This window comes from Protopterus annectens, chromosome 15.part0, assembly GCF_019279795.1.
Source record: "Protopterus annectens isolate FY-2018-M chromosome 15.part0, PAN1.0, whole genome shotgun sequence".
In the NCBI taxonomy this organism is placed as follows: domain Eukaryota; kingdom Metazoa; phylum Chordata; order Ceratodontiformes; family Protopteridae; genus Protopterus; species Protopterus annectens.
The window spans coordinates 392,696,378-392,768,466 of NC_056749.1; positions in this window are offsets into that span (position 1 = coordinate 392,696,378).

The window sequence follows — 72,089 nt, forward strand, 5'->3', positions numbered from 1 at the left end:
AAGAAATATCCAGGGAATTGTTATGGCTAGGCTTGTATAGGCCCTAGGGCCGATAGCCTCGTACCAACCTATGAACTAAAATCAGACTGCAGTGTTTCTTTTTTTTTTACAGCCTTCAAAAATGTAAGTGCCAGTGTTAACAGAAATTCTGCACGTCATCATTAACAATGACAGTGTAAGGAATATGCAGCTGTTTGTATAAGTTTAGGCCTTTACAACGAATAATGTACCTAACAAGACCTCAAAACTGCTTCATTTAAAGTCAATAGAAACCCTCAATATATATTTATTCATTAAATGAACTATTACTAAAGAGGTGGTTTTGGTGATGTTTTGCATTTTAGCTTGTTGCATTGCAAGCATTTGTGTTTTTGTTTATTTATTCTTTTTTCATGTCTGTTTGTAGGTAAGGACAGCTAAATATGTATGCCTGTTTTCTTTAGTTACCCAGGAGCTTTGGTTTTTAAGACATGGTCTTAAAGTGAGTTGTGAGTTGATGGTTAGTTGTATGGGCTCTGTGGTTTATCCTAAGGGTGGAATAAGCGGCCAAGCAGGTGAGCAAAGCTGTTATCTGCTGAAATAATCTAGGTTTTCATGAACAACTGACTCATGACTATAGGGTGGAGTTCATCTACAGCTCATTATCATATTTTGGTCATTTAGACTGTAAGCAGTAAATGGTCCATCTGAACTGTTCACTAGGTTTTCATAGACTCACAAAAAACTTCAGAGTTTATTCTACATTTCTGGTTTTCATATAAAGAAGCATGGATAATAAAAGGTTTCTCCCAGTTAAGGGCTGAAAAAGTTTTTCTTTTCAGGAAGTAGGTGCAACTGGTAACAGCATTATGTCGCTTATACAATTGGACTGTAATTCATTCTTTCATTATTCAATACCTACTTTGCTCAATGCTCAGTGGACATAAGACAGAACAACTATCATATTGATGGTTTAAAATTACAAGAGTTTAGACCAGCATCAAAATACATAAAGTACCTATCATATTAGTTTTATGCAACAAACAAGAACACTGCTATTAATGACAAGAGCTGCAAAACTATTTTAATGAATGCAGCACATTTAAAGTTATTTGATGTTATGTATGCATATCAGTGATGTCATAAGCAAAAAAAAAGTTAAACATGAGTTTATGAGTGCTTTGGGAATTACCACAGATAACTGATGAAAGTTTAGTGTGTGTGTGTGTGTGTGTGTGTGTGTGTGTGTGTGTGTGTGTGTGTGTGTGTGTATATGTATGTATATATATATATATATATATATATATATATATATATATATATATATATATATCACCAAACAACCAATGCAGTTCCAAAAAGAATGTAAACAAAACGTACCCAGATGAAGGAGCTTAAAGATCGTATGTCCAGTATACAGTCTCAGAAAACAAATTCCTAGCCGGTACGGCTAAAATACACTGATCGAATAATTAAACGCTGAATAAAACTCAACTCCAAAAAAACTTGTTGCTAAATCCTTCCTTTTTCAAACGGTCATCTCGACCCAAACAATTTCACATAGCCAAAAGCTGTTTAGCAATCATAAATCCAGTCCGTAAACATCAGGTCAACAAATAGCGAAATATGCGTATTTATTACACAATTAAAATAAGCGCTTTCACGGTGTGTAGCACCGCTTCATCAGATACATACATAATACTAAAAACCAACCTTTTATTCTGTTACAGGATTTTAAAAACTTCATCATTCGTCAATTCAAATGCTACGGTGAGACATCTCACCAATGTTGGAAGAACGCTACTCTTGGCTTGATGTCAGCTGATGATGACATCACTCTGTGCGCCTGAATACGCGCCAGCATCACCATAGCACCAGTCAACAGTCAAACATGCATAGGAAGCAGGCACCTAAGTGCACTGCACTCCAAGATCTTACTACCATACATTAGATGCTCCACTTATCGCCAACTCTATACATGCTTCAACAAGACGCATGCTTATATTTCTTATAATAAAACATGGATCCATCGCCAGTAATACATTATAAATACCTTCTCTCTACTAGAAAGAAACTATTTTCTTTTCTTTTTTTTCTTTTTAACAAATGTTCGCTAGGAACAATTCTGGCACAACATACATAATATTCAAAATATATAATGCTGAACAATGTTCATTTGTTGTTAGCCTTATTCTTAAAAACGGACTTGAACACTTAATAGAATGAGCAAACCCAAACTTTAAAAAATGAAGATGGTCTTAACTGAAATAATGAAATATATGTGTAGCATAATACAAGTGAAGTGAAATATGACATATCTGAAGTTCTAATGTGAGTTCTGCTAAAGGCAGCGGACTATCTAACTATAATCTAATGATGGTCTATATGTGACCCATATGTCATGTCAAAAATTATCAGACACCAGTTTTATACACTATATCTATGCCAATCAATTGATGAATAGGCTAACTGTTAAAAGTATATATACATATGCAGGGACGTTAAAGGTAATAATAGTGATGATAATAATAATAAAAATTCCACGACACTAAATGTGAATATAAAAAGCATATAGATTTGTAAAAAATGTGAATATATAGCTTACATTAGATTCAAAAAAGATGCTAACACATAACAAACCTTAGCAGGATTGAACACATCTGTAATAGCTACTAACCATGCATATGTTTTTCATTATTGAATTTAACACATCCATAATGGATTATATATACTAGTATTCAGATTCCACTTAGTCACCACTTGATGTTTATGAGACTGTTAGCGTAATCTTCTTCCCTTTAGATGCGGTTTAATTGAGACCGTATCGTTTAGTCCTCGACCCCTGTGTGCACCTAACCTCAGGATCCATTGAAGTTCTGCCTGTTCTGTCCTATTATAGATATCACCTTCAATGGATCCTGAGGTTAGGTGCACACAGGGGTCGAGGACTAAACGATACGGTCTCAATTAAACCGCATCTAAAGGGAAGAAGGTTACGCTAACAGTCTCATAAACATCAAGTGGTGACTAAGTGGAATCTGAATACTAGTATATATAATCCATTATGGATGTGTTAAATTCAATAATGAAAAACATATGCATGGTTAGTAGCTATTACAGATGTGTTCAATCCTGCTAAGGTTTGTTATGTGTTAGCATCTTTTTTGAATCTAATGTAAGCTATATATTCACATTTTTTACAAATCTATATGCTTTTTATATTCACATTTAGTGTCGTGGAATTTTTATTATTATTATCATCACTATTATTACCTTTAACGTCCCTGCATATGTATATATACTTTTAACAGTTAGCCTATTCATCAATTGATTGGCATAGATATAGTGTATAAAACTGGTGTCTGATAATTTTTGACATGACATATGGGTCACATATAGACCATCATTAGATTATAGTTAGATAGTCCGCTGCCTTTAGCAGAACTCACATTAGAACTTCAGATATGTCATATTTCACTTCACTTGTATTATGCTACACATATATTTCATTATTTCAGTTAAGACCATCTTCATTTTTTAAAGTTTGGGTTTGCTCATTCTATTAAGTGTTCGAGTCCGTTTTTAAGAATAAGGCTAACAACAAATGAACATTGTTCAGCATTATATATTTTGAATATTATGTATGTTGTGCCAGAATTGTTCCTAGCGAACATTTGTTAAAAAAAAAAGAAAAGAAAATAGTTTCTTTCTAGTAGAGAGAAGGTATTTATAATGTATTACTGGCGATGGATCCATGTTTTATTATAAGAAATATAAGCATGTGTCTTGTTGAAGCATGTATAGAGTTGGCGATAAGTGGAGCATCTAATGTATGGTAGTAAGATCTTGGAGTGCAGTGCACTTAGGTGCCTGCTTCCTATGCATGTTTGACTGTTGACTGGTGCTATGGTGATGCTGGCGCGTATTCAGGCGCACAGAGTGATGTCATCATCAGCTGACATCAAGCCAAGAGTAGCGTTCTTCCAACATTGGTGAGATGTCTCACCGTAGCATTTGAATTGACGAATGATGAAGTTTTTAAAATCCTGTAACAGAATAAAAGGTTGGTTTTTAGTATTATGTATGTATCTGATGAAGCGGTGCTATACACCGTGAAAGCGCTTATTTTAATAGTGTAATAAACACGCATTTTTTCGCCATTTGTTGACCTGATGTTTACGGACTGGATTTATGATTGTTGAACAGTCTTGGCTATGTGAAATTGTTTGGGTCGAAACGACCGCTTGAAAAAGGCAAGATTTAGCAACAAGTTTTTCTGGAGTTGGTTTTATTCAGCGTTTAAATATCCGAACAGTGTATTTAGCCGTACTGGCTAGGAATTTGTTTTCTGAGACTGTATACTGGACACACGATATTTAAGCTCCTTCATCTGGGTACGTTTTGTTTATATATATATATATATATATATAGTGTTACATTATAAGCATTGTAATTTTATGTGGGATAGTGAAACTCAAACCGAAGCCTCTAGTTCTGCATCTTTGCATTCTAGAGCCATAACCATTACTATATATATATATATATATATATATATATATATATATATATATATATATATAATAGATAGATAGATATACATATATATTCAAAAAGTGTTTAGAGAAATGCCTCAACTAAACCCCCACAATTTTTATTTGAGATTGTGAGAGTGTGGGACATTGTGAAACACTGAAATGGAAAGATGGTTCTCTTCTCTCTCATGAGCATTCATTAATCCTGCACTGGATGGCAACTCATTACAATGAAATGAAATATTAACTTGAGGAGACATCTTTACTGAAAAACATGCAGGAGAATTTGTTTGTAAAGCAAATATTAGCAAGTAAAAATAGATACCCTTAACCAGCTTAATTTATTAGTGATTCTATTACTTGTCTGATGCATTTGTATGTGTTTATATATGCATAAATGAGCAAAATGGAATTATCTGAATTTAAAGGTCCTGTGCAGTGGGTATTGGAAATTTCCTTTTCTATTTTGTGCTTATTATTATGACAAATCTGTAGCTCCAGCAGTCATAGGTGCTGGTCTCTTTTGCAGATGTATATCATAATCTCATGCATTGGTCTAGAAATGTCCATTCTGTGCCTGCACACCTTACTTTTTTGACACAAACACAGTTTCAGAACTCTGTGTGTGTATATATATATATATATATATATATATATATATATATATATATATATATACACACACACACACACACACACACACACACACACACACACACACACACACACACACACACACACATATACATATATTTTTTTTTCAATGCCTAAATCATGCTATCACACTGAAATCCTCTAATTGTATCTGTAGTCATCAGACCAATAGAGAAAGCTCCACCAGCGCTATATGTACTACTTGGGAGAGGAACATGATATGGATTTCTTCAGTCAAGCCACCCTTAGAAGAAGGTCAAGAAATATGAGGCCATTATCTCACAGTAATTCCATCCTTGAAAGGTGACCAATGTGAGGAAGAGCAGAGAGGTATCATGTACAATCTTAGATAGGTATCAGAGAAATGTTTGAAAGCAAGTGATCCAGAGGTCAAGCTCTGAATACATTTTATTCTGTCAAAGATGATATCTGTCTGGTTGCTTGTGCATCTCCTACTCTTACTTAACAAGGAAAATAATGTGTGTGTACCTACCATCTGATGAAACTGAAAGAAGAGGTACACCTCCAACTACCACCTTGGGGATACAGTCTGGGGTGATTTAGCCACACTTCTTGCACTGAAGGATCTTGGGCGTGATTGTGAATAAATAGCTCATGCTGACTCTGTAAGTACATAAGTGAGGGCACTGTAGTTGAGTGCAGGAAGTCTACTTTTCTTAACTCCCCAAGAGCTGATGAAGGCTTAGCAGACAGAGTACAAGAGATACCAGTACATTTTCCTTCACAGTGGAGCAAACCTATAGTAAAGTAACAGTGTGTAGAATAGGTTGTGGGACATCTACACACAGGTGTGGTAGCACACCCTGAAGGAACACAGTTTGATGCCTACAGAAGGTACTGTACATCATCTAGCACCACCTCTGGTACCTTCCTCCCTGATTGTTAGGTTACCTTTGATTAACACCCAGCACCTGCCTGCTCTTTGTTCACTGACTCATCCAATAGGTGAGTGGAGGACACTTATGGATATAGGTAAAAGACTGCATGCCTCTTGCTCAGGTTTCCCCTCTTTAAAAGTATTCTGGGATTATTAAGGTAATTTTTTTTTTCAGAAGAGGCAGAGAAATGTGGCCTCTCCCCCACTTCTTTCAGCTCTAGTACGGATAGCCCCTCCGTTTTTCTGGTGTACTCAGGCTGATAAAGTCTCTATGAACTGTGTTGTAGCTTCATTGCCTTCGAACCTCATGACAAACCATCACTGAGCAGATTGTAATGTGGATCCTCTTTTACCAGAATAGGACCCTTTAGGTCAGAAATCCTTTTCAGTTTGTAACCAGGTAAGATGTCCAGAACTTTGGACCATTTTGGTAAAAATGTGTGCTCCTCTGCCACCTTGGGCCTTATGTACCCTAATTATCAGTCTCCCTTCTGTCACTTCCAGCCTTCCATTGCGGACCAGGCACTGGAAAAAATGGGCACAGCTCTCTGATTCTGGAGCCATACAACCCCTGGTAATGACCATTATGCTGACTTCTTCAGGGGCTTTCAAACAGTCCACAATAAAACTGACTGTGCTGATACTGTGGATAAGCTGCAGCTTTATGGACGTGATTTCAGCATGTTACAGTTCAGGCTGTTCACTTAACCACAAGATTTGAACAAGCTACTGGGGATGCACCTCTTTTGGGGTAGGTTCCATTTTAGGCAGACAGGCATCACAGGATTTCACTGAAGATCTGTAAAAGGTGAAGCAGGCAATGAGTACCACAGACTGTATGACTGACATCCTCCACCTTCTTTTTCAGCCAGTCCTACCATTACTGGCTTCTATACCTCTCAACTGCTCCTGATTTTGCCACATATTTTTCCTTGCCCTTTTCAAAATTATTCATTTACTGGTAAATCTTGAGGATAAAATTCAGTCAATAATACTAAATATTACAACTCCATACTTCCTACTGTTCAGAAAATGCATTCTGATGCATAACATCAGTTTATTAACTAAGTGAATTGGACTGATCTAAAAATTGTCTCTAATTTTGGGATTTTGCTCCCCTTATTTACAGCTATATTCAGAAATCTTGAGTAAAGAAGTTGAAAGGTATGCTGAATTCAACTGCAATGTCTGTAAGAGGGAAGCAGTACCACAGTGATCCTTTCTTCCCTGAAGAGCTACTCATGGGATGACACCTTTTCGAGTTTGACCCATCTTGGTTAACCATAGTCAAGGACCACAAAGTTTTGGATGTGGTATTAGATTACCATGTCTTAAGAGTTATTACATCATCACCCCAGCAGAAGATGCACTAAAGAACCATGTGATCTGTGCAGGGATGTGGAAGCAGATCAAGATTCTACTCCTCAATGTCACAACTAAGACTATAGGTTTTATAAATAGACAAAGGACTCCATTCTCGCATCTTCCTTGTTTTAAACAGAGTAGAAGGGTTACAGCCAACCTTTTGCCCCTGCAACTTCAAATAGCATAAGTAGCATGTCAAGTTGTGTATAGTGGTTGTCCAGACATTTGCATCTCTGCTGCTGCAGAATCCTGGATAGTGTTACTGGACATGATAAATGCCTTTTGGTGAATCACCATTAGGGATTAACACAGGACATTCCTTCGGTTCCCAGGTGAACCTCACTGTAAGTGCTAATTTTGCCCCTTGCTTCCCGCACCTAAAGAGTCTTCCAAGGAGTGCATGTGTGCACATTTATATGTCTGCACAAGCATGTAGTTAATGGTCATGTATATTAAGTTAATTTAATAACTCATTTATTTAATTTATTTGCATTTTATATCTTGTCGAATGTTTTTTAGTGTTCCCACATTTACTATTCCAGTTTCATTTCATTATTTTTCCCCCTTCCAGTCATCATAATTAACATTCCCTGCAGACCCAGATGTTCCCAAGTTGCAGCAGGGGCAGAAGTCCATATTATTCTATTAGAGCACCTACTTTTTAAGGTAAAATGACTTACCAGTAACCACAACTTATTTTCCAGTACTGGACGGGGTGAGACTCAGTTGCCTGTTGCTTATTATATATGACTGCCAGATGTTTTATGAACTGCTTCAAGTAATGTGCTGCTCTTTGCATGCACTTTCCACCTGTGCTTCATGATGGTGTTGCACCATTTTACCTCGGGGCCTCCAGTCTTTACAGCTAGCTCCTTCATATTCCACCAAGGGTCTTTCCATGTGTATTGGTCATCTCACATCCCTCCCTCTGAAAAGGATGAACTGGTTTTGGCCTCCTAGTCCAAGCCAGTCCTTTATTAGGTTCTACCAGTCCTGGGCCCACTGTTCAAATCTGGACATCAGACATCACATTCAGGATACCTAGAATTCTGACATCATAGTCAGGACTCCATCACTATGTACTACAGACACCCTTGTCATGACTTTTTTATTTTACTGTAGTAGAATAAAGTCTACAACTCTCCATATTCCAAGGTCAATTTATGACTAGAAAGAACTTTTTATAATATGTTACTCTCACCCCAAAATGTTAACTATGACATAATGATTAAGTTTATTGTCACCTGCATCACTTACCATGTTTGATCACTAAAAGATTAGAAGTCAGCTGTAAAAAATTGTCTTGTTCGAATGGTCTGGTATAAGGTAGACAGAGCACCTTAACAGCTGAAATGGTAGTGGAATTGTTTATCTACACTGAAGATGTAGAATGGATTTTGTTTAATGTTTCAGGTTTCTCTATTGGCCTTTTATTATATTTGCATGAGACTGCTGTTATGTTTATATTTATAAATTACCACACTATTCAGACCTCTCAACTGTCTCTGACATGGAAGAAAGTACCTATTTTCAGACCTGATTGACCCTTACACAGGATGTCCAAATTTTCAGAGGTATGTCCCTATTATTAGCCTTGATTTAACCGTTTACACAATTTTTGTTAAGTACACAGAAAACCACATTGCACGACAAACATACTAGTGGCAACAATAATTTAAAGAAAGTAACACATTTTAAATCTTCTATTTTCTGAAGCAAAAATAAATGACCTTGTGTGGAATAATTTTGCAGTATAGATTTTACATCCGCTCTCTTTGATAATGTGATTATCTTACTCCATCACTTTTGTCACTCTTTGTTTTTTTAAACCTGTTTCTGAATAATACGCTTGAAGGGTTGTGTGCTATTTGGTATTCAGATTTTATGCTAATTAAATGCCGAGATTTTTAGCTGCATATAAATAATTTTATTTAATTTTATTTTATTTATTTATTGATTTATATTTGTTAACCGGGTAGTGTCTGACTGGGTTGAAGAAACCCATTTTCAGTGGAGACTCAGGGAGAAAAGCTCCACAAGAGTACAAATTACTTAAAGTACAAGTATTTAAGAGCAAATCAAGCAAAATGGCACAAGTTTAACACAAGGAATACAGGTCATAGCAAAACTTTACATAGAAAGATAATAAGTGAGGTAAAAAAGTTATATAATGTATACAATATCCCAAGACAAATCGGAAATTTAGAAGTTATGCAAAAGTATACAATGTTCACAAATTAGAAAGATAGTATGCAAGTCATGCAAGAGATGAGCAGTAATAGGAATCTCATGCCAGGGATGAGCAGTAATAGGAATCTCATACTAGGGATGAGCAGTAATAGGAATCTCATGCCAGGGATGAGCAGTAATAGGAATCTCATGCCAGGGATGAGCAGTAACAGGAATCTCATACTAGGGATGAGCAGTAATAGGAATCTCATGCCAGGGATGAGCAGTAATAGGAATCTCATGCCAGGGATGAGCAGTAATAGGAATCTCATACTAGGGATGAGCAGTAATAGGAATCTCATGCCAGGGATGAGCAGTAATAGGAATCTCATGCTAGGGATGAGCAGTAATAGGAATCTCATGCCAGGGATGAGCAGTAATAGGAATCTCATGCCAGGGATGAGCAGTAATAGGAATCTCATACTAGGGATGAGCAGTAATAGGAATCTCATGCCAGGGATGAGCAGTAATAGGAATCTCATGCCAGGGATGAGCAGTAATAGGAATCTCATGCTAGGGATGAGCAGTAATAGGAATCTCATGCCAGGGATGAGGAGTAATAGGAATCTCATGCCAGGGATGAGCAGTAATAGGAATCTCATGCTAGGGATGAGCAGTAATAGGAATCTCATGCCAGGGATGAGCAGTAATAGGAATCTCATGCTAGGGATGAGCAGTAATAGGAATCTCATGCTAGGGATGAGCAGTAACAGGAAGAGAGACTAGCCAAGAGAAATGCAGAGGCAAAGCCAGTTAGTATTAAACAATCTAATTTAAATAATCAAGCAACACATAGCCCTTCTAAACCCACACCACCAACACCCAGATATAGCAACACTAAATCCACATATGCAGAGGCCCTTAACTGTAACCTGCCCAAGCAACAAGGACCTCTGAAGCTGAAACGCAAACAAACACCAATCACAACCAAAGTGTCACATACTTCAAAACACCTGTGTGCCACCCAGCAACAGCCCCTAAGGCAAGACAATGTACCTAACACTTTAGTCATAGGTGACTCTATAGTCCGGCACACTGATGTCCCTCTCACCAGGTTGAACAAGGAGAAAATTACAGTCAGCTGCCTGTCGGGTGCCAGGATCCGCCACATAACGCATGCACTCAAGTCACTCCACAACAAGTACAAATATGACTCTGTCATTGTCCATGTTGGAGTGAATGACTTGAGACGTACCTCCCTGGACTACATGAAAAGAGACATGGAAGAGTTCTCGGATCATGTGGCCCAGGCAGGTATGACCCTAGCCCTGAGTAGCATCCTGCCTTCGCCAGAATGATACCACAATATAAGGACAAAATGATTGACTTCAACAATTGGCTAAACTTCTGGTGTCATTCAAAGGGGATCCAGTATCCGTCTGCCTGGGACGACATGATTGACAGACCACAATGCTTTGCCAGAGATGGTCTGCACCTGTCGCCTTTGAGATTCAGGTTACTGGCTAAGGCTCTTGCCACCCCTATAGTGCATTTTTTAGGCAAAGTTCAAAGAACAAAACCACCACTGTAACAGGTACAAGCATGCAAAATCTGAAGGTAATGCTACTCAATGCTAGAAGTCTAAACCTCAGAATGCACTCTCTTGAGGCACTCTTAAAAATGGAGAACATCGATATCTGTGCAGTAACTGAGACCTGGTTCAAGGCTCCAGAGAGCACCCCTACAATACCAGGCTACAACTCTTACCACACTTTTTGGCCACCAAAGCAGGACCGAAACACTAAAGGTGGAGGAGTGTCAATATTCACCAAGGATATTCATACCACCAGGCTAGTTGCCCAACGTAATGCATCTGAAATTCTCCAGGTGCAACTAACACTAGATAAGACTGCAATCCAAACTGTAGCTTGATACAGATCCCCCACCATACCTCAAGATTGTCACTACACCTTTCTAAACATACTGGAAAATATTAAGATAGAACCAAACACCCTAATACTGGGTGATTTTAACTACCCTGCCATTAACTGGGAAAGCTACTCATGTACCAACACCTTTGCCCAACGGTTCTTGGAATTCATAAATTCCAAATCCCTGGATCAACTAATACATAGTCCCACCAGGGGCTCCAATATCCTAGACCTGGTCATTACCAACATGGGAAATCGATGCTCCACACCTATGGTCACCCCCTCGTTAGTCACGTCTGACCATAAGCTAATCACCCTTAACATCCACATCCCACCCCCACCCCCCAGTAAGGAAACCTCTATAAAAAACTTCTCCAAAGCCAACTTCATGCTACTCAAGTCAGAAGTGACAAACTTCATGACACCCATGCAGACGGGAGCTGACAGTTCAACTGCTGAATCCTACACTAAGGCACTGTACGAGCACATCCACTCATGCATAAATCGTGCCATCCCAAATAGAACCAAGATGCTCTCATCCAAAAAAAGAAGCCAATCTGGTGGTCCCCTGCCATAAACAAACTTTACAACAAAAGGAAGAAACTGTTGCAGAAAAGAGGAAAATCCCAGGATGCAAAAACTTCCTTACCAGCCTCAGTAAGAAACTGAGATCCCTCATAAAATCCTCCAAAGCTAGTTATGAAAATAAAATTGCCAAAGATTCCAAAGACAACAAGGCATTCTATAACTATGACAAGAATCTAAATGGCAATGCTCAGATCTGCTCTGAGCTAAAACAGAATGGCATTAAATATACTGATCCCAAGAATATTGCCAATATCCTGGCAGATCGATTCAGTGCCAACTTCACCCCCCCTCTCACCCCCTAAATGGCCCATCTCAATACCGGAAGATTGCCAAATTCTGGTAATAACGGCCACACAGGTAAAAAACGCACTCTCCAAAGCTAAGAATACAGCATCCATGGGACCAGATGACATCCCGGGCTGTGTACTACATGAACTACAATATGAACTGGCACCTCACCTAAGTGTCATGTCTAATCATAGCCTCACCTCAGGTTTCATGCCCACTGAGTGGCGCACAGCTACAGTTATCCCACTCCACAAGGGGGGATCCACCTTGGATCCCGGAAACTACCATCCCATCAGTCTGACAAGCCTTATCTGCAAGGCCATGGAGCGTATTATCATGGAACTTATAAACAAAGACATTGGCAACCTTCAAACACTGGACCCCACCCAGTTTGGGTTCGTGAAGGGCCGATCTTGTCTCTTGAACTTGATTGACTTCTTTGAATCAGTCTCCAGAGCCATGGAAAAGGGTAAGGTGGTCCACACAGCCTATCTAGACCTTGCCAAGGCCTTTGACACCATCCCCCACTCTGGAATCATAGATAAACTTACTAAGCCGGGCATTAATCCCTACGTCACCCAATGGGTTGCTAACTGGCTTACTGATAGAACCCACACTGTAAAAGTAGCCGACTCCAAATCCAGCTCCAGACAAGTGACAAGTGGAGTACCTCAGGGTTCAGTCCTGGGACCGCTCTTGTTTGGCATCTACTTCTCTGAAGTACAGGCCAACACTAAGGGACACTGGATAACAAAGTTTGCAGATGACTGCAAACTGGGAGCCATTATTGAATCCACAAATGATGTGGATACTCTACAAAAGGGCCTTACAAAAACAGATGCTTGGTGCCAGAGCCATGGGCTCAAGCTCAATGCCAAGAAATGTATAGTTATCCCCTTTGGGAAAAAACATGTATCCGTGAATTAACATATAGGTGGCAGTACACTAAACACCGAAAGTTTGATAAGAGACTTAGGGACACAGGTGGACAGTGGTCTCACCTTCAATAACCACATCGCCACAACAGTCAGGCAATCCTTCTATGTGGCACACCTCATCACTAAGGGCTTTTCATCCAGAAAAAAGGAGGTCATTGTCCCACTGTACTCATCCCTCATTAGACCCATTATAGAATACAATGCCCCATTTGGTATGTACCTCTCAAGATATCTGCAACAACTGGAAAGGCCACAGAAATACCTCACTAAAAGAATCACAGGCCTAAAGCAGATGCCCTACGCTGACCACCTTAAAAAACTTCAGCTATACTCTATTGCATATCATCTACTCAGAGGCGATCTTTGCTTAACATACAAGGCCATGTCAAACCCAGAGCTGTTGGACATGCTACACTTAAAGAAATCCCAATCCCTCAGAGCCACACGCTCCAGGGATCTAAACCTTGTCATCACAATAAACAAAACATGCTGGAGGGATAGGTTCCTGACCCAGAGACTCCCCAGACTCTGGAATAGATTGCCCATACATGTCAAGCAGAGTGCCTCTTTGGTCCTCTTCAAAAGGAACCTTGACGATTGGATGGGAGAAAGGAAATTCACCCCGGGGATCACGTCAGTCGCCCTGCTAGACAGGGGTCCAGGGAAGTAAATAGTGTGGGAAGAAATAGCCAGGGAATTGTTATGGCTAGGCTTGTATAGGCCCTAGGGCTGATAGCCTAGTACCAACCTATGAACCTATGGACAGGTTGGGATTTTTTTTGGATGTGCTGAGGTAGATTGTTCCAGTCCTTGGCTATTTTATAGGAGTAGAGGGAGTTGCTATGAAAGCTGTGAGACTGGGTTACTTTTAGCATTAGTTTGTTGGATGACCTAAGGAGCTTACAGTTGGAGTTATGTTGGACTAAGTTTGGAAGAGCAGGGCAGTCTATAGGGTTGTATATGATTTTATGGGCAAAAGAAAGTTGCCTTAGTGATAACAGGTTGGGAAGTTCTATCCAGCTGAGTTGTCGAAGAGCTGTATAGTGGTGGGTTTTTTAAGGTTGATTGGAGGCAATCTTAGCTATTTTGTTATAGCAAGACTGTAGTTTATAAAGGTCAGTTTTGGATAGGTTGGTAAAGATCTGAGAGCAGTAGAGGAGGGTGGAAAGCAAGTGAGGTCTTGCACTGTCAAGTCTAGTTTTTTGAGTAAGGTAAGGTTTAACCCTTTATTTATAATTTATTTATTTATTTAACATTTCTTTACCGGGAAAGTCTAACTGGAATAGAACCCATTGAATCAAGCACTAACAATGTTCATTTATTCATTATGAGTCATAACAGTTTGTAGCATCTATGAAACAATATAATTTATCCAGTAAGTAAGCAATTATAGTCATCATACTGGATATAATTAACTAGTTAAAAACTATTGCTTATAAGCTTTATATTTGTCCTATATGTGTATATGAATACAGGTTTGTTTACATGGTTGAAAATTATAATAGTAATATCTTGAATTAATTTTGGAAAACAAGTTTGCAAAAATATAAACCAATCATAATGTGAGATCTATGATCTATGTAATCTGAGTGCACCGATAAGTAGTAATTTTTCAACCTGTTATGTTTCTGTCCCTGGTATTACTGATCTATACCCCTGCTCATAACTGCTCTCCCAAACACAGCATTTCCCCTACTACCCCTCTGTAAAATATCAAATGAAAATGCAATTATTATAACAGACCTTGCAGCCAGTAAAGACAAAAATGCAAGTACAGAAACAGATGAACTGAGTAACAAGCTAGCAGCTGTGGCGTAAATACGCTATGTTCAGCTAACACGTTTTCCTGACATAAGTAAAGATCTATAATAGGGAACTTTAAGAAATGCATTGTATTACTATCACCATGCAGCAAAGGGATAAAGTCCTAAACTGGCACTCATATAGACCAAGTTTAGTTAGTAACATCAAGACAGGAGGATTCAGCTGGGGAGTATGCGATCAAGTGACCAATACTGGCATGCACACATCCTACTGTAAATGGGCTGACTGGTCATTGGCTAGGCTAACCACCAGGGAAGGATTATATGGCAGCAGGCAGTGTAAAAGTCTTATCCACCAGCCAGCATATTTGTGTGCTGTATAAGGGGTTAGACTTTTACATGGAAGTATAAATGAGTTGGTGAGCCTGGCATTGTGGGAGACCTTCTAATACAGGTCTTTCTGGGGATAATGGTAAGTTGGGGTAAACAGAATATCCTCAGGGCTATGTAAATAATGGCTTCTCCAGGCCACTGAAGGGATTATGGAAATTACCGGTATACAGATAACAATGAGAAAAAGACCTACAAAAATATGTGCATTGTTCCAATATACTAAAAACCCCATAATCCTCTTTTTTAAGGTTACAGGTACATTATGGGTTATCAGAAATGCAAGTAATTTCTGACAGTTTACATTGCTTTAAGAGAATGAAAGCAGCATTTATAGCATGTGGAAAATATCTGGCAAAATGATGAATTATTTCTACAAAATATTACAGAAAACACAGTGACAAGATGTTTAACATTCATTTATGCCTGACTAGAGGCATTCATGTTTGGATGGTGGAGGTGTGTGTGGTTACTGAAAATGGAAAATGTTTCTCAGACATATACTTTATTTTCATAAAAAACATGACAAAAGCACTAGACGCTATGGCTGTGGAGGAGTGTCAGTGGGGGATGGAAGAAGTGCTCATACACGTGCATGCATTCTTAAGGTGCTCTGAGAGGCAAATGTTACACTATTTATATATGCTTGATCTAGAAAAGAAAAACACCCAAAGCATAGAAAATGTCAGGAAGTCACAGAAAACATACATATTATAACATATTGCTTTGTGCTTTTTTCAGGCAGAACTACAAGACATTATTTTCTTATCATTGAAGATGTCCAACAGTTAATTTGCATAATGAAGTGCTTCATGGAAAGGATTTTTAAATGCATTCACTGAAAAGATGCAGTTAATTAAATGCTAAATATACTTTCAGTCCTTAGGCAGCTGTTCTCATGCCATTATGGTCAAAAACAAAATCTCCTACACATCTTCAAACTTATAAAGAACTTCACAACCTTACCAAAAAACAAGTAATAAAACATAAAAGGAACTTTAACAACCAACTTCAAATCTCTCACATGAACAACTCCCAAAAATTCTGGAGCTCAAAACCAAATACTTCATCCAGGAAAATCCTCTACTCCCAATCGTGGCCAAACAATACACCCCTAGAAACAGCTTCCATAATAAACACCCTCTTTATAGAATCCATCAGCAAACAAATGCAAACAGCTAACTCTGTCTCCAACTCTGTAAACCCTCCTAACACCCCTACCTTCCCTCAACCCCAAAACACCTTCTCTTTTAAACCAGTACTTACCAGTTATATTAAATACTTACTACACAAATTGAAACCTTGTTCCTCTTCTGCTGACAACTTACCTTCACTCATTCTCAAGTCAGCTGCTAACTCACTGGCCTTTCCCATCTCTCTTCTTATCAACTGCTCTATAGTTGAATCCAAAGTGCCCTCTATCTGGAAGCAATTCTATATTATACCCATCCACAAAGGAGGTAACTCCACTTTACTTTCTAAAGACCAATAGTGATTCTATTCCCCTCTCTCCAAAATACTAGAGAAATGTGTACACAAGCAAATTATGGACTACCTTATACAAGACAAACTACTAACCTCCACACAGCATGGCTTCCACCTCAAACACAGTACCTCCACAGCCCTCATCTCCTTCACCAGTACTACATCACTTGCTAGAGATCACAACAAACAGTTATCCTGTCTATTCCTAGACCTCTCTAAAGCATTTGACACTATCTCCCACCCCCTACTGCTCACCAAACTTGCTGACCTAAATCTTTCTAGCTCTACTATATCTCGGTTTTCTAGTTACCTCACTGACAGACAGCAATCTGCAAAATGTCTCTCCTCACTATCACCTACCCTCCCCATCAAGTTGGGAGTCCCTCAAGCATCTATATTAGGTCCACTACTTTTCAATATCTTTACCAATTGCCTTCATACATCCTGTCCATAATCTTCACTCATACGATATACTGATGGCTCCACAGTCATCACTATAGGATCAAAGGAAGTTACTAGGCTATTGGTCCTGAGGCTCTTACAAGCTTATCCAAGACTTTAGCCCATGTTCCAACAAGTCGTCACCCTATGCCAATGTCCAGCAGGGACACAAGTGTAATCCCAGGGGTGTATTTTCTGTTCCCCATCCAGTTATCCAGGTTGCGCTTAAAAAGGGTTAATGAGGTACTTTGCTTGATGTGAAGAGGGAGTCTATACCACAAAAGGGAGAGTCTCTGGGACACAAATCTGTCCTGCCAACAAGTCCTATTGATGTCACACACCAGGTTGAGGTTGCATGTGTGGGTTACTCAAGTGGAGCTTGACTTACAGATATGCAGCAGCCCCATCAGGGTGGGGTCAGGGATTACTTTGTATGCCAGACAAAGGTCACTTCTGAAGAGTCTGTAAGAGACTGAGTAGAGGGACAGGGCCTTTAGCCTATCTGTGTAGGGTCGATATTTGAGGCCCTGGTTCCTCCTGGTGAGGAACCTCTGTGGTCTCTCCAGCTGCTGCATGTGCTTCATGAGCCACATGTAGAAAGGGGCATTGTACTCAATAATGGGTCTTATAAAGGAAGAATGCAGGGATGTTATGACCCCCTTGTCACTGGAAGAGATACCCTTACTAATGAGGTGAGTTATGTAGAAAGCCTTCGATACAATGGTGGCAATATGGTGGTTAAAAGTCACTTTGCTATCAACCAGGATGCCAAAGTCCCTCACAACTGATTGCATGCTTAGTGCCTTATTATCAATGTGATAATTTGTGGGGACGTCACTCTTCCCAAAGGGGATGATGATGCATTTTTTGGCATTCAGTTTGAAGCTATGTTTCTGGCACCAGTCATTTGTTTGGGTGAGACCCTCTGCAAGGGAGGATGTTCACATCACTAGCGGAATTGATGACAGCACCCAGCTTGCAGTCATCTGCAAACTTGGTCAGCTATATCCCACTGTATTTGACCTGCCCCTATAGCTGGTAACCTCTCAGAATTGAACATACTAACACAAAAGTCCTTCAAATCTTTTGAAAACTGTTTCTCCAATAACCAGCTAATCTTAAATCCAAAAAAAACAAAAGTCTTACTTTTTCTTCCCAAAGCCCTTAATCACTTAAAACATTCTTTACATATCACATCCCTTAACAATACTTCCATCACATCTGAATCACATACTAAACTTCTTGGTGTCGTCATAGATGACCATCTCAAATTTGACCATCATGTGATCTATCACATCAAGAAATCCCTCCAAAAACTTGGATTGCTCTACAGAAACAAAAATAAATTATCTGATAAGGCTAGGATGTCTGTTTCACATACATACCTTCTCCCCAGTATTTTCTATGGCTCACAAATCCTCACCAACCTCCAGACCACTCTCCTAACAAAATTAGAAAACAATTAGCAATAAAGTAGCAAGATTTGCCACAAACCTGACTATAAATCACACCACTGCCTCCCCTTAACTCCTTAAACTAGATAGAATTCCCACCCAACTATTTTTATCACAGCTGCAGGTCATACATTCCATACTATATAAGCTCTCCTTCTGTCCAGAAATCTCTACTCTTGTATACCCCTACACTCCTCCCAGGACTCTCAGAAGCTCTGACCAAAGTCTGTTGCAAATCTACAAGCCAAAAAGCACAATAGGAAAAAATCTGTAGAGCTACTCTCTCTCCTGGAATAAACATTCTCTAGATATTAGAAATATAAATCACTTGCAAGAATTCAAAACTGTTCTCAAAAACTTTCTAACCAGCTCCTGCCACTGTAAATGGCCTCCATGAACTTACCTGACTCTCCTCTTCACCAACACTTATGATCCCATCTGACCTTTTACATAACCTCCCCACCAAATCATGTTTCTCTTACAAACTATTCTTTACGTGCTCTCCCCCTACTCATCCTGACATGTTTAAACCTCTGCTTCTCTAGCTAATATATCCTTATGCTTAAATATTTCACTCATGACTATCGAATACACTACTTAGATATAGAAAACACTCTAAATAATACCTCTTTCAATTTATGCTCTTACTATACTCCATATACTTACAGCATACAAGAATTCACATTATAGCTTCTCTATTACTGTGCATAATGATACTACTCTGCAAATAGCCAAGGCAATTGCTTCTGATTGTCTCAGTTGAACTAATTGATTGCAAATGTATACTATTCAAAAACTTGTAAATCAAAGACTGTACATTTTATATTGATAAATTGTTTTACACCTCTAATTATAATATTATTTTTATATTCTATGTTTTTGTTTTGTTACTGAGGAGCTTTTCTCCACAGGCCTCTGCTGAAAATGGGCAATAGCTCAGTCAGACCAAACCGGTCAACAAATGTCAAATAAATAAAAAAAATAAAAACTAAATTAATAAATTATATGGCAGAAAAAAAAAGACTGTACCTTTATTTGTCCACAGAATGCAATCAAAGCCACTGTAAAGGAGGAATTCTTACTGACTAAGGAACATCTTGCCAATGAATTATAGATGCTCCCCTAACCTTTTTCGATAAGTGCTGTGGGATTTTCTTTACATCCATGTGGGCTATGACTGACCCAGTCAGATGGGATCTTGATTTAATGTCTCATCCAAAGTGGCACACTCAGGAGTACACCCCTCCCCCCCATTGACTGCATTGCGGTGTCTGCATTGGAAAATCATGCAACAGCTTGATGTGAGAGAAAAAACAACACACCTTTCTGATATTTATTTGTTTATTTATTATTTATTTACATTTGCTTACCGGGAAAGTCCGACTGGGCCAAAAGCCCATTTTCAGCGGAGGCCTAGGGAGAAAAGCTCCACAGAAATATAAGCAAAATACAACAATTAGTACAATAGCATACATACAGTAAGATGGAGAATTCCAGCACCAACGTCAGGTGTACTATCTGTTGAGCCACTGACACTGAGCTTATATCCTTAAAGGTTCACGTTTGGCATAGACTGAAAGCAAATTTGGCCACTATGCCATTTGGGTTTTCATCTAAACAGCTTATTATTAAAATATTATAAACTGTATTCATGCTGTTTGGCTACTATTCCTGACTCAAATGTACAGACCAGCTCCTAGAACAATATTCAACCTTTTGAATATCCACATTTATTTATCATATACTATATTCAGTGAATGGGTACCAACATTAAATTAAAACAAAAATCAGTAGACAGCTGCATTGTTGTTTACTCCATATCAAGAGTATGGCCATTTTCTCATTTACAATACCTCTGAAAAGAACAGGCACCTGAATGAAGAGGTCAAAGCTAGAATCAGAGGGGCTGCAGCCAACTGGCATAGAGTATCAGGTGTAGTATATGACAGAAGAATGCCAAAGAAGCTGAAAAGTAAGGTGTACAAGACAGTGGTGCGACCAGTACTACTGTATGGTTCAGAAACCTGGGCAGTAAAGGCAGAACAGTTGAAGAAGCTAGAGGTGATGGAAATGAAGTGCCTGAGAAAGGTGGTAGGATGCACACTGCGGGACAGGCGAAGAAATGAGGACATAAGAGCAGAAGCCAAAGTAGCTCCAATTGCAGAAAAGATCAAAGAAAACAGATTACGATGGTATGGGCACATGTGCAGAAAAGCAGAAGACAATCTGGTGAGGGAGATTTGGGACAGACAGGAAGAAGGTAAGAGGAAGCGAGGGCGTCCAGCAAAGAGGTGGATGGATTGTGTGAAAGAAGATCTGCGACAGTCAGGCATGAGTGTTGAAGAAGGCAGGAGAGTGGCACTGAATTGAGAGAGTTGGCGACAGTTAATACGATACTCCGACCCCATGTAAAATAGGAAAAAGGAGATGATAATGATGATGAAAAAAACAGGCACCGACTAAAAGCTGTGAAAAATAGAAAACAGAGGTTTGTGTTTTTCCTTTCTACAAAGGAACACCAGTGCAAATGTATACAAGGAATAGATGGTAACCCATCAAGCAAAGCGCTGACTTAAAGTTGTCCTCTCTGTTGAGTAAATCATAATCTCTTGGATAGTGCCCAGATAGAAGGACTGCACTACGTCAGTATTCACTGCTGTTCATGCATTATTATTAAAGAGGACTGATGATAGCTTTATGCAAATTACTGTGGTCTGGCAGTTGGTGCAGAAGTTTAAGGTTGTGAGCTATAGTTCCTGCAGTACCGAGTTTGATTCCCTCATCCCTATTTGCCTACCTTGTGTCCTTGAGCAAGTCACTTAGCAGACATTGCACCCAGGTCACCCCTGAAAATGGACTGTGTGTCCAGTGGGCCTACCTGGTAGCCAGATGGGTATTACTATTATTCCTCTGCCCTTGATCCTGTTGCATTAACAAGCTACTTCTCTAGATAATGAATGCCTCTGACTGCAGATCTGTAAGAGTAAACTAATTCTACTTTGTAATATAGAGATAAATTTTACTTATATCCAGCTTCTTCCAATCACATGGGATAGGCCATCTTACCAGGTACTTGTATCTGTGTCTATTATCTCAGCCATATTTTGCAGCTAGTGACTGGATCTGTCTGTTACGTATTACTTTCTTGTCATTCTATTTTTGGTTATATCTCATTGGCTTAGTATTACATAAGACTCAAGTGTGCTGAATTTTTATTTTGTGCAGTTTCTTTGAATTCTTGGAATTCATACTGCTTGCTCTCAGACACCAAGAAAAATTCTTTAAAATATGCAAACCTGGATATACTATACAATTTTATCATTTTTAACTGCTTCATATTTTAACTACTTCTGCTAATTTAGTTACAGTGAATCTTAAATTACGTCACTTCCTCGGTCTTGCCTGACTCATGTCTTACTTCTTGAGAAGTAACGCTTTACATATATATATATATATATATATATAATATATATATATATATATATATATATATATATATATATATATATATATATATATATATATATATATAGATATATATATACATGCATTATTTATATAAAACAATTTACCCAATGCTATCATGTTTAAAACACTGTTTTATTATGTTAATCTTTTTCTCTGAATTCTTACCATGATTGTGGAAATGCTGACTATATATAGCCATGCCTGAAATCATATTTTAGGAGCTCATTTCAGTATAGTGGTAACAGCCTAAATAATGTTCTTAGGTAGGGTTGCAGAAAGACTATACATTCTTTTTTTTTAATGGTTCCAACCACAGGAAAAAAAAAAAAACACCTTCTGTCATGTGATTCACCTGCAGTTTGACAGGCAGGTAGTCTGCCTTGCTCCTTCTTTTCTACGTGTAAAAATGCATAACATTTCTAATTTCTTACATGTCAAAGATGGCTGTACACTGATCAAAAGCTTAATTTTAGCTCTCCCACTGTAAAAAAAAAATTAAACTGAGAAATAAGAGTGAATGTTATTGTCAGTTTAAGTAAAATTCAGTTACTGGCTAGTAAGTGCACTGCCTGGCTGCTAGCAAAGAAGACATCTAGAGAACCTGAAAGAAAATCAATTAGAAAAGGTGAAGCAAAAACATTGGCTAGGAAGAATCCCACAGCTGTTCAACAGAAAACAGTTTAAGCTTCAGCTTTGGTACATGATTAGAGGAAACAATAAACCGAATGTGCTTAAAGGTGATTGAAAAAAGTGAAACAGTGAAGGAGCTGATAATCTCAAATAACAAAGGGCTGGAAAAAATAGATGAAACTTTAGATTGCTATCCAAATGAACTGGTAAAATGACAAAAATCGGAGGCTGAACTGAAAAAAAAGGCTGGCTAAATATTAAACTTCTCACGAAGAGCAGTTTCAAACAATGGTAGACTTAGGAGACAGAGTACACAGAGAAAACCTGAGATTTTCTGCTGTACCAGATAAATTGGAAGGACCAGATTGTTTTCATTTGATAAAAACACTAATAAACAACTGGATTGGTATTCAACAGTAGGATCATTTAAAGGCCACGTTGAGTGTATGTCCAAACCTCGCCATGAGGAAGAAACCGATACCTGTACCATTAAAGATGCAATTATACCAGCAGAAAGAGTTGCTCTTGACAAAACTGTGGCAGAAGGGGAAAATATTAATCATAAGAGACAGCAGAGAGTTTGTGGAAATGATTATTTACTGTACACCAGACAGAAAAGAAATTTATCCCAGCAATCGGAATGTTGAGAGGCAAGTGTAAGATTTAAGATGCTGTACCTAACTGTGTTCATAATATTGTTTGTGAAGGATCAAACACATTTTTTATGCAGAACAAGTGAATTAGTAAATAAAAAGGTTTATCCAACAAAAAGTAAGCCAGCAAACAGAAGTGGTCTCATTCTGCTGTTAATAAAGCTCATAAAGAGACCTTGCCAGTGAAACCTTTTCTAATGTTCAAAAGAACAATGCTTGAGAGACAGAAAAAACAAAATAGTTGACTAGCAGAATCAGGAATATCTTAGACATGAAACTGAGTCTGGTGTTGGGAGATGGAAATTAAAAGGAAGACCACCAACAACACTGAAAATAGTGAATAAATGGGAGACTATAAAGCATTAATCACATTTGTAAAACATGGCTTTGCAAGAAAAAGTGGCTGAGAAAGACTGGACTTTTGTTGACTTGTAATACAAGTTGTGTTCTTATTAGGATTTGTATGAAACATTTCACAATATAATCTGCATGTTACATATAGTAAAACAGTTTTATGTAGCGTGTAGTCAGATGTATTTTAAATGTAGCGAGAGCCTTCAGTGACTATTGTATGTGTTAACGATATTAAACAAGTGTTTTTAGCTGTAAGAAGCATAGGCTTTTACAGTATAACAAAAGAAGGAGTCTGTACAAAAGCAATTTTAATGTTAATATGCTTTGATTTTAGGCTGCTGGAGTGTGAGTGGGGTGTAAAGTACACTGATTATATTATATGTGGAATGAAAATATTTTCTATTACTTTTCCAAATGTGAATGTCTAGATTAATTCCTTTGGTTTAAGCTATAAACAAGTGTTTTTGTAAGCAAGAATACTTGAAAATAACACAAAAATGATGAAAGCCATGAAAATAACAAACTTCTTAAAGCTGTGAAGATATTAGTTTTTTTTTTCAAATGCTCAATGGAAGTCAAGAAGTCAGCTGCTAAGGCAGCTGTACATTCTGTTCTGATTGAAATGTAATGATTCTTGGCTGACTACTTTTATACAGAGACAAGCTGTCTGGAGGTATAAGCATTTAATCTTGATAGCTCTGAGCATTCTTTGCTGAGGGAAATGCAAAATTTAAAGGTACAATGGCAGGCAGTTCAGTTCATAAAGTCTGAAATTATGGGAAGTGAATAAGAGATAACAGCCTCTCTAATAACTTTAATATTTTAATGCATTTAACAGAATTCTGTACAGTTTAGCTTTATTTAAAGACAGCCAGTGCACTTTTTCTTATGGCTAATTATTTTTTTTTCTGAAAACATACAAGCTGTTTTTCACATCTGGGAGGAAAATATAGATAAGAAAATAAATCAACATAAATGGTAAGACAGGCATTAGCACGGGCAACATATTTTTAGATTAGGCAATGCCTGTGGGTGTAGCTGTTGATTTGTTTAAGGTGTACTTAGTTTTGTGTGTTTTTTAAATTAATAGGGGAAAATAGCATTATTTTTGGAAGACTTAATTATGCTAAGTTCAGAGGTAGATGAGGCACATCAACTAACAGCTAAGATAGGAGGAGATGAGATAAAAATGGTGATGTATAATCAATCTTCAGGAAAGTCACCAGGAAAATATGGTAATCCTGTGGAAGTTTGGATGTTAGCAAGAAAGAAAATGATAAAGATCTGAAAGATTTTGTTTGACAGTATTTAAAAAAATGGGAAGTACCAACATCTTGAAAGAAAGCTGTGGTGGCTAAATTAAATAAAGATGGTAAATGACCCATCAGACCCAGGTTCATATAGAACCATTTCAATTTAAACCATAAATATAAAGTATTTATGTCTATATTAGCTAAAATAATGACAAAGGTGTTACCAAAATTGATAGATATGAATCAATGTGGTTTTGTGGAGGGGATACAAACATTTGACAACATTAACAGAGCAATAATGATTTAGAGGGAAGCAGAATGTAGGAAAATACTACTGTTGTTAGTGTATCTTGATGCAAGAAAGCATTCAATAGAGTAAATTGGGATTTTATGAGTAGGGCAATAGAAGCATTTGCATTCCCTGATACAAAAAGAAAGTTAATTGAGAGGATATATAAAGGACCAGAGTCAAGAGTTAAAGTGGTGGAGTTTGCTTCTGATAAGTTGCGTTTAAACAGAAGAACCAGGCAGGGGCGTATACTTTTGCCTTTATTTGCTGTATATTTACAGCCACTGGCAAAGAAAATAAGAGACTTGGAAATGCAATGATATAATTGGAATGGTAATCAAGCAATGTTGACTTTATTTGCAGGTGATATTAGTTTGTACCTGATCAAGCCATAAAAGACACCTCAGTGTTGTGAAACATTATGAGTCAGTTTCAAGTATTTTTGGGGTATAAAATTAACAAAGGTAATGCAAAGCCTATGTAGCCATACATGAATTAGGTCAGGAACACCCATATTTATGATGACATGATAAGAGGAAGTATTTAGGAGTATGGTTTTAAAAGACTTCTGTTATATCAGCTAAAGATATGTGGGAAAAGATTAAAAAAAGATAATGCAAAACTGAGAAAATGGAAGCTGTTGTTTATGAATATGGATAGTATGATAACAAAAGTGAAAATGTTTTTAGTCCCTGTAGTTTTATATACAGGTCAGGCATATTTTTTTATATTTTATGAACCAGAGGCGAAGTTGCGGACAATGATTAATAAAGAGTTGAAGGAATTTGTCTGAGAGGAGAAAGGGGAAACAATTAAGTAGGATAAGTTAACATTTCTAACAGAATAAGGTAGTATAGAACTACCGGATTTAAATGGATATTTTAGAGCTACACATTTAAGGCTCATTTACATAATAGAAGCAGAAATGTATAATTCAAAATTGAAAGGGATGATGATGAAGTGGGGGGGGTTAAGAAATAAAAATAGAGAGTCTATGGGATTTTGGATGCAGCTCCTTTTAGTGAACAACCACCACAGGGAATATTATATCCACAAATAATCAGAAAATAATCTAAGAACTAAGTTAACATGAGAATGGATAAAGGAGATTTTTTTCAATAGTGATGAATGCAAGTAGGAATATAGAAAACAGGCAAGAGGGAGCTGGAATTTACTGCAGAAAACTGGCACAGCAATAAAGGTACTGGGAGTAAATAACTAGACAGGGAAAGGTCTAGCCAAGAAGACATTTGGACTGCAGGCTAGAGACTGCCTTCCCTAACAGGGATTGATTTCAGAGTATATGCAAATAAAAAGGGATAAGGGAATCTTAAGTGAAAGACCTGCTCTGGTAGAGGTTTAGTAGAATACAGAACATAAGTTGCTGTTAAAAAATAAATTAATTAGTAGGGCATATAAAATATTGCATGATAACCATAAGAATCAATCACAGGAGGTTAGAAAAGATTGGGAAGCGGAACTGGAAAAAAATTTACAACAGAACATGGGAGGACATATGTATAGCTACCAAGTATGCAACAGAGTCCAGAAGGTTTAAGATCTTGCTTGGAAGTGTGTACATAGGTATTTTAAACCCCAAGACGACTTCAAAGAATGTTTCCTCAGGCAGATAACAAATGTTGGGTTTTGATGGAAGAAAGAGGTAACTGGGAACATATGTTTTGGGAATGTAATGAGTTGGCAGATTTACAAAGTACTCTGTTAGAAATATTGGGTGAGCAAATGACTCTGACTATGGAATTGATTCTTTTGAGCTGGGACAGAAAATCTGAGTTGTCTAGACATAGTAAAGTCTTAAGTTTAATTCTGTTGCCTGCCAAAAGGCAATTACTAGAAAATGCAAATCAAAACCTAAATTAACTGTATATCAACATTTCCACTAGTGAAAAAGACAAAGCAGTGATCAGGGAATTAATGAATGAATGAATTCTTCTTTACCTCTATTGAAAGACTTCACAATGAGATCCCCAGTATCTATGGCAACTAAAAATTATTAGCTCTTGTTGGATGAGAGAACATGCTGGAAGGCATATGTTTTAGCTCCACTCACAGTGTATTTCTGAGTGAAGACAGTGAGTGAGCTGATGTGACAGATAAAGATTTAGAATGTTTGTGCCCCAGTTTGACCCAACCAATTCATTACGTTTATAGGCGCTCATTATTACCTCACTTCCCTTTATTGCCATTACCCCAATTAACTTTCTCCCACATCTACTGATTCTTTTACTTTCATTTTTGTGAAGGGGTGTATGTATAGATGTTTCTCTGCCTTTTGCCAAATGAGTACCAGAACAGGCTCTAAGGGAACAGGATCAAACATGTATTAGAATGTGAATGAAAACTAAACAATTATTTTCTGTTTATAAATGTTCCTTAAACGGAATGAACACAGATAGCCTTGTTTCAAAGAACAGAATATAAGACCTGTACAAGAGTAATGTCACAGTGTTTTAAAAAGTATGGATCAGGGGCAAAAGGCAAACAAGAGGTCAGTCCAGGATGTATTTTGGGTCTTGAGGTAGAAAACTAGCACACTGCCCCAAGTACCAACTCCTTAGATCTGGGTATCTGCTAATGTTGTATCCTTTAGCCAACAAGACTTGAATGAATGAGGAGCAACTTTCATTACATCTTTTTCCTGCCTGCTGTGATGCTGTATTACATACTGGTAATGTGGTCTGATCATATTTGTTTACACACATCTGCTATTCAGTCAGGTCCCTCTCATGTTTCTAGTCTGTTTTATTTTATTTTTTTTAATTAACTATGCTGCCATTATCTTGAGACTCTCTCACTGACATGTGATCTTTGAAGTAGGTTGGGTATTTTACTGTGGTTGTGGCATTTTCAAAAGCAATGGCTTTGATTCTGTCACTAGGTCCCTCTTCTTTCATAAAATGAATATTGTAGATGTCATAGCTTATATTTATAGATAGTTTCAGTTGGAATAATGGAAAATAAATGGCAACATTTCAGTTAGTCACTGTAATATTTACCCAGTGGTGATCCACTGAAACATATTACCCTGAAAACATTTTTCAACAGAGGTGAATGAACTCAAAAAATATATACCTTTCTCCACACTGCATTTGTATTCAATTTATGTAATTATAGGGTACCCTGAAAGAGAGTAGGAGAGCCGTCTCATTCACAAACAAAACAAAGGTTTTCTGTTTACTAAGGTGCGACTGATGGACCATCTTTTCATTACTTTCAGTCACCTGCTATGCTTCTCTACCAGCAACTGGTGAAGAAAGAAGGCATGCATCCATAGTTATACAAATGGAGTGGGCTTAACAGGGGGAAAGCCTGTTCACTTACATCTTTTAACTTCAGCTTACCTCATCATTAGGTATTCTTGCAATCAGAATGAAAAGATCTCATCAACTTCTGTCTTTCTTTCTAAATGAAGTTCCTTAATTAAGTGTTTCACTTATATAATAGAACTCTAATTTATCTAACCTCCGCATTTCAGGAGACTACAGTTCATCCCCCATAAACAAATAACTAAATATATATATGGATCCCTATCATATGATAGAAATCTCATCTGACTGAATCTGACTGAAACTCATTTGACTGAGACCATAAGACTGAAATTTCAAAAAATTTCAAAAGACTGAAAAGTCACTTGACTGAAACCCATAATACTAATTTTCAGCATACTAAATTGTAAACTGGACCATATAAAACCAGACTAGGCAGGAGGCTATGCCCCAACACCCCCCAAAGTGGGGGACTCTGCCCCAACACACCCCCTAACTTTATATACTAACTGCAGGATCGCACTACAGTGGAGAAAATGGCGTAGTAGTGGCAGCATGTAGACTACTGTAAGGTACGTGAATGGTACATGCCCTGTTCCCCACTGTAGTGCAATACTGGAGTTAGTATATATAGTTGGGGAGGTGGTGGGCACCTAGTCTGGTTTAATATGGTCCAGTTTACAATTTAGTATGTTGAAATTCAGTATTATAGGTTTCAGTCTTATGGGTTTCAGTCATGTGACTTTTCAGTCTTTTGAAATTTCAGTCTTATGGTTTCAGTCAAATGCGTTTCAGTCAAATGAGGTTTGTATCATATGATAGGGATCCATATATATATATATATATATATATATATATATATATATATATATATATATATGTGTGTGTGTATATGGGTGCTGTGTGTTTAGTCAAATGTTGCTTTGGTCAACAGCTGGCAGTGCAAGGTTATTTGTACGAAAGTCCAGTTTATCAAACAGATGTTTTGTTGCATGTTTGCTTTACTGAAAAAAGGTCATGCAGATGATTGCTAGCTTTATATGTGTCTTTGAATGAATGTGGGTTAGGGTGAGAGTAAGGGATAGGTAAGGGGATAGATTAAGTGTGTGTATGGAATTGTGAGTGTTTTGGGTTAGGGTCACAGGTAGGTCAGGGTATAGCATTAGAGTGTGTGTGTGTATGAGTGTGTATGTATTTGTGTGTGTGTGTGTGTGCAAACAAATGTTGTGTCCAAGCTGTCTTGTTTCTTTGCCCTCCCACCCCACCTTAGTACTTCATGTTAACCCTGACCCTGCCAATAACCCTAACATGCATCTGAACTTACAAAACGTCCTTCCTAGAACACTACCACTATTCAGATACATTTGAGATAAATATGGTTGGGTTCTGGAAAGTGCATCTGAAATGGTAATTTCCTTCCTTTTCTTTGATGTATGGGTGTTGATGTATTTTGTGTGCAATATAATGAATGTCTGATTTGTTGCCATACGTTTTGTATGTTGATGAAGAGACATCTCGAGCATTTATATATATATATATATATATATATATATATATATATATATATATTAAAGTAATATTTTAGCTATAGTGTAAGCCCAGTTTTCAAGCAGCTGATTTCATTATTCTTTTCTCAGCTGTAGGTGGAAAAAAGCCTTAATTATGAATAATATTTGCATTTAAAGATGGAATTAATTAAACTTATTCTGTTAAATGCTACATATTTTATGTAGTGCAGTATGCATATAAAAAGAACAATTAATTCAACTTATATAGTAGCATGTAGAAGAATGCAAAATGATTTCATATTTATGGATTTTCTCACAGCATTACATTTATTCTGCAGTCTCTACTTAATGCAAGAAACCTGTACAGATGGAAATGTTTGAAGTTCCTATGTGCTTGTCATATGTTGACCTGTTAGTAATTAAGGAAACAGCACTACAGAAGCAAAATATCACAAAAATATTCACTAAATACTATTCAATATCATAGAAAAGTCAGAGCATATACCAGAAACAGTCCTTGATATTATATTTGTCCATTATAGGATGCATGCACGCAAACACAAATGCACACAGAAGCGTGTAAACAGATGTACACCACATGTACACTTTGGGGAAATTCAGATAATCCAAAACTCACGTACTACACATGTATGGATTGTGGTGGAAAACCAGTTACCCAGTGTAGCCACAAGGAGGACATGATTACTTCATATAAAAGGGGAAACAGCCATGAAACAAAGTTGAAACCAAATATTATGAAGCAGAAAGCTAACTACTGCAATATTATGCTACCTATTACAAAAACACTGATACAGAGAGCTGGGTCTTCCTTAAAGTGACTTGGTGGGGAAGCTATTTTTTTTTCTTTTCATTTTCATTTAGGAAGTTGAATTGGGATACAAGGGTCCATTTTTCTGTTATAACCTTGTGAAAAAAAATTGTTACAAATAAAAAGATAGAAATATGAGAAAATTCTATTTTTTTATATATCAAATCTCAATAAATATACAAATTATATGTTTTATCAGACTAAATACACTGTATATAAAAATAATAGATACCCTTATTTACAGACTTGAAACTATTATTACTCTAATCATACATAAAATTAACAAACTAAACAGTCATAAGTAAGATAAACTGTATGTAATGCCTACAAAGTGTGTCAAACAATATTAGGTAACTAACAAAAAATACTAATCAAAATTATTAATAAAATATTAAATATTGATCTTTTCACATACTGTTTTATTCTAACTCATCCAATAATGGTGTCAGTTTATTCTGATACTTAAAAGTTAATTTTCCTTTCTGTCTTAAAAAGTGGAATTTATTTCCTTTTTGTATAGAACAGTGGCTATATTAGCTATTTCTGAAAAAGAAGGAGAAATTGACTTATTGTAGTTTTTTCTGTAACTTGTTTTCCTGGTAATAAATAAAATACACTAAAATAGGGGCATTAAACACAACTAAGTGTTTACATACTATAAAGTTATTATACCACAATGCTTGAGGAAACAACTGACATTCAGACCAAATTACCAATTTGCAGCCTTAGGAAATGTGTTGTCAGTCAGCTGTAATTTATTTATTATATATCCAACAAAAGATATTATGTGAGCTACAAATGTTTCCATTTTAAGTGTTAAAAAGCATGATGTAAATTTTTTTTACGATTACCATTTTGTAGCATCCATTTTTCCTACCCTGAGTACCTTTTCTGCTATTTTTCTTTACAACTTATGTTTGTGGGGTTACTCTGCTCTCCTGTCCTACCCCCAAATCTCACCCACCCCCACTTAATCTACATTTATATTCTGACCCCTGATTTGCCCTCCTCTTTTACTCCACCTCTTTCTCCTCACTCCTTCCAATCAACACTTACATTCTCCACAGCCCTACCTCTCTTCCTCAGCTATTTACTCCTACCAATCAAAACCACTCTCTGAGCAACAACTACACTCCACTGCTCTCCTTGTACCTCCCACAGTATACTCTAAATCACAAATACTCTATTCTCCACTTCCGTAATCTATCTTCTTCCCTTCCACTGCCTCCTTACTGACTCTTCATCCACACAGCTTCCTACCTTTCTCTCCCTACTTAACATCTCGTCAGCTTTCTTCACTTATATTCCCTCTCCCTCTTGAAGCATGCATCTCATCTATATCCTCAATCATCTCCTTATACTACTCTTTCACCTCTCCTCCTATCACACTGAATTAGTTCCTATAAACTTACCTACTATTCTTACTCATCCCATAAGACACTTGGAAACTCCCTACACTATCCCTATACCATATCTATTTAACCTATATAATCCATTCCTACACAAGATCATTCTAATCCTCCACCAATCACACTCCATCAAAGTTAGGCCTAAATACTACACCTACAGCTTCAAGATTCACATAATATTACACATCACCAAATGTATATTCTTATCAGGAGATATTCACTCCAACCCTGGCCCCCTCTCTTCCCCCTCTCAGAACACCACTGACACCCCCCCAATGTTACCTTGCCCCACTTCTTCTACCAAATGCTTAATCATCTACTCAATGAATATTCACAACCTTATCAACAAAATCAGTGAATTTTATGCCTGGATGACCCATTACTCATCCAACTTAATAACTCTCACAGAAATGTGGCTTAAACCACAACTCAACTCAGTACTGGCATAACCAGTCAGGAGGAGAAGGAAACCACACTCACTACAATTCCAGTCTCACATAGACCTACCACGACAGCAAACCAAACACATAATCACACAAAAACATACTCGGAGGCTCTAAATAAAGATCTGCCTAAGCAGCAGAGACCTCCAAAGCAGACACCCAAGCAACCGCTACCCCAAAACAAAACACGTGCAACACATAGCTCACAAAGCCAGTGTGCCGAACAGTCACAGCCCTTAAGACTAAACAACACACCTGATACACTTGTAATAGGTGACTCTATCATCAGGCACACTGACGTCCCGCTCACCAGGCTGAACAAGGAGAGGGTCACGGTGAGCAGCCTGTCAGGCGCTAGGATCCACCACATAACACAAGCATTCAGGTCACTCCAAGGCAAGTACAAATATGACTCAGTTATTGTCCATGCTGGTGTGAATGACCTGAGACGTACCTCCCTGGACTACATGAAAAGAGACATAAAGGAGCTCTCTGAGCATGTAGCCCAGGCCAGTATGACCCTGACCTGGAGTAGCATCTTACCCTCACCAAGAATGATGCCACAATATGAAGACAAGATGATCAATTTCAACAATTGGCTTAAGTACTGGTGTCATTCAAAGAGGATCCAATGCCTGTCAGCTTGGGATGATATGCTCGACAAGCCACGATGCTTCGCTAGGGACGGCTTGCACCTGTCACCCCTGGGCTTTCGGATATTGGCAAAGGCTCTTGCTACCCCCATAGTGCCTTTTTTAGGCAAGGCTCAAAAGACAAACCCACCTCCATAGGTATCACAAGGGATAAGAAACTAAGAGTAATGCTACTCAATGCCAGAAGTCTAAACCTCAAGATGCATGCACTCGAAACTCTCTTTAGCATGGAGAACATCGATATCTGTGCAGTAACAGAAACCTGGTTCAGGGCTCCCAAGAGCACCCCAGCACTACCAGGTTATACCTCATATCATGCTTTTCGGCCCCAAAACTTTGACCGAACCACAAAAGGAGGGGGAGTATCGATATTCATCAAAGATACCTACACCTCCAGGTTGGTGGCAAAGCACAAAGCATCAGAGACTATCCATGTGCAACTAACAGTGGGTAAAACTGCCTTCCAGTTTATAGCCTGCTACAGACCACCCTCCCAAACCCAGGAACCCCACTCGGCCTTTCTGAGAACACTGGAAAATATGAAGGTCTCTCCAAACACCATTATATTGGGTGACTTCAACTACCCAAACATAGACTGGGAGCATTACTCTAGCTCCAACACCCTAGCCCAAAGGTTCCTAGAATTTATAAACTCAAATGCTATGGAACAACTTGTTACCACTGCCACAAGAGCGTAAACATACTGGACCTGATCATCACCAACATGGGGACTCTATGCTCCAGACCAGAAGTGTATCCCTCACTGGTAAGATCAGACCATAAACTAATCTCACTGGATATTCACATCCCGACCCCACCCCCTGCCCAGAAAACCACAGTGAAACACTTCTCTAAAGCAAATTTCACACTCCTCAAAACCGAGGTGGAATCCTTCAAAGCCCCCGGGCCTGTGGAAAATACGGCCCAGACCGCAGAATCCTTTATAAACGCATTCTATGAACACCTTCAGGAATGCATGGATCATGCAATCCCAAATAAAACCAAGACCCAATCCTCCAAAGGCAGATCTCCTGTCTGGTGGACCCCAGCCATAAACAAACTATACAATAGAAGGAGGAAGCTACTAAATGATAGAGCAAAATCCCAAAAAGGGAAGGCATCACTGATCAGTATTAGCAAAAAACTACGGGCACTCATAAAATTGTCTAAGGCCAGCTTCGAGAGAAAAATTGCAAAGGACACTAAGGATAATCACAAGGCTTTCTTTAGTTATGTTAGGAACCTGGGTGGGAATTCCCAGATATGCTCAGAATTAGTCCAAAATGACAAAAAATACACTGAACCCACAGACATTGCCAACATCCTAGCTGACAGGTTCAGCGCAAACTCCCTCCGCACCAAAAGGCCAAATATCTATCCCAGCAGAGTGCTGCCCCCTGACATGTCAGATGCTCAGGTAAGAGCCGCCTCCAAAGCAAAAACACAGCATCAATGGGACCAGACGGTGTCCCGGGCTGCGTCCTACATGAACTCCAAGAAGAGCTAAACCCAAACATAAAACTACTGTTCAATTTCAGCCTTACTACAGGATATGTGCCCAAAGAGTGACATACAGCAACAGTGGTCCCTCTCCATAAAGGTGGTGCCTCAACGGATCCTAGAAACTATCGCCTCATAAGCCTGACTAGCTTGGTCTGCAAAGCTATGGAAAGGATCATCATGGACCTCATAAATAAAGATATTGGGGACCTACAGACACTGGATCCTACCCAGTTCGGCTTTGTTAAGGGCAGATCCTGCCTCTTAAACCTGGTTGATTTCTTTGAAACAGTCACCAAGGCCATTGACGAGGGGAAGGTGGTCCACACAGCCTACCTGGACCTCGCAAAAGCCTTCGATACAATATCCCACTCGGGCATTATAGATAAGCTCACCAGCTTAAATATAAACCCCTATGTCACTAGATGGATTGCAAACTGGCTCAAGGACAGAACCCACATGGTTAGAATTGCTGGAGCCATGTTAGACTCCAAAGCAGTTACAAGTGGTGTCCCACAAGGCTCAGTCCTGGGACCTCTCTTGTTCGGTATATATTTCTCTGAGGTACAGGCCAACACGGAAGGACTGTGGCTGACCAAGTTCGCAGATGACTGCAAACTGGGCACCATAATCGACTCTCCAGCTGACACAAGCATCCTCCAAAAGGGCCTCATAGAAACAGACAACTGGTGCCAGAGCCATGGCCTCAAGCTAAATGCCAAAAAGTGTATAGTCATCCCTTTGGCAAAACAAAGTGCCCACAAATTACCACATAGGTGGTAATCCATTAAGTACAGAAGAAGTAGTTAGGGACCTGGGGACCCAAGTTGATAGCAATCTCTCATTTGACAACCACGTGGCCAAATTGGTTAGAAAAACATTTTATATAGCCCACCTAATCATGAAGGGATTCACATCTAGATCAGGGGAGGTCATCGTGCCTCTTTACTCATCCCTCATCAGTCCCATAATTGAGTACAATGCCCCTTTTGGGATGTACCTTACCAGACACCTGCAGCAACTGGAAAGACCCCAAAAGTACCTCACCAAGAGGATCAAAGGGCTCAAACAGATGCCATATGCTGCCCGGTTAAAGAAACTCCAGCTCTACTCAGTGGCATACCGCCTGTTCAGAGGCGATCTGTGCCTGACGTACAAAGCCATGTCCAACCCGGAATTAATGGACATGCTGCACCTCAGAAAATCCAAATCCCATCGAGCTATGTGCTCGAGAGACTTGAACCTCAGCACTGAAATAAATAGGACATGCTGGAGGGACAGATTCATAACCCAGAGGCTCCCTTCACTCTGGAATAAAATCCCAGTCCAGGTTAGGCAGAGTCCCTCATTGACTCTCTTCAAGAGGAATCTTGATGAGTGGATGGGAGATCGTAGGTTTACCCTGGGTATCACTTCTGTGTCACTGTTAGACAGAGACACAGTATACTAACCTCGAAAAAGGGCATAGCAAAATAAATTTAAAATGGGTGGCGAAAGCCAAACACATTCTGGCTAGTCTTATAAATGCCCTAGGGCAGATAGCCTAGTATGAACCTATGAACCTATGAACCCCACATCTCTGACAACACTGTACTTCCACCAGGTTATAATATCTTCAGCTTGGACAGGACCCACAAGAAAGGAGGAGGTGTAGCTATAATTTATTAGGACCAACTTAACCTATCCCCTCTGTCCATTCCTCTCCCCAACTTTCACCCTGCTGAACTACTTATAGTAGACTGCAAACTAAACCATCACAATAAACTAGCAAATGCTGCACTATATATCCACCCAGGTAATAACATCCCCATTCTTGAATATATTCTCTCCTGGATCATTCACTACATCTCATACGAAACAATATTCCTGGGTGATGTCAACACTGGTTGGCAGACCTTAACCACTGACTCCCTTAATTTGAGCATTAATCTCTACGGCTTCACATACCTTATTTCAAACCCTACTCACTACAACAAACTGATCAACTCCAACTCTATCCTAGATTGGATCCTAGTATCCAATCCGAACCTGTACCACAACCCTAAAACTCTGCCTGATACTCTAAGTGACCACCTTCCCATTTGCATTCAAAGGTACACCCCACAACAAATTAGACTTCATATATACAAAGAATGCCACAGTTTCATTGATTGCATCCCTGACAAGTTCAGCAATAGACTATCTTCCATTAAGTGGCCCTTCCTCTTAAACCTATTTCTTAATGACGCTGAACACAAATTCAACAGCATTGTTCTTGACATTCTCAATTCTCTTGCTCCCCTTAGAAAAATCAGAGTGAATTTTTTCTTTGCACCTTTGCTTTCACAGTCTATGCACTCTGTTATGCATAAGAAGGATAATGCTTGGGAAAACTGGTTAAAATCTGAATCCCCCATCCATCTCCAAACGTATAAAGAACTCCATAACCTCGCTAAAAAATGTCAATAATGACAAAACAAACTTCTACCTAACACCTCAATCAAACTCTCGTAACAATCCAAAAAAATTCTGGAGTTCCATTAATATGATTTTCTAACCAGGTAACCCCAGTACACATAACCCCTGCTCTAACAACTCTCTGCCTGAAACCTCCTCCATTCTCAACTCATATTTCATTGACTCCATCAGCAAACATACCAAGAATGGCCTCACTAATTAACTCACAATTCCTCCCTCTCTCTTGGGTCATAAAGCTACCTTTTCTTCAAACCTGTCCCCACTACCTCCATACAATCACTACTAAACAAACTAAAGCCATGCTCTCCTTCAGCAGACAATCTACCACCAGCCTTCCTGAAGGTAGCTGTTAACTATATAGCCTATCCTGTATCCATCCTTATCAACCATTCTTTGCAAGAATCTATAGTCCCCTTTAGCTGAAACAATTCTACATTATACCAATCTACAAAGGATGCCACTACACAGACCTCTCTAATTATAGGCTCATAGCCATTATGTTTCCACTTTCTAAAATACTAAAAAAATGTATACACAGATAGCTCCTGCAGTATCTTCTATACGAAAATCTACTCACACCTACCCAACATGACTTCCACCCTACTTACAGTGCTCTACACAGTGCCAATACTTCAGTGAAATGAGTTTTCAATAATTTGAGCTTTCAGTGATTTGGAGTTGGTGAAGTGAAATGGGTTTTCAATGAAAAGAAGTAGACCCATATATATATATATATATATATATATATATATATATATATATATATATATATATATATACACACACACACACACACACACATATATATATATATATATATATACACACACACATATATATATATATATATATATACATACACACACACACACACACACACACACACACACATATATATATATATATATATATATATATATATATATATATATATATATATATATATATATATATATCTATATATATATACACCCACACACACACACACACACACACATATATATATATATATATATATATATATATATATATATATATATATATATATATATATATATATATAGCTACACTTATAAATGTGTTGATACTTATTGATACTATATTTGCTGGCCTGCACACCATTAAAAAAATAAATCAATATTTCAAAACATAACTTAGTGAAACAAATCCAATTGAGCATTTCATAACACTTCAATTACCTAACTCTAGCAACTCCTACAAAATCTTTGCAATTTCATCATTAAAATAAAAAAATACCTCTAACACTGCTATGAAACTACTGCTAACTACACTGCAATTAAAGAAAAAAAAGAGTTTTTATCACTTAACTTATTTACCAACCAATGCACAAACTTTGTGGATACAGTGCCCATTCCATGTATTTACATAAGGGGCTCTACCATCCATTTCCCCAAATGTAGGGAATTGTCCTCACAACCCCTTACTACAACCAGAGCAAAAATGTCACTTGAGTGCTGCAGTTAATGAGTCAACTACAGCAAACACTGATTACCTAGGCAGGTGAGGAACTGAGACTGAGACTCCTGTTAACAAACTCAATATACAGCAGCTATCACTACACTCAGGATTTGTAATCTGCTGCTATATAGACAGATAGACAGACAGATGATAGATAGATACATGCAGTGCTATTCTGCATGTAATACAAACTCAATATTTAGTAGCTATCACTACTCTCAGGATTTGTAAACTGCTACTATACAGACAGACAGACAGATGATAGATAGATGCATGCAGTGCTATTCTGCATGTAATAGAAGATGAGGAAAATTTATAAAACTTAAATTGTCCCCTCAAATTATCTATGGCATGATCTCAGTTATTCTCATTATCACTAATATATAATTATCGACGATGGGATGAATAAGGCTGCATTATAACCAAATGGGATAGGTTATTTCAATCACAAAAAGGGAATTTAGCTAGGCTTAAAATGGCTCACAGCTAGCCAAGTATTTACCTATAAACCTGATAACATTTTCACATATTTAAATTTATTACAAATGTTAATAAATCTCTCTCATCTTTGCTGGGCCGACCATTGGTCAACTGGTGCCCTAGAGAAAAGGGCTCCACAGAGGCCTCCCCAACACACATCACCCAATGCCCCCATCCTGGTCTATCTGCACCACCCAGATAACTTTTTCCTTTCTTTTTTCACAGTTTGAATACAGGGAAAACATATTAAAGAGTAAGGCATTCAACACATTTTAACTAGGCAAGACTGCTGTAGTTAACTACAGTATGTATGAAACAACTGCATTCATCTGGGGTTCTAGATGCTCTGAGGTACATTATATTTTTTTTTAAATAACTTTTTCATCCAGTAATGACCAGAACAATAATCATGATTAAGGGAAGACATTTAGTCCTGCTTGTCAATCTTGCTTTTTATTTAAGGAGGAAATTAGTTGTATCCAAAGATTAATGCTCACAGTTAACCAAACAGCAGTGCATAATGAACACAGAAGACAAATATATGTGGCGATTCATAAATTATATCAGGAAATAGTACTTGCCTCCCTCTACCACCTTAAAAAAGGTAGTCAATTTCTGTGTATCCCCATCTGGGGTTAAACTGAGATGAAAATTAAGGGACAAATGGCCAAAACATACATTTATATATGTGTTTATATTTGTGTGTGTGTGTGAATATGTATATATATATATATATATATATATATATATATATACATACACTCCACATGTAATCCAGCACGATAAACTCAATGCCATGAAAAATGCTTGATTCAGCATATATCCACAATGTACCACAATGATCCATGATAATCATTTTTGTTTTATTCCAAAATATAATATAGCCACAAAAAATGCTCAAACAGTGACAAAAGACAGCAAAAAGCAGTGCTGCTGTCTGAACCAGGCCTCTTACTCAGCAATCACTGGCTGGGAACAGGAAACACAGACCGGTTTCGCCCTTTGGCATCTTTAGTATGTAATTGCAAGTAAGCTAATCACTGTTCTTATATAAAGAAAGTCAGTACAGTACTTTCTGCTGTCTTTTGTCACTGTTTGAATGTATGCATGTCCTCCCTGCATTGGATGTATATTAGATGAATGAATGCTTAAAATGTTGAGTACGACATGCTCGACAGTGAAACCCCAGCCAACAGCTGCCAGCTAAAATGTACTGTACACCATAACAACCTGCCCCCCCCAAAAAAAACAAATCGACAAACAAAATAAAGTGGGGTCTTCACCCCCCACACCCACCCTACTTAAATATACCAACTCTGAGATCGCACCACAGTGGAGGACTGTCATAACATTATACAGGGTGAACGTTGAGATCGCACCACAGTGGAGGACTGTAAGAATGGGTAGATAGGGTGAACGTTCTGACGTCAGCCATTGGCTTCCTGATGGCTGGCCAACTATAACTTTTCAAAACTCCTTCTTCTGGCATTCTGAGGTTTCACTTAGATGAGCATTTGCTTAAAAGCTGTCGAGCATATCATACTTGACATTTTAAGGGTTTGTTCATCTAATAGGGAACCCCTGCATTTGCGTGGATTTCTTCCATGTGTTCCGGTCACATCCCACATTCGGAAGAAGTGCAGTATTTATGGACTTGCTTGAGAAATTTACTTAAAAAAGAAATATAGTGGGCATCTGAATAAGGACAGACAGTTTTTGATCTATAGACAGGGGTGGCTCTTGGTACTGGAGTGCTGGGCTGCAGCTCCACAATTTCTTTATAAAAAAAAAAAAAAAAAAAAAAAAAAGCTGAATTAGTAGTAGTTTTACACACTAGTAGCAGTTTGAACTGCTAACTATTTTGTAAAGCTGAAGATGCACTGCTACACGGAACTTGGAGCAGCACGCATGTGTTCTCCAGTTCTGATTAAAAAAAAATATATATTTTGTTGCAGGACTTTTTTTTAAAACAGTCCAAATTAGAAAGACTGCAGGCATCAACAAAGATGCCCAGAACTCAGTGCAGTTTTAACCGCAGGAAACTGGAAGCCAACAGGACCATTAAGTCAGCAGCCTGTCACGTAATCTGAGTATGTGACGTGGTGGCTGATTACTCCTGTTACTCTTGCGTTGTCTTCCTGTACTGTAACATAGTTAAGTTGTGAGGGAGATAGCAAGACAGATGGCCAGTGGGAAAAAAAAAGTAGAAATCATTTACAAATTTTTAATAAACATCATTGATCAAAATAGTTTTTTGATTCTGAGACTCAGAATCAAACTTTAAGGTGAGGGAAGCCAAGGAAGGCTATTGTTAATTTAACCCCCCCCCCCAAAAAAAAAAAAGTCATTAATTAAGTTCTCATTTTTTTTCTTGGCAGGATCAACCAGATACTTTCTGTATTTATTTTTTTTCCTGGCAGGGTTGACCAGATAATTTCTGTATTTAATTATTTCCTAGTAGGGTTAACCAGATACTTTTTAAATGGTACAGTAGAGGAGTATAAATGTTCTTTCTGACATCCTGGCCCTGGAGGCCGGCAGGGTCAAACAGATAGTAGAAGGCTGAATCTGCAGGGAGACAGCTGTTTTGTAGGCTGTTTGTGATGATATTCTAACAATATTCTGAAATGGTCAACCAGACACTAGTAGGTGCTCTATGTGTTTTTGGGGCTGTTTATAACTTTCTTTTTTTTAATATAATATTCTGGCAGGGTTAACCAGATAGTTGGGAGGCAATGTGTTTTATGGACTGCTGAAGATTTTGTTTTTTTAATATAATAACGCTGGCACTATCAACCAGATACTAGTGGTCTATGTGTTTTGGGGGCTGTTTATGACTTTCCTTTAAAAATATAATATCCCTGCTGGAGTCAAAGAACTAGATATGCTGTATGTTTGGGGGGAGGGCTGTTTGTGGATGACATACGTGTGTGTTTTTTGTATCCTAATATCTTTCTGCAGGGTTAGTCAAGATAGATTAGGATGGTTTGTCAATGTTTTATTGTTAAAACAAACTACTCTGCATGAGTGAAATGTGCATGGGTGAACTGAAGTAAGATCACATGGCTATGTGATGTGAAAGAAATACAGTAATGTAACCTGGTCTTCTATTTTCATTATTTATACCTTGAAGGTTCACAGCAGATTCTCTGGGTAGGCAGTTGGGATGGGGGCAATGTCTATATGTGAATGGAATGACTGCAGTTCTGGCTTGCTTTTGAGTGAAGTAAGACTGACCACAAGCTCTGAATTCTGACTACTGTTTATGTGAAAAAAAGAATACTTACCTTATTGACAGTGTTGTCTTTTTTTATAGGATCATAAGAAGTTACTAGGCTAATGATCAAGGTAACCAACTGTCCCAGTTTTTCCAGGACAGTCCCAGTTTGGAAGTCTCTGTCCCGGAATCCCAAACGTTTTCTTTGGGATACAGAAGTGTCCCAGTTTAGACTGTTCAGTCTGAATGGTGACCTAGCTTCCCACGGTGGCCAGTTCCCCTGCTTTCCCATCCTGAGCAGTCTGGGGACTTTGCAATTTTTTTGGGATGCCATTGGGTATGGGGTAAGGGCAGATGCCTTCGCCCTGGCAGGAGCCTTCCAGGCCCTGTCACCATCAGTCAGTTGGACTTCCATCGTGAGAGGGAACTCTGCTTGACCCCACTAAACCAGGCAGGAGCTCTCCGGGCCCCATACCCATCTGCCTGGTGCTCCCTTACTGACTTCTGTCAGGGCCAAACCATGCAGGCCTCCCCTTTGACCTGGCCAAGAGACCTTCTTTGGCCGTGGTACCCCATGTCAGGGGACTCCGCTGCCTCCATGTTTCCTGCAGGCTACCAAATCATGCTGGATCATTCATACCCTCGGGCCCTCTCAGAGGACCTTCCCTCTGATCCCGTCTGCCCCTCCAGAAATCCCCTCAGCCACTGAGGGGCAGATTCACTCACAAGAAGGCTTCAGAATCTCCCTGCTTTCCAATCCAAAGCGGCTCTGGGGACTGAGATTTTTCAAGGGTGCTGTCAGTTACGGGGGTGAAGTTGGATGCCTTCACCATGGCTAGAGCTCTCCAGGCCCCTTTGCCATCTGCTCTGGTGCTTCCTCAAGGGCTTTTATCATGGGGAGCTCTGCCTGACCTGAATCACCAAGGCAGGAGCTCTCCAGTTCCCACCACTCTCTGCCAGTTGCTCCTTTAAGGACTTCCATCATTGGGTGCTGTGCCTGACCCCGCTCACACAGGTAGGAACTCTACAGGCCCCGCTGCTGTCCACCCTAGCACTCCCTTAAGGACTTCCTTTGTGGGGAGCTCTGCCTGACCCTCCCTTCACCCAGGCATGCCACTTTCTGCCTTTCTCCCCCTTCCAGACGTCAGTCTCAGAGGGGGCATGGTCCATACTCCCTCAGCCAGGCAGGAGCTGTCCTGTCCCAGTCACTTTAAATCTCTCTCTCGCTTCCAGACTTCCATCAGGACAGACCTCCTACGGGGTTCCACTTCTACTCAGGAGAGAGCGATCTTTTCCAGGATTACATATCTCCTAACTGGTCCCAAGTTATGCAGTGTCGTGCATGCTCTTGGAGCCTCTCAGGGGATCTTCCCAGAACTCTTCTGGGCTGCAAAGCCTCAGACAGTCCCTCATCCAGACTTCCATGACACCGGTTCTCCCCTTTGCCTTGCACTAGGGCTTTCAAACTCGCAGGGGAGATGGTCCTGGGTCCCCCATCTCTGCACATTTTGTGGCACACCTCAGTCTCTCTTCCCCATGGTACCAAGCACAGATGGATGTGCATCACTTTGAGCCTCCTGGCATGTCGCCTCTTGCCTCCTGTGTGGTGCCGTTTACAGAGTGGCATCCCCACAGTGCTGGGTGAAGGACAGGAGGCCAACCTGCTGGCCCCGGTGTGAGATGACATGGCTGCCCTATTTCCACTCCCATGGGGGCTGGGAGAATGGGATTGCAGACCTGGCTTCCTTGGGCAGCCCTCAAGTGTCCCAGTTTAGGTCCTGCAACAAATGGCCACCTTGCTAATGGCCCTAGGTCCCTTACAAGCCTAGTCAAGTCCTGCCCTTGTTTCCATGATCAGCACCTACTGCTTATTGTTGTTTTTGTGTTTAACCTCATAAGATCAAATCAGATATTGTGGATGGGGTAGGCAATGGAGACTGGGGATGTGTGTGAATTAAACAAATGGCCCTGCTGTTTACTATTGTTGTAATTTCAGCTTTGAAAGACTAATACTTTTCCGTTTGTACTTTAAGGTGAATGTAAACTAATTAGCAAGTTTATGAGTAATTTTTAATGTATGTTATTACATATCTGTTCGTGTATATACTGAATGTTTGTCTAAAAATGTTTCTAATATGTTGGAGCTTTTCTTACCTGGACAAATGCTGAAAAGTTTTTTTGTTTGCCTAAAGCTGGTTGCAGTAACCTGCATTAACAAAAGTAAAATAAATAAAATTAAATGTGTACCTGGCTGGCTATACAAGCTGTGACTAATGTTTCTGTCAAAAAAATGAAAGTAATGCAAGTATGCAACCCAACCGGTACTATTATTTCTGCTGTAATCCTGATCCTGACAGGGTATAAAGTAGCTGCTTTAGTTAGGTAATGGGGATGTTAGTGAATGAAATGAGTTGACTGGCCTTGCTGTTTACTGTTACAATTGTGACTTTGCAAGATTAATTTGTATTTGGGAAAAATCAACTGTCATACAAGCCTGTGACTACTATTTCTGTGCAAAAGAGTAAATTAATGCAAGCATTGCTATTTTTGTTTTAATCTTGACAGGGTCAAAGCAGATACTTTAGGTCGGCAATTGATATGATGGCTGTTTGTGGATGAAATGTTTGGCACTGTAGCTTTGGTGTAATAATTCTGGCTTTGCAGGACTAATGTGTATTCGGGTGAAATAAAACAGAATGCAAACTCATTTGCATGCATCAATACATTAATGAAAACATTATTACTAATGCTGGAAAAGCTAAACCACCCACTTTCGGCAATAATGGCTATGGGGGAGGGGGAGCTGTTTGTAGATGCAATGAGTGGTCCTACTATTTACTGTTATTATTCCGCTTTTGCAAGACTGCTGTACATTTGGATATAGTGAGATGGAGTGATTACAAGCTCTGACCTTTGGCTAATGTTTATGTGAAAGCAATACAGTAATATAACTGTTGTCTTTGTTTTCATTTTTTTTAATTGTCTTGGTTAAAACAAGGTTCTTTGGGTAGGCAATTGGATATGTAAGAATGAAATGACTGGCCCTGCCATTTACTTTTCTAATTCTGGCTTTGCAAGACTAATGTTGGTAGTGGGGGGTATGCATATAGGCTGTGACTACTGTCTCTGTGCAGCAAAAATTAAACTAACACAGATCTATTATTATTTGAATCCTGGAAGGATCAAAACAAACTGTAGTGGGCAATGAAATGATTGGCCCTGTTCAATTATTTTAATTCTGGCTTTGCAGGACTAATGTGTACTTGGGAGAAACAACAAAGAATGCAATATCTTACAGTCTGTGCATCAAACATACATATAATAATAATAATAATAATACTTTTATTAAAGTCTGCAAAGCACGTGAAGCTCTACTTAAAATGTAAATAACAGTGGCACTATAATAATTTCTGTAATATGTTTACTTCAGGATTACGACCACAACAACACCAGAATGAATGAGCAGGTTGTTACAGTGGCCTTTCTAAAATCTATTAATATTAGAGACTTGACTTTTGATGAGAAATTAAGAATCAAGAGGACTGGAAGACCCACATCTGAGCTCAAAATGGAGTCTCAAGGTAAAAGTAGGTCAAGAACATGCACATGCAGCTTCAGCAGCTCAGTATATGAGAAGCACACCTGGATCTGTGGGTGTGAGGAAACAGTTTGCATTGCTTTTCATGCTTATTGTTCAGTGGAGAGGATGCCTGGACATAAAAGTGTATGAATGACCTGAAGAGAATTATAGAAAAGGCTAGAAAACATGAACAGCCTGATAAACATTTTGACAGCCAAGTGAGACTAGCAATGTTGGGAACAGCCGATATTAGGCCTCATTTAAGCACTGGATACCAGTTATCAGTGGAAAGACAAGAAAGTGAAAGAAAATCATCAGTTCTATCACTTATAATTCACTGCATCAAGATGTGTGCTGAAGAAGAAGTAGCTTTAAGAGGCCATGATGAATTAGAAGACTCACTGAGTGCTGGAATGTTCTGCAGACGGGTAGATTTCACCTGCAGGATTGAACAGAAGTTGGCCTAACTCATAAAAACTTGAACTGTTTTTAAAGGAACATTAAAAAATGTTCAGAATGAACTTCTGGACTGCGTGTTAACAATATGCAGAAAAGAAATACAAAAAGAGATTCGTACTGCAAATGCTGTAGCAGTAATTGCAGATGAAACAATTGATGTGAGAGGGCTGTGGCAAATTGCCATTGTGTTCCGTTATGTTGTCAATGGCCAGGTGCTGGTACATTTTTGGGGAGATTTTATACCACCTGGACAGACTGCAGAGCATACTGCTTGTGTGATAAGTGAATAGCTGAAGAAAGTAGTGAGAGACCAACATGAAAAAGTGGTTGCTCACAGTTATGATGGTGCATCTGTTATGAGTGGACTTCAGCATGGAGTCCAGGATATCATAAAAAAGGAATTGAAATATTCTTATTATGTACACTGCTATGCCCACAAACTTAATCTGGTAATGGAAAGAGCCACACTACATAATACTGAAGCAAGGACATTTTTGTAACTCTTGGTGGAATTCCAGCCTTTTTCTCATGTTCAGTTCAAAGTCAAGCTGTTCTGGACAGTATATTAGCAAGACTCATGCCTTGAATGGCTGGCACATGGTGGAGTTTTAATATCCACACTGTAAATGAAGTGCATTAAAACTTGGACTTACTGTCAGAGTGTTTTTATTATTTGGACAAGTGTCCTACATCTGCTGCAGCAACTGTACAGGAATCAAATGGGCTACTGTGAACACTTGAAGATGATGAATTTAAGTTTTGGCTGTTTTCTGTCGTATAATGCCCCACGTTGACATTCTGTACAGGCAGGTTCAGTGTCATACCACAGATGCAACCACAGTTGAACAGGATGTACATATATTTTTGAATGCAACTGACAGTGTCAGATCAGATATCGACATCATTGCAGAACAGTACCTACAGAAGACATCCTGGCAAGCTGCAGACGAGGACCATCAAGATCCGAAACACTGTATGACACCTTGTCAATTGCTGCAAGGGAAGTGTGTGATGTCATAAGCTCAAGGCAACATCATGATTTGAACAAACTGGGCATCTTCAGGCTTCTCAGCTGTTACTGCCTGAAAACCTTTCAACATGCATAAAAGTGTTTCCAGGAAAATCTCTTTACAGCAACAATAGAAAACTATCCACTCCTGTTGAGGGGAGAAATTAGAATGGAACTTGGAGTGGTGTACAGAAGTGAAGGCTTTGCAGCAAGTGGCAGTGAGTCAAGATGTTAAAATTCTTGGTGGACAACTCATTAACCAGTGTGTTTTCAAAGATTTACAATGTGTTGTTGATTATGGCCACCACACCAATGTCAACTACTGAGGTAGAATGGTTTCACACCAACGAAAGAGTTAAAACATTTCTTTGTAGTACAATGGGGCAGGAAAGAATGAATGCATTGGTTATGATTTACAAAGGAAGGACGTTAACGCTGAGTACAACAAACTTCAACCAAAGAGTTATTGATTTGTTTGCACAAAATAGAGAGAGATGAATGGACTTTTTGTACAGGTGAGAAACCTGAGAAATACCCAGAGGAATACAACAGAGGCACTTTTAGTACTATACTATAAGTACTTATTTGGTACCAGGGTCACATGATTACTTGAAAAGGCCCCTTCTGTGTGCCCAGAAAAAGGGAAAAAAATCCAGTATGACCTATTGTATTTCAGACCAGACCTCAGCTTCTCTTTAGGTGCAGAAACAGAGTACAAAGTACCATCTGCAGCATACTGCTTACATAAGTCTTCAAACCAACCTACACATGCTTTAGCAATATGCTCTTCAGAATACAGTGAATACTGTGTTTGCTTCGGAAACTTGAAATGGTCCCTATTGTGTGTCCTGAAAATGGAAAGAAAAATCAAATTGAGTATGAGCTCTTGTGTTCCAGACCAGACCACAGCTTCTCTTTGGGTGCAGAAACAGAGTAAAGTACTGTTTGTAGCATACTGCATAGGTAAGTCTTCAAACAAACCTATATATACATGTAGCAATGTGGTCTGCTTTCCAACTGTGGTAACTATAATAGTAAATTGTCTGGACTTTGAGATCATCTTACTGTCTCTCAAAATCACTGGCACATTAGGCACTGGAGTGACCTTGAATTGTGAATAATAAATTAAGATTGTACTGTGAGATCTCCAAATCTCCTTACTTTTCATTTGGCATTGTACAAAACGCAGATTACCTGATACACTACAATGTATGTTTACTACATCGTGTGTAGTCATAACAGTTTTATGCAGTCAAGACCAACACCTTTCTCACTGTTTAGAGGTGTTACAGCAGAATCTAAACACCTGGATGTGCTTTAGTCTAGTATTGATTGGTAGACTATTCAGCATGTGCAATAGTGACTGAAGAATTATTTTATGTAAATTAGTAAGCATGGTCAGAGTTTAACCCACTTCAGAAAATGGGCAAACTGTACATGAGCACCGTGACTGGAGAATGAACATTTTCCAGCCGGGTATTAATGTACAAATAATGCCCGCTGAAAAACGAATTTGCTGCTTCACAGCAGCATATCAAGCCACCGTGGAGCTCAGATTAAGAAAACAAAATGGCCGTCATTATTTTACGTTCACTAAGCAGCGCTTTTGCTGTTTAGCGAGTGCAATCTGAAAAAAAAGAAGACAATTAAAAAAATTGTGTGTGTGTTTATGTCTGTGTATGAGTGTATGTGTGCATGTTGATGAAAGTGAGAATGAGCGAGCTGTTATTTTACACTCGCTAAGCAGTGCTTTAGCTGTTTAGTGAGTGTAAAATAAAAAAAAGAAAAAAAATTAAAATAAAGTGTGGGTGTGTGAGCTTGCATGCGTGTATGAAAGTGAAAGTGAGAGAGAGAGTGAGATTGACTGAGTGCAACAGAAAAAAGTGTGTGTCTATGTGTGTTTATCTTTCTGTCTGCATGTGTGAGTAAATGCATGCATGAAAGCAGAAGAGAGAGTGTGTGCGTGTGTGTGTGTGTGTGTGTGTGTGTGTGTGTGTGTGAGTGTGAGTGTGTGCGTGCATGCATGTGTGCATGCCTGTGTGTGAGAGACAGAGACAGTAAACTGTGAAAGCAATCTAGTGATCCCTGGGCAGCAGGAGCAGTTTTGCATACCTTTCGACCTCAGACATAGTTCTCAACTTATTAGCACAAGAAATTTGGACAAAGCCTGGCATAATCTAGGACAAATGCTAAGAAATAGGGACACATTTTAAATATCGCTCTAATAAATTTATAAAGTTGCTAGAATAACAGAGTTTGTGATAGCATGTATTTTCTAAAGGATATGACATCTGAAACTCAAATGAATGCCATTATTTAGTGACTTTAATCTTTAGATCATCCCAATGGGACACCCGACCACCATAACACAGCACAAACCACAGGACACATAGCTCACCTCCACAGTGTGCCCCTCAACCTATGCCCCTAAGGCTAAACACCTTGCCCAATACACTAATCATACATCTCAATAATGAGGCACACAGATATCCCACTCACTAGGTTGAATAAGGTAACAGCCAGCTGTCTATCAGGTGCCAGAATCTGACACATAACATATGCACTCAGGTCACTCCACAACAAATACAAGTATGACTCTGTCATTGTTCATGTGGGTGTGGATGACCTGAGATGCACCTCCAAAGACTACATGAAAAGAGACATGGTGGAGCTCTCGGATTATGTGCCCCAGGCAGGTATGACCCTAGCCCTGAACAGTATCATACCGTCACCCATAATGATACCGCAGTACAAACAAAAAATGATTGACTTCAACAATTGGCTAAGTTTCTGGTGTCATTCTAAAGGGACCCAGCATCTATCTGCTTGGGATGACATGATCGACAGACCTCGATGCCTTGCCAGAGATGGCCTGAATCTGTCACCCCTGGGTTTCCGGGTACTGGCTAAGGCTCTTGCCACCCCTATAGTGCCTTTTTTAGGCGGTGTTACAAAAACCAAATTACCATTGTAACAACTATAAATAAATGCAATCTGAGGGTCATGCTGCTCAATGCTAGAAGTCTAAATCTCAAGATGCACTTGCTTGAAGCACTCCTCAAAATGGAGAACATCGACATTTGTACTGTAATGGAGACCTGGTTTAAAGCAGCAGAAAGCACCCCTGCGCTACCAGGCTATAACTTATTCCACATCTTTCAGCCCCGAAACATGGTCCATAGCTCTAAAGGGGGTGGTCTCTCCATATTCATAAAGGATATGCACACCTCCAGACTAGTAGCTCAGCATAACGCATCTGAGATACTTTAGGTACAATTAACATTGGGTAAGATGATGATCCAGGTCATAGCCTGCTATGGGTCCCAAACCATGTCCCTAGACTCTCACTCCACATTCCTATGCACCCTAGAATCTATCAAGGTCCAACCCAAAACTCTCATACTAGGAGACTTCAACTACCACTCCATCAACTGGGAAAACTACTCAAGCACCAATACACAGGCCCAAAGGAATTCATCAATTCCAGTGCCCTGGAACAGCTCATTCCGAGCCCCACTAGAGAAAGCAACATCCTTACTCGGGTTATTACTAACACAGGTGACCATTGCTCTACACCAGTAGTTAATCCCTCCCTGGTCAGATCTGACCATAAACTAATCACCATGGAAATCCACATCTCACCCACATCCCCCGCAAAGGTAATCACCTTGAAAAACTTCTCCAAAGCTGACTAACTTCACAGCACCCATGCCAATGGAAAATAGCTGCATGACTGCCCTATGATACACCAAAGCACTATACGAACATGTGTATAAATGTATGGAACTAGCCATGCCCAACAGAACCAAGATGCTGTACTCCAAAAAAAGGAAGTCAATATGGTGGCCCCCTGCCATCAATAACTTCTACAACAGAAGGAAGAAACTGCTGCAGAAAAAAGTGAAGTCCCAAGACTGGAAAAACTCCCTTATTAGCCTCAACAAGAAGTTGAGATCCCTCATCACATCCTCTGAAGCCAGCTATGAAGGCAGAATTGCGGCAGACACTAAAAACAATCTCAAAGCCTTCTGTAGTTATATCAAGAACCTCCACGGCAAAACCCAGATTTGCTCCGAGTTACTGCACAATGGTACCTCCTATACTGAGCTGACAGATATTTCCAGCATACCGGCTGACAGATTCAGTGCCAACTTTACCCCCCCCCCCCACCACCTAAAGGACCAATCACAATACCGGAAGAATGCCAGGGACCCAAGCATTACTGCAGCACAGGTTAAAGCTGCATTGTCCAAGGCCAAGAATACAGCTTCCATGGGACCTGATAATATCCCTGGCTGTGTTCTACATGAAGTACAAAGTGAACTGGCACCACATCTGTGTGCCCTGTTCAGTCACAGCCCTCACCTCAGGCTTTGTCCCTACCAAATGGCAAACTGCTACAGTCATCCCTCTCCATAAAGGGGGTGCAGCTACAGACCCTGGGAATTAATGCCCCATTAGCCTTATTTGTCTGATATGTAAAGCTATGGAGTGCATCATCATGGACCTGATTAACAAAGATATAGGAAATCCAAACTCTAGACCCCACACAATTTGGCTTTGTGAAAGGGAGATCATGCCTGCTCAACCTGGTTGACTTCTTTGAGTCACTCACCAGGGCTGTGGATGAAGGTAAGGCAGTGCTTACAGCCAACCTCGATCTGGCCAATGCCTTTGATACCATTCCTCACTCAGGAATTATTGATAAACTCACCAAACTAAGCATCAACCCCTATATCACTAGGTGGGTTGCAAACTGGCTCACAGATAGAACACACAGTGTAAAAGTATTAGACTCCAAGTCAGACTGCTGACCATTCACGAGTACAGTCTCACAGGGATCAGTCCTGAGTCCTCTCCTGTTTGGCATCTACTTCTCAGAAGTCTGGGCCAACACAAAGGGACTCTGGCTGACAAGTTCACAGATGACTGCAAGCTGGGAGCCATTATTAACTCCCCAAGTAATGCAGACATCCTACAGAATGGCCTCATTGAGACCAATGACTGGTGTCGAAACCATGGCCATAAGCTTAATGACAAAAAATGTGTCATCATCCCCTTTGGTAAAAACTCATTTCCCACTAATTACCACATCGATGGGAGCCCACTGAACACTGAAGGCATTGTAAGAGGTCTGGGGACACAGGTTGACAGCAACCTCTCCTTCGACCACCACATTGCCACTGTGGTCAGAAAGTCCTTCTGTGTGGCACATCTCATTACCAAGGGTTTTGTATTCAGGAAGAAAGAGGTCATCGTCTCTCTCTACTCTTCCCTCATTAGACCAATCATTGAGTATAATGCTCCATTTGGCATGTACCTCACTAGACACCAGCAACAGCTGGAGAGGCCACAGAAGTACCTTATGAAGAGGATCCCAGGCATTAAACACATGTCCTACATGGACAGACTCAAAAGACTCCAGCTATTCTCTGTCTCATATCGCCTACTTAGAGGTGATCTTTGCTTGACTTGCAAAGCCATGTCTGACCCAGCTCTGTTAGAAATACTACATCTAAAGAAATCGCAATCCCTCTGCACCACATGCACCAGAGACCCCAACCATATTACCAGGTTCCTCACACAGAAACTGCCCATGCTCTGGAATAGACTTCCCATACATGTCAAGCAGAGCACCTTGCTGTCCCTCTTAAAGAGAAATCTTGATGAGTGGATGGGTAATAGAAAGTTCATCCCAGGGATCACTCCAATGGCATTACTTGATAGAGGCACTGGGAACTAACATCAGGTGGCACGATGCCAGGGCACTTCTACGGGCTAGGCTTGTAAAGGCTCCAGGGCCATTAGCCTAGTACACACCTATGAGCCTATGAATCTATGATATGTCAAAAACACACACTTTTTTTATGAAGAATAGAACAAAAATAAGAGGCAGAAATCTGGGCATTCTGCAAAAATATGTACAGTTGAGACGTGTGCTCTTGGATCAAGGTATCTAGACAGGGGCGGCTCGTGGCATCGGGCTGCCGGACTGCAGCCCCCTCAGCTAGACAGCTGAGTAGTTTATTTTGTTTTTTTATGTAAAAAAAAAAAAATCTGTTTTTCTACTTTAAATTTCGAGTCCGCTACTCGAAATTACGTGCATGCACATTGCACGCTTCAATCGCAACAGCGTTTTTTTTTTTTATCGCAACAACGTTTTTTTTTTTTTTAAATTCTTGCTGCAATGTTTTCATTGCAGCCCGGAGGAGCAAAGAAGGCATCATTGTGATGCCCAGAACTCCCCAGAAGTCTATGTGGTTGAGACACAAACCGTATAAACATGGAAGGGGCTCGGACTGCGACGTCCGCAGGCACGTCATGACGTGCTTGCTGGGCAAATGCTGCTGATTGGTTGTCACTCTCTTCCCGGGCTTTATGTCCTGGGAAAAGAGCGAGAATCAGTCAGTCGGTTTTCGGCGTTAGACCTGGTATTGTGCCCTTTTTTTCCCAGTGCTGTGAAAACTTTTGTATTATAAAACATTTTTTTTTGATTTTTTGGCACAACAAGAGTACAAGACAAATTATTTTTAAAGTAGAGAGCGAGGCAATCAAACTGTGGTGGATTTATTATTGCTGCTTCCCTGCTTCTTTCATCAGGCTGTTCTGGAATCAACAGGTGAGTTATTTACTATTTATTTCATTATTTATTATTGATGTATTGGATTAATACAATACAAAGAAGTGATGGTTTATAGACTGATGCTGACATGTTGGTTTGTGCAGCATTTTGAATTCTAATTCAAGTTATTCAACCAGGGATATTTTTTATTGGACATGGTGACATAGTACAGAGCGGCATTTTTCACTAGCTTTATGCATGGAGGATATGAAAGCTGATATTCTTAAGTTTTCATCAGGCACCTAGATGCCTTTTCCAGCATAGACAGTATTGTGCAGTATCTCTGTGTGATGTGTGTGTGTGTGTGTGTGTGTGTGTGTGTGTGTGTGTGTGTGTGTGTGTGTGTGTGTGTGTGTGTGCTGGAGGGATTTGCTGTGTGTGTGTGCTGGAGGGATTTGCTGTGTGTGTGTGTGTGTATGTGTGCTGGAGGGATTTGCTGTGTGTGTGTGTGTGTGTGTGTGTGCTGGAGGGATTTGCTGTGTGTGTGTGTGTGTGTGTGTGTGTGTGTGTGTGTGTGTGTTTGTGTGTGCTGGGAGGATGCGTGACTGTGTGTGTGTGTGTGTGTGTGTGTGTATGTGCTGGAGGATTTGCTGTGTGTGTGTGTGTGTGCTGGAGGGATTTGCTGTGTGTGTGTGTGTGTGTGTGTGTGTGTGTGTGTGCTGGAGGGATTTGCTGTGTGTGTGTGTGTGTGTGTGTGTGTGTGTGTGTGTGTGTGTGTGTGTGTGTGTGTGCTGGAGGGATTTGCTCTGTGTGTGTGTGTGTGTGTGTGTGTGTGTGTGTGTGTGTGTGTGTGTGTGTGCTGGAGGGATTTGCTGTGTGTGTGTGCTGGAGGGATTTGCTGTGTGTGTGTGTGTGTGTGTGTGTGTGTGTGTGTGCGCGCTGGAGGGATTTGCTGTGTGTGTGTGTGTGTGTGTGTGTGTGTGTGTGTGTGTGTGCTGGAGGGATTTACTGCGTGTGTGTGTGTGTGTGTGTGTGTGTGTGTGTGTGTGTGTGTGTGTGTGTGTGTGTGTGTGTGTGTGAAATGCCCCAGTTGCAATATACTGGTGGTTAGACTCATGGTGGTGTGGTAGGGAATACCTCAGGCTTGAACCCTGTACCTTGTATGCCGGTGTTAAAGACCTGACTTCCCTACCCACCACCATTTGTAAAAATAATTGCAGATTTTTGCCTCATATTTCATCTGATCTATTTCTCATAATATCTATGTTTTTTAAATATTGCAATGCTTGAAATTTGATGGTGCAGTGGTAGCATTGTTGCCTCACAGTTGCAGGTTCTTGGGTTTGATTCTTGGCTGGGGTGCCTTCTTTGTGGGGGGGGGGTCAGTATCTTCTCCCTCTGTTTGTGTGGGTTTGCTTTTGTGTCCTCCCATGTTACAAAGACATGTCTGCATTATTTCTTCCTGGGCCTCTGCTGAGAATTGTTTTTTTTTGTTCCAAATCAGACTGTCCTGATTAACAAATTGACAGGCATTTGAATTTCATACTTCAGGTTTCTGAATGTTTACTTCCTTACATATTTGATGGTGCAGTGGCAGTATTGTTGCCTCACAGCTATAGGTTTTTCTGGTTTGATTCTTGGCTGGGGTGCCTTCTGTGTGGAGTCTGCATCTTATCCCTGTGTTTGTGTGGATTTGCTCTGGTGCCCTGCCATTTTACAAAGGCGTGTCTTCAGTATTTCTCCATGGGCCTCTGCTGAAAATTGTTTTTGTTCCGTCAGAAGTAAAATTGACAGGCATTTGAATTTCAGACTTCATATTCTTCAGAATATACATAGTAAAACAAGTTTTTATTCTAGCAATAAATATATAGTAATGCAACCTTTTATTATAGCAATTTTTTAAGTTTATAAGATGACTATTTGAAATTTGTCCTTATTTTTGGGACTGTAATACCCTGTTATTGGGTTGGTCCAGGTTTTTTGTGCTAAGGTTGACAGCTATGGCAAGAACTGAATTCACTGAATATGTTTGAGGGCTGTATTCCCTTATTACTGTGTTTGTCCAGGTGTTCTGTGCTAAGAGGTTGACAGCTATGGTGAGAACTGAATTCATTAAATGATAGACATTTAAGTTTCAGTCTTCCTCTCTTTCACAAAGCAGCTGATTTGGCATAGTGGTATGTTGCTCTTCACTGTTTTGCACAGGGACCTTGGCAGTAAAATGTACGGTGGTAACACAGCATTTTTCTTTCACAAAGCAGGTGATTTGGCATAGTGGTATGTTGTTCTGACTCTTTTGCACAGGAACCTTGGCAGTAAAATGTATGGTGGTAACACAACATTTTATTCTAGCAGCTTTCCAAGATTATACAAGCAATGTTTAATGTGTCCCTGGTTTTTGCCCTTTTGACCCACCCCAATAAATTTGGCTTTTTCCAGACTTCTTGTGCTGCGAAGTTGAGATGCAGTTGAGTATTGCGTAGATTTTACAAGGAGCTGAGAGCTGCAGAGGAAGAGAAGTTTAATGCTGATTATGCTAAGTCGGCTCACATTGCTAATAGCACAACAGGTTGTGTACTTGCTTTTGATGCAGTAGGTTGTTGGTTCTACTCCCATAAGGGGTGAATGCTGCTGTAATGAAAGTTAAGATACTAACTATGAGCCTGTTATGAGTTTGCTATCCATTTCCTATTGCAATATTACTAGCTTATTTTAATGTAATTTAGGTAATTTATTCCTCAGGGGCATCAGACACTTTATTTTTCGATGAAGCCATGAAATATAAAGGTGATTGCTAGCAGCAACCTCTTCATTACAGATTTATTTAACATGAAATTATTTAGATGACTTTTACTACTTCAGAGATTGTGCATATTTACTGATAATGGTGGACTGTAGAATTGTGCATATTTACTGATAATAGTGGACTGTAGAAGTTTGAGTAGACTTTTATGATGGAAATGCTCTGAATTGGGCAGTTTTGTTTCATTGTTTACTGGAAAAATTTTCAAAGCAATAGGAAGGTGTATCAAAGAGCACATGTATGTTTCATATGCAAGGGGCCTATGATTTGAAAACAGCCCAGAATTAATTTTTATCTGCCACGGGTAAAATGTATTTTCTTTGAATGTGGGTTTTAATGTTGTTTCAATGAATGTGAGTTTCAAGGGCAGAGAAGTTTTAATGCCAAGTTTGTTTAGCAGATATCTTAGTGTTTGTGCTGTAAAATACAAAATAAAACTTTCAAATGAAGTCCAACTCATCATAGAAGTAAAGCAGTATGCACATTAGTGTTTATGGTAAATGGAGTGAAATAGCCAAGTAATGGTTCATTGGAATGGCTGCAGAGGCTCCATTCAACCATGATTTTGTCAGGGGGAAGGGCAGCAAACTCAGACAGGCCCAGCTGAACTATACCTCCCAATTGTCCAGATTTTCAAAGAATGAATAGATTTTTGCTTCTTATTTTTGGTTTGTTCATAAAATTTGTAGTTTTCTGGCAAATCATTTAGGAATTAAGTCACTGAATAATGATACACTGAGTTTCAGACTCCATAACCTACAGAAAAATGCATGTTAAAGTAAGAGCTGTTCTATCAATTGTCTCAATTTATAAAAGAGCAATTTTTAGTACTGTTTATATGTTCCCCAATATATTTGGCCTTGTTCAGATTTACTGCATTAACAGATTGAGAGGTACATGCAAATAAATTGCTTTATAGAATTAGGCATAGCTAACCTCTCAGCTGTCCCCGATTTTGGCTCAAAATGTTGCTCTTCCCCCTAATAATCCCTCTGCAAAATAGCAATTTTGGAAGAAAACATGGAGGGTTTACAATTAAGAAATAACTGTAATAATCAAAGTTATAGATTACTTGAAATGCATGTAGATTCTTTTATTTTGTCAGCTGCTCAAGTTAGCAGTACTAATATTAAAGTGTCCCTTCTTTGACAGGTTCCCAGCTGTATTCTGTGGCTATTTTATATTTTTGCATCACATTTTGGTCCATTTTTCATAAAATTGTGTTTTTTGGCAAATTAGTGACAAATCACTAAAGACTGAAGTTAGAAAATGACAGACATTTGAGTTTCAGATTTTATACCCTTCAGAAAATTCATAGTAATGCAAGACTTATTCTATTATCTTTCTAAGTTTATTAGAGCAATATTTAAAAATTGTCCTTATTTTTGGGCCTTTGCCCACTTCTGTGCATGGCTTTGTCCAGATTTCTTGCTCTGAGGTTGAGAGGTATGACAAATGTGTCAGGGCCATCACAGTCAGCCAGAGACATTTCAAATTGTGACATACTTGTTGCACCCCACTCCCCCATGTAGTGACTCTGGATGTGTCCAAGCAAGGCAAGGAGTAGTTATGCAGTGTAAATGTGAAGTGCCCCCCCCCCCCCCATCCAAGGTAGACACAAATACTACAGTGGCTTTTCATCTGTCCTTGATTTTGCAGAATGGTCTGGTTTCTGTCATATTTTTGTACTGTTTTTATGCTTATTACTCAGATTTATGTTTATTACTCAAAGTGTCTGTTGCTCTGTGTTTAAGTAGCAATGCTTTAATGACCATAAGGTAAGCTTGTCTGAGATTGTAAGATACAAGTAAGCATTAATAAGCATACTGTTAAAGAATTGCCAACATTGAAAGCCTTTCTGTTGTTGCCATGCAGAAAATACTTGACTAGATAATGTATAAGCCTTTGGTATTAAAGGACAGGATTCCATTATTTTAAAAAGCTCATTACACTTGTTGGAGACTTCCAGTCATCTCTACAGACTTTACCCGTAAACTAAACAGAATGCCAATCATGTGTGGTCCATAACCTGTACAGTAATCCTTTAAGCAATGTATCTTGAGCTTGTTTCTTGTTTGCTTTTCATTTTTTACTTTGATCATGTTTTCCCCATGAAACAAGTAGATAGAGGTCAGGCAGCAGGTCTTTTTTGGATAAGAAACATTTTTACAAGTGGGGGCATCACAGATTTCTACTTTCAGCATGCTACCTGGTACTTTAATAAAGCTGAATATAAATTATAATTAGAACTGCAGTGCAAGGAGAAGCGATTTGAGTTGAGTGCTTCTGGTTTTTCTTATACTTGATTTTGACTGGCATTCCAGTAATGTATTTAAAAAGTAATTTATTTTTTCATGCCTCACAACCTTTTGTTTCCATCTAGATAATAAGTAAGCTGTCATGCAGCCAATGCATTGAAATATTTTTATTCTTCTACACTTATTTTTGTCTTGATTGGACTCTCATAATGATGGTTTGCCACCCAGGGCAGCGTATTTAATTAAAGTTAGTTTTTGTGGTGTTGAGCATAGCTCCTCCCCTTTCTAGTTAGCCACACCCCCTTGACCCCACCCATTCAGCTGTCTCCTGCTGCCCCCCTTTGATTTGAAGTCACCAGCCGCCACTGTATCTAGATAAGCCTAAAATAAATGGAACAACGGGTCGAAATAGGAAATATTTTCTAGCACAATAATGTCCTCCAGGGTGTGTGTTAATGTGTAATTAATGTCCTTCCAGGGGTGTAGAGGCCCAATGCCGCATAACATCCTTGGGCTGGCATTAAATACACATTAACACACATCCTGTCGGGCATTATTGCTTGCATAACACAGTGCTGTCCCTTTCTAGTTAGCCACACTCATTCAGCTGTCTCCTGCAGCCCCCCCCCTCCCTTTGATTTGACTTCACCAGCCACCACTGACTGTAGACTGGCATTACCTCATATAAAAGCTTCAGTCATGAAACTGGCACAGTATGCTTAATTTTATTTTCATGGTAAATAAAAAATGAATCTCGGCAGTAGCATTTTTGGCAGTACATAACTGGCGTGCAATAACAAAGCATTCGTATTTTAAATACCTTTTATTCTTTTTTTGAGGGAATGAATTTTGTGTCACATTTACTGAATGAACTTCCTCTTTTATACATGGTAGTACTTTTGATGACTAAGACCATGTTTTTGTATGCTTTACATTTTACAGCAGAAATGTTTTAATGGGAAGTTACAGTCAGGTTGCCTCAGGCATCCTCTCATCTCACTACCAGTAGCTCAGCAGTGTGACATTTTGCCCATCAAACCAACAGCTCTTGCTTTGCTAAAAATAGCAGTTGCCTGAAAGGCACATAGGATTCTGGCGTAGTATTTTTCCATTTAGTAGTGCAAGGGGGAGGGGCAGGAATTCACATTTCTGTAAAATAGGAATCAATAAAATGCACACACAAACACACAGTTTGTAATTTTTGTTAAGAAATCACGAAGGATATGAAATTTAAAGTTGTACACAACATTTTTAGTAGCAAAATATTTAACAAGTTTTTGTTCATTAATTTAAGGAGAGTATTGCAAGAAGAATAAAAAAGTTACTACATGCACATGTTTGCATGATGGAAAGACAGACAACTGGGGAGGGATGAGTTGTTTCATTACCTGAACTATTTTTTAATATCATAAATAAAACAATTCTGTTAGTAACCGATGTATGACACATGGTGCATTGTCATGTTTAGCATACTCAGAAAATACCATTGTAAGATTTTTATTTTCACCTTGTCTTTCCATGTTTTCATTGCTCTTTTTTGTAGATGAAACTTGTTAATGACTGACAGTATGGATGCATACCTCTCAACTACCCAGATTTTAGCAAAATGTCCAGATTTTTTGCCTCACATTTTTTTCTGTTCCTCATAAAATTCTGGTTTCTTTGAGGACTGAAGTCAGAAAATAATAACCATCATTTGAGTTTCAGACTTCATACCCTTCAGAAAACTCAACTCTCTACATTTGTAAGAGCAATATTTAAACATTGTCCCTATTTTTGTCCTCCCACTATTTATGGCTATGCTCTAAGAGGTTAACAGTTTGACAGGTATGGCTATAATATGTGCTATTGTTCTCTATATTTAAATACTATGGTTTCCCAGATCTCAAGTAGGAGTGCTAATTATTAGTCACACTGCAAAAACTAATATGAGATAAAACTGAGGTATAAGCATCATATTCATGTAATGTATGGGCCTGTCACATAACAATAATCAATGGATGGTGCAGTGGTGGAGCATTAGCATTGTCTCCTCATTGCAAAAGGTTCTCTGGTTTGATTCTCAGCTGGGGTGCCTTCAGTTTGGAGTCTGCATGTCCTTCCTGCGTTTGTGTGGGCTTTCTCCGGGTGCTCCGGTTTCTTCCCACATTACAAAGACATGTGTCTGGAGTGCTTCTCCCCAGGCCTTCGCTGAAAATTGGCTTCTTTCCAAGTCGGACTTTCCTGGTAAAGAAACGTTAAATAAACAAATAAATAAAAGTTGGTGGAATCTGGAGTTCATTATGTATGTCACATAATCATAATCAGTTAGTGACAATTGGAATATGGGGTCTATATTATCACAGTGAAGATTTCAATATTCGAACACCATTTGGGTGACACCAAATGTTCTAATATTGAAAACTTCACAAGTGTGAATGGAGATAGCCGTAGGGAATTCTTCCCTTTACTTCAATGTAGTGCGATCTTGGAGTTGGCATATTTAAGTAGCGGGGGTATGGGGGGTGCAGGATTTAAAATTTTCAAACTTCGAACATATAGTGTCGACCATATGGTATTCAGGGTTTGAAAGTTTTGATCCGATAATATAGACCCGGAATCTGCATAGGATTGCCACCTTCTCAAATATCCAGAGAGGGACATTTTATGTGGGAATGTGGGATTTTGCAAAACAAACCATATCCACAAGAAGTGCAAAGCACTGATCTTCAATTTTTGCTCAAATAAAAGCTTATTCCTGTAACATCTGAGTTGTTTATGCTGTTTCATATGATATTTAAGTGCCTCTGCTGAAAAACAACACTATTAAAGAAAACTTTGGAATTTTTGCTGTAATTTATCAGCACATTTGCATTTTTTTCTATTTTTTTCCCTACAGGACACAGCTGCCAAAGAGGGACTGTCCTGTGCAAAGACGGACAGGTGGTAACTCTAAATCTGCAATCCATCATGTATGTCACATAATCACAATCAGCTGGTGAGAGCTTGAATCTGTAGTCCATCATTACAATTTTCTGTTTTCTTTATAGAACCAGCTATAACAAGCTACTCTAAGAAAAGCTGGCTCTAGGTTTCAGTGACAGGACTTGAAAGTTCTGACACACTGAAAAAGAAAAAGACTACACATTTAGAAGATCAAATATCAAACATGTCCCTTCTTTTTTATATTTCTTTTTTCTTCCAGTGGAGTTTGTTGGTAATTTGAAGCTTTACAGTGTTTCACTTAGGAGTAAGTAGTTTGTTTTAAAGAAATTTCTAAAGGTAACCTGGATGGAAGGGGTCCGTGGTTTAAATTTTATATTGAAGGACTGCTTTATGGTCAGAAAATAGGCAAAGGATGATGCAAGATGCTCCTATATTAGTAAGGACAAGATCAAAGATGTCATTCCCCCTAGTGTGTACTCTGATTAATTGTTCCCGGGAATTTGTACTGACAACGTCCAGGAATCTCTGTGCTTGTGCACTAGTACCAGTGTAGGTTTCCCAGTATGTAGCTGGATAATTAAGATCACCTAAGACAATGGTATTGGGATGATTACTGAGTGATTCTAGTTCCTGTAGATGGGCATTGTGTCTTTCCTTTGTCATACAGGGTGTTCTGTCTCTAGCTAATATATGGTACAGGGCCTTTCTGATGGTTATTGGACATGAAGAAGCTCTACGGCTTCATGTTGCTTTACCAGCCTTGATGAGAGACTTTTCTGGATGTAAACTGAAACACCTCCACCTTTTTCCTCTCTTGTGCAGTAGTTGGTCTAATCATGTGGAACGTGTTATAACCCTGCATAGCAGGAGTGCTCTCCACTATTTTAAACTGTGTCTTAATCACTACACAGACGTCAATGTCTTCCAGGGTAAGAAGAGGTTGTAGGGAGTGGAGTTTGTTTTATTCAGGCTCCTAGCATTGATTAGTGGCACCTTCATATTTTCCTTTTTTCTTTTATGTTTGGAGGTTTATCAAGTTGGCAGTGCCTAAAAAGGCATTATTGGAATGAGCAATGTCTTTGCCAATAAACAAAATCCTAGAGGGGACAAATGCAGGTCATCTCTTTTTGTTGAGCATATCCTGGCAGGCTGACACATGTTGGACCACCTTTGAATGACACCAAAAACTAAGCCAATTATTAAACTCAATTATATTTTGTCATATTGCAGCATCATCTATGGAGAAGGCAGAATGCTGCTCAATGCCAGCCTCATACCTGCCTTGGACACACAGTCAAGAGCTCAGTCACATTCTCTTAGTATAGTACAGGGAGGTACACTTCAAGTCATTGATACCAGCATGAACTATGACAGAGTCATACTGTACTTGTTCAAGGACATGAGTGCATGCATGATCTGATGGATCCTGGCACCAGACAAACACCTAACTGTCACCCTTTCCTTGTTCAGCATAGTAAGAAGCACATCTGTGTGACTTACAATGGAGTCTTCTGCAACAAGAATGTTTGGTTGGGTCGATGCCTGCCTTTCAGGCTCAGTATCTGTGACTATGTGACTCCTTGTGCTATTTGAGGGAGTAGGCTTAATATGCTTTCTGCCCGAGTCGTGTTTTTTGAGGTCTTTGAAGTTTAGGCAAGTTAATCTTTAGAACCTCAGCATATGATGGATTGTGTGCATTGTGATAGTCTTGGAGAGGTGCGATGTGTGATGTACTGCTGATGAATTTAGTGTCCGAGTTTTCTGTGTCTGAGATTTTTACCTCCAGGGACATTTATTATGTAAGTACATCCATTGCACACTGTGTTATGCTGTTTGAGTAACAGATGATCATCAGACAGCATGAGATAATTCCTACTCTTTTTGAAGATACTCATCTCAATCAGGCTGACTACAGAAGTTATAAAGAAGTGCTGGTCCAGGATACCGACAGGAATGACTCTGGGACAGGGGTAACTATAACTGCTTAGAGTTTGGTTTTAGGAAAATGTTTGTGTGGACTTGCTATTTAGCATTTAAATTTCAATATAAAACATCTAGCCTGGAAACCTTCTTCTGCCACCAGCAAGAACCAGTAAACTTATTGTACTAAAACAAAAATCACTAATTTGATACTAAAATCAGTGCAAGCAGTATCCGTACACTCAATATTAAACGTTTATCAAATGTCTTTTAGCCTGGTGAGTAGTTTAAGGGGAGAGGCTTTGCAAAATGATACTTATGTGCTCATTGTCAACAGTCAATAAAAAGGGAGAGGGAGGGAAGTATGTTGTCAAATTATCATAGGGGCAGCCAGCAACAGATACACTGGGTTTAAGAACAAAACTACAACAGGATAGGTGGGAGGAAAAATAATTGGACCCTTAGCTCTAAGTTGACTGACCTAGAACTGCCTTAATGCAAAGAGAAGTCCTGAACTAGCCTGACATGCACTTAGTACATAAGAATGAATATAGGGTTTAATAACAGTTAGACCACTTAAACAGCAAAATGCAGTGCAACTATGGACAGGAATTACTAACACAGGGTTAAAGACCTTAGCTAAAACAAATACAGACTGTTTAAATGAATTTAAAATCAGATCAAGAAATGAAAACACAACTGTTTTTCTCTGTGTGATGTAATTATTACCAGTTAATTAATTAATTAATACGTTTTATTGCCATATTATTACAGGTTCATAATTCACAGGAGGTTACTAGGCTAACAGCTTAAGATCCCTTACAAGCCTAGCCAATATATGTCCCCTAGGGGCAAAAGGATGATATGGATTTGTGTCTAAGCATTGAATATCCCATCCATAAGGGACACAGGCACTCCCCCAGGTGTGAATCTGCGATTCCTCATCCATTAATCCAAATTTGTCTTTAAGAGGGACAGGAAAGGGCTCAGCTTAATGGGAACAGGAAGCCTGCTCCAAAGAAGGGAAAATCTCTGAGAGACATCTGTCTTCAGTATGTATTGTTTGAGTCACTGACTAATTTTAGATCCCTAGACTGAGTGACCCCTCATGCAGTTTGATTTGTGAATGAGCAACAGCTCCATCAGGGATGGATTTGTGAGTGCCTTGTAGGTCAGGAATCGGTCATCCCTTAATAGTTAGTAGGAGACAGAATAAAGGTATAGGGCTTTTGGTCTATCCACATAGGACATTATGTTTATAACCCTGTATTTTCTTTGCGAGGAACCTCTGAGGTTACTCCAGCTGCTGTAAATGCCTAGTCAAGTACATGCCAAATGGTGCATTGTACTCAGTTATTGGTCTAATGATGGCTGAGCACAGCAGGGCTATAATTTCTTTGGTTCTAGATACCATACCTTTACTTATAAGTTGTGCCACATATAAGTACTTCCTCACCACTATGCACACATGCTGGTCAAAGTTCAGGCTACTATCTATCTGTGACCTAGATCTCTCACCTCTGAGTCTACTCTTAGGGGTATGCAAATTATATTGCAATTTTCATGGGTATTTGACTTCCCAAAGGGTATGATAATGCAGTTTTTTGCATTCAGCTTTAGGACATGGTTCTGGCACCAACCATTTGTTTGAGCTAGACCCTCCTGAAGAATATCTACATCACTGGGGGATTCAATGATTATCCCCAGCTTGCAGCCATTGGCAAACTTTGTCATCCAGAGGCCGTCCACATTAGACTCAACTTCAGAGAAGTATATTTTGAACAGGGGTGACCAGTCCTGAGTCGTGGTACAGTACTAGTAAGTGGCCTCTTGCTGGATCTGGATTCACCCAATTTTACCACGTGTCCTGTTTGTGCACCAATTGGCTATCTATCTGGTGATGTAGGGATTTATGTCCAGTGTTGTGAGTATATTTATAATACCCGAGTGGGAATTGTGTCAAATGCCTTGGCCAGGCCGAGGTAGGTGTTTTGTTCTGTTTTACCCTCATCCATGGTCTTAGTGACTTTCTCAAAGAAATCCACCAAATTCAGTAGGCATGACTTGACCTTGACACAGCTAAATTGGATCAGGTACAGTCTTTGTAGGTTTCCTCTGTCATTATTTATCAGGCCCATGATTATTCTTAACATGTCCTTACATATAAGACTAGTTAAACTTATAAGTCTGTAATTTCCTGGGTTAATAGATGGTCCCCCTTTATGCAGAGGGATGTATGTTGCTGTCCTCTAGTCTATCAGGACAAAGCCAGTCTGTAGGCTGTGGTTACACATAGATCCACAGGGGCCTGAAAAGTGTTGACTTAAGCTCTTTAAGAGACAACCTAATATACTGTCAGGTCCCACTGAAGCTGTGTTTTGAGCTTTAGAGAGTGCAGTGGAAACCTGTTCTTTGGTGATAATTGGTGGTTGAGTGGTGGGAGTTATTTCTTGGGGGAGAACTGAGGGTGATGGGGAGGTGAAAATTGAGCTGAATTTGTCAGCCAGCAGATTTGCTGTCTTCTGGCAGGGTGATGGGGAGGTGAAATTTGAGCTGAATTTGTCAGCCAGCAGATTTGCTATGTCTTCTGGCTGAGTGTAGTTGTAGCCATCTACAAATAATTCCATATATTATTGGGTGTTGCCCTTAAGACTGCAGACATAATCGAAAAATGCATTATGGTATCCTTTGCTTTGGAGGCTATTTTTATCTCAAAGTCTGATTTTGGAGACTTTACTGGTTCTCTAATTTGCTTCTTAAAACAAATGAGAGACCTTTTTCTCTGTTGTGCACATTACCTCTTACTTCTCAACAGGATTTTCTTTCTTTCTTTTGTTGTACAACTTATTAATACCAGTGGTCCACCAAAGTGGGACTTGTTTTTGTGGCTTGACCTGGGTTTATTTCAGTCTGCTACTGATCTATTCCTATGTAGTTGTTTATATGGTCATACTGGGCTTTTGTGTATGCCTCTGCAAAGATGTCTGTGTTTTCTGGATTTGGAGGAGCTTGGAAACTAGCGATTTCATCCCCTAATATGGGGTAATTTACCTTAGAGAAGTTCTTAAAGTTTTTAGGGTAAGGTGGGTGATTCGTTTTAACTTTATTTCAAGGGAGACTGCTTAGTGATCTCATTTTAATAGTGAGGATGTCACACGGGGGGTGGGGGGGTGGTTACAGCACTCTCCCATATTTGTTAATACCAGATCTAAGATATTTGCTCCACAGGTAGGAGTGCAGACTACCTTCTCCAAGGCATTTCAATTTACAAAGTCAAGAAATCTTTGGACCTGCATGTTAGTGGTTATGTATGCCTCCCAATTAATGTAGGAGTAGTTGCATTCACCTATGAGTATGGTATTGGGCTGGATGGGGAGTAATTCTAGTAACTTAAGGTACGATGGTTCATGGTGGGGCACCTGCTGGTATCAAGTATGTAACAAACCAAGAATTGCCTTAAATCATCATATAAGGAATTGGACAGTAGAAGGGATTGGACTACCAGATTTAGAATTATATTCCTTATCATCAATTATAAAAACGGTATCTATTTGCATAAATAATATTTATACAGCCAGGTGGAAAGAGTTTCTAGGATTTCTTTTCATAAAATTTAAACATAACATAAATTTTAATCATAATCTTATACTACACAGTAGTTTACATTGGTTGCTAAAAGATTACTTTTTAGAAAGGAGTCACCAGACAAGTGACTTTTATTTTATTTCTACTATATTACATACCTTTAGAAACTTAATTTAGAGAAATCTAACATATAAGACATGGATTTTTCTTCCTTTCCGTATAGTATACACTCAAAATAATATTTTCACTTCAAGGCTAGACACAATGATTACATTTAAAGAAAAAAATCTGATATATTGGTTTCAGTTAATGAATAATTAAAAACTACATTCTGTTGATTATATTTATTTATTTATTTGCAGTTGGTTAACCAGGATAATCCACTGGGCCTAGAAGAACCCATTTTCAATGGAGTCTTGGGGGGGAAAGCTCCAAAAACAAAACAATAATTAAAAACAAAATTACAATTGAAGTTTTTTTTTTGTTATAGTAAGTACAAAAGTACTAGTAAAAATTGCATTTAAACATAATTTCTAAACAAAAAATGACAGTGAAAGTTTAGGTTATACTAATTACAGATAAAATATTTCCTTTAACAGAGACAATATATGAAATAAAATGTATCAGCATTGTAAATCGAGTAGTTATTTACACATGGATTGGTACCTGCTAAAATCATGAATGGAATCGAAGAAGACTGAGATGAAAGATTAAGAGTGGTGGGAGCAGGAGCAATCCCACTGAGAAATTAGGTGTGAGTGGAGTGAGTTTTTAAAGGAAGAGAAGTTTGTGGTGGTACGGATGGATGGAGGCAGGAAGATCCATTGCTATGCTAGGGTGAAGGACAGGAGACTTTTGCCTGAGGGACAGGCAGGTTTATGCAGTTCTAGTAAGTTTTGATTGTTAGATCTTAATAGTCATTCAGGGAGGTGCATTTTGAAGGTTGAGGATAAGGAAGGACAGAGGGAAGGGGAGAAGATGAGTTTGTGGGCATGAGTGAGTTGAATAAAGGAGAGATAATTGGGCACCTCTAACCAATTTAATTGATGAAGGGCTAGACATTGATGGGTAGAAGACTTTTGGCTTGTGGCAAACTTTGTGATTTTGTAATAGCAATAGGAGAGTTATGTCTCAAGAGAGGATTGTAGGTTTGTTAGAAGTGCAGCACCATAAAGAAGAGAAGGGATGACATATGTGGTAGAGAAAATAAACTTAGTAGAAGGAGTAAGGCTCATCCAGACTTTGCTACACTTTGCTGTGAAGGAAAGGTTAGTTTGCTTTTATTTTTTGTATTACTGTATTGCCTTTCTATATTTTGAATACTGTAGTTTGTTTTCTTTACCTTGTGTTTTGCTTGCATTCTGTTTTAACAGCATATTAAAACTTCAAAAGAGACCACAGCTCTCCCTGTTCTGAGTCAGACAGAAATAAGAACTGATTAATTAAGGACTCATTCATAAGACAGAAGAGGTCACTTAAGGTTAATCACTTGTTAACAGAGGGGGTGGAGCTAGGAACTAAAATTTCTATTTAAGGAGTAAACTAAAACATTTCAGAGCTTTACCAGAAAGGCTCATCCAGACTCTGCTACAATTTGCTGTGAAGGAAAGGTAGTTTGCTTTTATTTTTTGTATTACTGTATTGCCTTTCTATATTTTGAATACTGTAGTTTGTTTTCTTTACCTTGTGTTTTGCTTGCATTCTGTTTTAACAGCATATTAAAACTTCAAAAGAGACCACAGCTCTCTCTGTTCTGAGTCAGGCAGAAATAAGAACTGATTAATTAAGGACTCATTCATAAGACAGAAGAGGTCACTTAAGGTTAATCACTTGTTAACAGAGGGGTGGAGCTAGGAACTAAAATTTCTATTTAAGGAGTAAACTAAAACATTTCAGAGCTTTACCAGAAAGGCTCATCCAGACTCTGCTACACTTTGCTGTGAAGGAAAGGTTAGTTTGCTTTTATTTTTGTATTACTGTATTGCCTTTCTATATTTTGAATACTGTAGTTTGTTTTCTTTACCTTGTGTTTTGCTTGCATTCTGTTTTAACAGCATATTAAAACTTCAAAAGAGACCACAGCTCTCTCTGTTCTGAGTCAGGCAGAAATAAGAACTGATTAATTAAGGACTCATTCATAAGACAGAAGAGGTCACTTAAGGTTAATCACTTGTTAACAGAGGGGTGGAGCTAGGAACTAAAATTTCTATTTAAGGAGTAAACTAAAACATTTCAGAGCTTTACCAGAAAGGCTCATCCAGACTCTGCTACACTTTGCTGTGAAGGAAAGGTTAGTTTGCTTTTATTTTTGTATTACTGTATTGCCTTTCTATATTTTGAATACTGTAGTTTGTTTTCTTTACCTTGTGTTTTGCTTGCATTCTGTTTTAACAGCATATTAAAACTTCAAAAGAGACCACAGCTCTCTCTGTTCTGAGTCAGGCAGAAATAAGAACTGATTAATTAAGGACTCATTCATAAGACAGAAGAGGTCACTTAAGGTTAATCACTTGTTAACAGAGGGGTGGAGCTAGGAACTAAAATTTCTATTTAAGGAGTAAACTAAAACATTTCAGAGCTTTACCAGAAAGGCTCATCCAGACTCTGCTACACTTTGCTGTGAAGGAAAGGTTAGTTTGCTTTTATTTTTGTATTACTGTATTGCCTTTCTATATTTTGAATACTGTAGTTTGTTTTCTTTACCTTGTGTTTTGCTTGCATTCTGTTTTAACAGCATATTAAAACTTCAAAAGAGACCACAGCTCTCTCTGTTCTGAGTCAGGCAGAAATAAGAACTGATTAATTAAGGACTCATTCATAAGACAGAAGAGGTCACTTAAGGTTAATCACTTGTTAACAGAGGGGTGGAGCTAGGAACTAAAATTTCTATTTAAGGAGTAAACTAAAACATTTCAGAGCTTTACCAGAAAGGCTCATCCAGACTCTGCTACACTTTGCTGTGAAGGAAAGGTTAGTTTGCTTTTATTTTTGTATTACTGTATTGCCTTTCTATATTTTGAATACTGTAGTTTGTTTTCTTTACCTTGTGTTTTGCTTGCATTCTGTTTTAACAGCATATTAAAACTTCAAAAGAGACCACAGCTCTCTCTGTTCTGAGTCAGGCAGAAATAAGAACTGATTAATTAAGGACTCATTCATAAGACAGAAGAGGTCACTTAAGGTTAATCACTTGTTAACAGAGGGGTGGAGCTAGGAACTAAAATTTCTATTTAAGGAGTAAACTAAAACATTTCAGAGCTTTACCAGAAAGGCTCATCCAGACTCTGCTACACTTTGCTGTGAAGGAAAGGTTAGTTTGCTTTTATTTTTGGTATTACTGTATTGCCTTTCTATATTTTGAATACTGTAGTTTGTTTTCTTTACCTTGTGTTTTGCTTGCATTCTGTTTTAACAGCATATTAAAACTTCAAAAGAGACCACAGCTCTCTCTGTTCTGAGTCAGGCAGAAATAAGAACTGATTAATTAAGGACTCATTCATAAGACAGAAGAGGTCACTTAAGGTTAATCACTTGTTAACAGAGGGGTGGAGCTAGGAACTAAAATTTCTATTTAAGGAGTAAACTAAAACATTTCAGAGCTTTACCAGAAAGGCTCATCCAGACTCTGCTACACTTTGCTGTGAAGGAAAGGTTAGTTTGCTTTTATTTTTGTATTACTGTATTGCCTTTCTATATTTTGAATACTGTAGTTTGTTTTCTTTACCTTGTGTTTTGCTTGCATTCTGTTTTAACAGCATATTAAAACTTCAAAAGAGACCACAGCTCTCTCTGTTCTGAGTCAGGCAGAAATAAGAACTGATTAATTAAGGACTCATTCATAAGACAGAAGAGGTCACTTAAGGTTAATCACTTGTTAACAGAGGGGTGGAGCTAGGAACTAAAATTTCTATTTAAGGAGTAAACTAAAACATTTCAGAGCTTTACCAGAAAGGCTCATCCAGACTCTGCTACACTTTGCTGTGAAGGAAAGGTTAGTTTGCTTTTATTTTTGTATTACTGTATTGCCTTTCTATATTTTGAATACTGTAGTTTGTTTTCTTTACCTTGTGTTTTGCTTGCATTCTGTTTTAACAGCATATTAAAACTTCAAAAGAGACCACAGCTCTCTCTGTTCTGAGTCAGGCAGAAATAAGAACTGATTAATTAAGGACTCATTCATAAGACAGAAGAGGTCACTTAAGGT